This window comes from Myodes glareolus, unplaced genomic scaffold, assembly GCF_982192425.1.
Source record: "Myodes glareolus unplaced genomic scaffold, mMyoGla1.1 HAP1_SCAFFOLD_192, whole genome shotgun sequence".
Taxonomy (NCBI): domain Eukaryota; kingdom Metazoa; phylum Chordata; class Mammalia; order Rodentia; family Cricetidae; genus Myodes; species Myodes glareolus.
Window position 1 is genome coordinate 1 of NW_028263342.1, and position 57,979 is coordinate 57,979.

Sequence of the window (57,979 nt, forward strand, 5' to 3'; positions counted from 1 at the left end):
TGGTATTTAGACTAGAGCAATTTCTGTGGACCAGGATGTCCTACTCCCTGACGCCTGCTTGCCTCTATCCTCCTTGATTTCTCCAACTACTAGTGGGCACCACCACACCAGGCAGGTTCTCTTTGGTGTCCTACAATCACAAACAATCATGATCCTATTTGCTCATTATAACATTTGCCATTTGATTGTGGGATTCACGATAATGACTACATTTCTAACACAACTTTTAGTTGGCTATTTGGAGAACAGTGTCACACTGGACTAGACAGAAGACACTGACCTGAGTTGTTTAATGCCACTCAGTGACCTGGGTTCTCTAGATTTTTCAATGATCTGAAAGACCTTTGGATTTTTGCCAGGTAGAGGGAGAACAAATGTTACTTTCTTTTAGGATTAAGGTTGGGTTTCTTTTTTTGAGAGGAAACTTGCTTTCTTGTGGGCCAAGGTAAATGTGGGAGAAGACACTGCTCAGGTGCACCAAATTCTTACTACCACAGGTGGTATCTTACATCATACTTGGTATGAACATCCTCATTTTCACAGGACAAGCACATAACAACCTTTGGCCAGAAGAGGGAGCCACAATGCAATATTTTGATCATATACTTACCCTCCATCAACCAACAGTCTATGAACTTATTGGAAAATGAATTAATACTGGTCTAAAAGAAAGCAAAAAAGAAACATATTGATAAAGTGAATCCTAATGATATTCTGATACACTCATATATGGATTTCTTGGTCAGCCATCGTCAGAGAGGCTTCATCCTGCAGCAGATGGGAACAAAGACAGACCCACAGGCAGGAATTGCAGAGAGTGAGAGCACCTGGAACACTAAGCCCTAAAAAGAGGACATCTCCATAAAATTCAAGAACTTAGAGATCAGGGAACCCCATGAAAGAGGAGTTGGAAAATAGTTTATGATACTGAGGGAATGGTGGACACCAAGCAAACTAAGTCCTATAAATAAGCATGAGCAAAGCTCATAGGATTTCAGAGTATGTCAATGAGTGTGGCCTGACCCTTGACCCTGGTGCCTTCTCTGGGGATCTCTGCCTACTAGCCTACTACTGGTTTGCTTTGTCAATTTAGATATGGTAATTGTTGCTTTATCTAACATTTTAATTTCTTGTATTTTTTTAAATTAATAAATGATTTAATACATGAAAATGCTTTTTAGACACTACTATAAAGGTTAAAACCAAATTGTCGCTTGTACCTGCTAGGAGAGAGATAATCACTTTTTTCCAGTACAGTGACCATTAATATCCAGGACAAGCCTCGTGTTATCTCAGAACAGCAACAGAAACCCTGATTAAGAAATTAGATTGGCCTTGTTGGAGGAAGCATGATCAAGACTCAGCCTCATATCTGTCCACTTCCTGCTGCCTTCTAATCAAAATGTAGCCGGCACCACGTGTGTCTGTATGCAACATGCTCCTGCCATGATAATGGACTAAACATTTGAAAATGTTCCAATAAATAAAGGTTTTCCTTTAAAAAAGTTGGCATGGTCATGGTGTCTCTTCAGAGCAATAGAAACCCTAACTAAGACAGCAGATATTTCTTCCAAACCACTGCACTACTTACAAAGTAAAAATTAGTTTTTTCTGCAGAGTATCACTGGGTATAACAACCACTGTTAAGGAGACACCCCATGCCCAGCAGTAGATGGCCAACACAAAAGAACTCAATGGCATTTTGCAGGCTGCTTGTCTCATAATGATTTGTCTGGGCATTTTTTTTCTTTTTCTCTCAAATGTTGCATATGTATTATGGTCTCTGATAATGTACATTTTTTTCTTTTTTTTTCTTCCCTTTTGTAATTTTATTAAATTATAAAAGTTTCCATTTACGCCCCTCTTCCCAACACCCTCCCACTCCCCCCCTCCCTCTCCTCCTCCCTCTTTGTCCCTAAGGGCCGTCAGGGTTTCCTGCCCTGTGAGAAGTTCAAGTTCCTCCCCCCTCCCTCCAGGTCCAGGAAGGTGAGTATCCAAACAGACTGGATCCCCAAAATCCAGTATATGCAGAGGAAACTAGTCCCAGTGTCATTGTCAATGGCTTCTCAGAAAGACTCCAGTCCAGCCACATTCAGAGAATCCGGCCACATTCAGAGAATCTGGTTGGATCACGTGCTCGTTCAGTCGCAGTCCAACTGGCCTTGGTAAACTCTCATTAGATCCGACCCCTTGTATCAGTGGGTGATAGCATCCCTCGCAGTCCTTCGTCATTTTCTTCGTCCTTCTGCTCCTCATTTGGATCTTGGGGGGCTCAGTCCGGTGCTCTGATAATGTACATTTTATGGGACTTATAAAAGTGTGCTATTTTATCTATGGTTATTTCACGTTTCTCGTGCTTTTCCTTTGTTGTTTTTTGTTTGTTTGTTTGTTTTTGTCTTCTCTTTCATCTAACTCGATTGTGTTTTTCTATTTTGTAACATACGGTTTCTCTGTGAAACAGCCCTGGAACTTACTCTGTAGATCAGGCTGGCCTTGAGCATCCTTTGGGTGGGACTAGGCAGGACTGAGCATCTTTTGGGTATATACCCAAAAGTGGTATTGCTGGGTCTTGAGGTAGATTGTTTTACTAATTTTTAAAAAGTATTTATTTATTATGTATACACTGTTCTGCCTGTATCCTGTATATGTCCCTGCAGGCCAGAAGAGGGCACCAGATCTCATTAATGGTGCTTGTGAGGCACCATGTAGGTGCTGGAAATTTAATTCAGGACCTTTGGAAGAGCAGTCAGTGCTCTTAACCACTGAGCTATCTCTCCAGCCCATTTCTTAATTTTCTAAGAAATTGCCATAATGATTGGTGGTAGTGGTGGTGGTGAAAACCTTGAATCCCAGCCCTGGGGAGCAGAGGCACACAGATCTCTGTGCTTTCAGGGCCAGCCTGGTCTACAAGAGCTACTTCCAGGACAGGCTCCAAAGCTACAGACAAACCCTGTCTCCAAAAACAAAAAACAAAAAAGTGCCATACTGATATTCAAAGCGGCTGTACCATTTCCACACCCACCAGCAATGGAGAACTTTTCTCTTTATCCCACATCCCCTCTGGTATGAGGTATCATCTGTGTTTTTAATTTTGGCCATTCTTAGAGTGGTTTGATTTGCATTTCTCTGATGGATAACAATGTTGAACATTTCCTTAAGTGTCTTTCAGCCATTTTAGATTCATCTGTTGAGAGTTCTCTGTTGAGGTCTACACCCCATTATTTTTTATTGGATTATTTGTTCTTTTGATAACCAATTTCTTGAGTTCTTTATATATATCCAATTAATCTCTCCATGAGTCAAATATATACATATTTATATCTTTAAACAAAGTATGATTTATAAATTAAAGAACAAGCAAAGTACACACTTTTTCAATTATTTACTTTTGATGTTTCTACTTACATAAAAAATACATTTTTAATAATAATTTTTTATCATCTCAGACATTAACAATGGACAATATTAACTTGTAAATTTCTTAAATATAGACTATCCAGTCTTTCACTAGCAAATACTGACCCTTATACTTTTCCTGCATTTCTCAGCACAGAATTACCTACAATGTCCCTTAGAGCATTAAGAAATGTTAGCTGATGGTAACTGATGTTATTAACACATGGGCACATGCACATTACATGTATACACACAATGGGGGAAGAAGAACAAACACTATCAATACTCAAAAAATGGACAACAGGGCTGGAGAGATGGCTCAGTGGTTAAGAGCACTGACTCCTCTTCCAAAGGTCCTGAATTCAATTCCCAGCAACCACATGGTGGCTCACAACCATCTATAATGAGATTTGGTGCTCTCTTCTCGCAAGCAGGTACACATGCAGGAAGAACACTGCATACATAATAAATAAATAAATAAATATAAAAAAAGAAGTGGACAACATATGAAGTTTTTTTCAGAATTATTTTATTCAACATTATCTCAAGAAAATAGCTTTACAGAAAACATGCATTTTTAAATTTTCATCTTAAATTATACACTGTTCCTGGACAATAAAGTCCACAACAGATCAGGGAATGCACCCCTTCTTTCAGTGACAAAACAACATCTCACCTCTTCAAGAAAAATAAACAATCTAAAAAAAAGAAACAATAAGTACTCATCTCTTTATTATTTTCCTAAGTGCACAAAGAACGGAAAACCATGTGCTTGTTTTCTGGGGTACAATTTAAATGCCCTATGGGAGTAGTCTTGAACATCTCTGGGGAGGGAGTCATCATTTGGTGGGCTTTCTCAGAGGTGGAGTCTGAACTAAGTAAACTCCCAGGGGAGGGGGCTTGGGATGAAACTTACACCCAAACATCCCAGACTCTTTCTGTATATGGATGCCAGGTGCTTGGAATGGAATTTCCATCAAACATACCAGGCTCTTTGGGTATATGGATGCCAGGGACTGAGGTGAAGCTTTCACCCAAACATCCCAGACTCCTGCCAGTTCATATATGGCTGCTTCCTGGAAGCATGGGCAATGTGTTGGAGGCAAGCTGGGAGTTGGTGGGCTTGCCCTCAATGGGAGGTGTGGCTGGAGAGGTATGCAGTTAACTGCCATCCTGGAGACCTCAGGCATTTGTTCCTTGAGAAGGCTGGTTGCTTGGAGAAAAAGTAGCTTGTTATCATCTGTTTTGTTGTACAAAGATGAGTGTGCCAGGAAGAAGAGCAGATAGATGCTCCATTGTGGCATATTGGAAAACGGGAGGGTGGTAAGAACTAACTGCTGGACAGACCAAGTATCCTGAATATGTGCCAACTTGAGACTGGAGAAATGGTAGTAGCATGGTGTCCCAAAAGCTTGGCAGCTGAAGTATTGACCCCTCACTGTGTGAGGTGCTGTTCAATGAGGTCACTGAGACCTTGGAACTAAATATTCGAGGAGTATCTGTCACTGGGGAAGAGAGGTGCTGTGGCAAGCCTCCAACATGCCACCACTTTTGCAAGCGCCAAAACAAGTTTTCAAAAGTTCTACATGTGGTGTCTTATTGACCTGGTGACCTGAGCCCAGTCCCATCATGCTATTTCCTCTGTTTGCCTCTTAAGTCAGTCTTCATCTTCCCATACAAACTGTCATCATTTTCTTTAAATTTTTTTAATTTATGTATTTTTTTAATTATGAGTGCATGCCAGGAAAGAGCATCAAATCTCATTATAGATGGCTGTGAATCACCATGTGATTGCTGAAGATTGAACTCAGGAACTCTGTAAGATCAGTCAGTGCTCTTTTCTGCTGAGCCAGCTAATCTCTCCAGCACCACAGTAAACATTTTCCTGCTTCTCACTTTCTCTATTAAGCAAGACCTGCAATTAAATACATTAATAATAATATTCATTGTATTATTTGGATGAGAACAGGCCCCCATTGGCTCAGATATTTCGATGACTGGTCTCCAGCTGGTGAACCTGTTTGGGAAGAATGAGAAGGCATGTTCTTGTTAAGAGAAAGTGTGTCACTAGGGGATAGATTTTGAGATTTTAAACTCCCATACCATTTCCAGTTAGCTTACACTCTGTGCTTTAACATCATGCCTGTCTTCATGATGTCATTCTCCTTTCTACAATAGTCATACACTCTAACCCTCTGGAACCATGAGCCCTAAATTATAAAAGTTTCTTATATGTTGCCTTGCTCGTGATGTTTTGTTATGGCAATAGAAAAGTAAATAAAACATTCAAATTTTATAACAGAAAATGTTTATTTTAATAACTGAGACTTTCGTTACACTAATAAATCAATATCCTTATTTACTTCATAAAATTGCTTTGTCACTACTATTTTTCCCATTTAGATCTCATGCTTTTCTTTTCACCTCAATATCTTTGAAATATCATGTTTACTTGACAAGTAATACATTTTATTGACTGTAAGTTTCTTTCAAAGTAACTCTGGTAGAGAATATTTAAAAGTCATATTGTAATTATTTGGCCATGGTGCAAATTGAAAATCATCTTTTAGAGTCCGGTGGTAGTGACACATACCTTTAATCCCAACACTCAGGAGGCAGAGGCAGGCAGATCTCTGAGTTTGAGACAAGCCTGGTCTACAAGAGCTACTTCCAGGACAGGCTCCAAAGCTACATAGAAACCCTGTCTCAAAAAAAGAAGGATAAAAGAAAAAAGCAAAGATGAAAAGTGTCTAAATGGTCTGGATTGTTTATCATATAGGAAAAACCCTTACTTGAACCTGGACAGTGAAGTTAGCTAAAGATTATGACTATGTATATTCTAGGAAAATAAACTTGGCTAAGGAAAATGATCGTTTATGTTCTTGTGGTATACGTAAAATTAATGTGAACTAACTTGGTTACAACTTAGTCCCTTATGAAAGGTTCCTACATTTTTCAGTTAATAATTATGTTGAAGCATTCATTCAAAATAAATACTATAAAATATATAAATTATGTTTCTTGAAGTATAAATAGCATCAGAATCATGAAAACAATCATTTATTTATTGTTATTCTTATTTTAAAAGAATGGAATAGTAATTTCATTATTAGAAATATTGTATCTAAAAATGGATAGCATTTCCAACAATGATTTTAATTGTTTCTATTACTTTAAGACTTTAGTTTTATGTACATGGGTGCTGTGCCTGCATGCATATCTGTGCAGCAGCACATGAATTTTTGGTGCACATGGAAGTAGAAGAAAGAATCAGATCCCCAGGACCTGAATCTACATATGGAGAGCCCATATAACTTAGAACAATAAGATAATTAAAAATGACAACCGAGGAAAGAAATATGACAACCAGTCACACGTAATCACCCATGTGGGACACATGCATGTCATATTGGGCCACATGATAAATACAACCACATATTATTAAACTATAAAAATGTTTAAACAGAATTTAAAACTATACTTTATCATTAATAAAGATAAATGTGCAAAGCAGATAAAGATACCTATACTAAAACTACAACTATTACTGAGAAATCCAAATGTACAATCTGTAAGTAGTCATATGTTTTGTTCTAAGGTCAAAAGATTATTTAAATATTACTCTCAACATTCAAATGCCCTAAAGTCCTTTAAGACAATTTTAACAATATGTCTTCTTTAAATTTATTTATTTATCTAAGGATTCTGTTTATATATGTAGGGATACATGTATGTCACGGGGCATGTGTGGAGGTCTGAAGATAATTTGTGGGAGTTGGTCCTCTCCTTCCACATCTAAGTTTTAGGAATTCAACTCAGGACATCAAGCTTGGTGGTAAGTGCCTTCACCTGCTGCTTTATTTAGTTTCTTTTCTATTGCTGTGATAAGGCACTGGCACCAATGAAACTCACAAAAGAAACCATTTAAATCTGGGCTCATGATTCCATGACCATCATGGTGGTGAGCATGGCAGCAGGCAGCCATGTGGAGGAGCAGCAATTGAAAGCTTGTATCAATTTGGTTCACAAGCAGGAGCCAGAGAGAAGTGTCTGAGAATGATATGGGCTTATGAAACCTTAAAGCCTATTCCCAGTGACACACCTTCCTCAAGGTCATACCTTCCCAAACAGTTGCACAAGGACAGACTAAACAGTGAAATGTATCAACCTAAATGCACCATTCTCAGACCACTGCACTTGCAGGCCCGAAGACTACAGATTGAAAATATGTTTATCCAGTTCCCATGAAGGCCTGGGAATATAGTTTATTGGGAGAGCACTTATCTAACATTTACAAGGCCTAGGTTTAGTACCAAGCACTGCAAAACAAAGTCAGAGAAAGGCTAAGCCAGTCAAACTTCTACTCTCCTGCTTTAGCTGAGCTTTTAAAAGCCCTGGGTTGTCACCCACCTCCACACATATACTCTCTGACTCACCTAGAGTCTCAGCAGTCATATCTATTCCAGGAACAGCTTGACAAGAATAAACCAGTCATTGGGAAGAAACCTGTCCACAAAACCCTCTGAAATTTGCCTGGCAAAAGAGGAGAGCTTTGGTCTCTGCTCTTCTGTCCCCTCTCCCAAACCAAATCTGCAAAGGCACACTACTCACCAAGGAACATGGCCTCTGTTGTTGGCTAAATCCACAGCAGGGTCTCTGCCACTGCCTCAACCAGTTGTCAAGAAGAGTTCCTTACCTCTCATAGGAAGGTTTTCTCAATTCTGCCTTTTCCAGGGCTGGATTAATCTGTATCATCAGCCTTGTCTAGCTGAGCTGGGATACCTGGAGTGCTTCAAGAAGGAGAAGAGCCCAGTACATGAGGAAGGGTGCAAGACTGAATACGGTGCAATACTTCATTAACTCTAAGTGCTAGAACTCATTGCAACAGAGAACTTCACAGACTTCTTACAGAAGCTTGCTAGTTTCAAGAGAACCCATTCTGTTTAAGACAAGACTTAAAAGAAATTTTCCTGGCAGAGGGAGTCCTACCTCTTCCTCTCCTCTAACCAGCACTATCACCTGTTTATTTTCACAGGGAACAGCATACCTTAACAAAGTCACTTAGGGTTGATCTAACTAGTCTGGAGGAGGTAGCCACACCTCCAAATCCCTGGTTGTCTAAATTGCTCATCTACAACCAGGAACAGCTGTTTTTCATTTGATGTTATTTGTTCCACAAGATCTATACAATTGGCAAAATTATTTTTTCTCTAAACCAGTGTAATATATCTCTAGGTCTTCTAGTCTCAGGTCTCTGGAAAACCTGACTAAAGCAGTAGGGTTTCCAAAGAATAGTCACAAACGAAGTAGGAAAAACATCAACCACCAGGATTATTTAGGCATGAAGTAATGACACCAAAGGGATGAAACATCTACTGAGCTAGTGTTCAATATTGCTAGTTCATTTAGTATTTTCTCATTCATGAAACTGGTTTTTCACAAAAGGACCACAGATTCTATTCGGAATATATCCAGTTTTGAATTTACCAACATTTTAAAAATCCAAACACTGATCAACCCAGCAAAGCTCCCCTCTGGACACTGCCTGTTAACAAATCACAAGCATTCATGAGCTCGAGAAAGAACACTGTTCCTCAAGAAACATACAAGGGAGCAACTACCTGGTGGCCTTGAAAACAATAATCTCTTGCATCAGAGGCAAACCCAGGGTTGTGTCCATAGATGCTTGCTTAGTCTCTGATATCATCCAGGTGTCTGGCCAGCCCATGGATTGTATTCAGAGTGCATCCACTTTAGAGCCTGGCTCCGCCTGTGCCCCAGGAGAAAAGGCACAGAAGGAGATATGATGCACCAAAGAAAAGGCCAGCAAAGGTGCTGGGGAAGAGACTTCTGGTTATTGCCTCTTAAAATAAAATATATAGATTTTGTCTGTCGAGGACGGAAACAGCAGTGGGCTAGGCAGTGCTTATGCTAGAGGAAGAGATTGGCAGTGTCTAAGAGCAAGAGTCAATAAGCGAGTGAGATAAACCAAAGACCTACTGGCTCACACTGAGAGTTCTGGCTGGAAGTTTCAGGTGCCCTTTGACTACCTGTGACTAAATTCTGTGTGGTCAGTCTGTGAGGAGCCAGTGACAACACAATTCCTGTGGCCTTGAATAGAATTGTGTCTTCCCAAATCAAATAAATTAATTAAGAAAAAAATCTCTCACAACTGTACCCAGTCATTTGTGTTTTAGTTAATTCCTTTGCAGTCAGGTTGACAACCAATGACTGCCACTAGAGGGCGCATTAGTAATAAAAATGAGCAAGGTCAGCAGGACTTTTGAGTTCAAAACCTTGATTTCCCTGGTATCCCACCCAAGTATTTGGAATATTCTTTTATCCATACCTTGCTGTCCATGAGGAGATCAACTAACTCCAGTGTGGCCTCAACTTCTGATCTCTACAAGATCCTGCTGCAAATCAGGCTCCACTTTACTGAATTTGGACTTTAGCATCAGAAAGACACAGTCCAATTAGCCACCATGGAGTCTGGGTTGAGGGAGGGCACAGGAACACACTTAGGATAGCAGAGTTCTTAGTTCTAGAGTATTTGCAATCCATGCTGGTCATGGGTAAAACTGTGATCTGTAGACACTGTCAGGACAAACTGAAAGACCACAAGGGCAAAAGAGAAGGGCTGGCTTTTTCTGTGAGGAGGCCATGGCTGGGAGAGCCTGGCTGAATGATGAGCCGGGCAGGGGCTTCCTAGCACAGGTGGATTGGGGACTTCCAAGACAAAAAGTGCTGGTAGGTTGGACATGGGGTGAGTCGCATCTGAGAGAGGATCATCAGTTGGATGAGCCCCAGTGTAGGTGACCTTCCCCAACTAAGGTGAAGCAGCAATTGGTGAGGGAGTTGTCAAAAGGAACAGGCAGAGATGGGACTGCAATGGAGATGAAAGAGCACGCGCACGCGCGCGCGCGCGCACACACACACACACACACGCACACACAGACAAAACCTTTACAGTAGGCAGATGGAAAAAGATGGGTACCTTGGGGGCCTGGGACTGTGGAGAAAATAATGCAGTTTATGAGAGGCATGGTGATCAGGCAACCTCTGAAAATGGAGCCTCACACAGCTAACCCAGCAAGAAAAGTGACAGTTTCTCCCCAGATGGGGACCGAGTATCCAGAAACCCAGGTTAGTGGTGATACAAGAGCTAGAGAGACAATGGCCCTACTGTGTCTCCCAGGCTGCTTCAGCTGGCATTCCTTCCATGGTCACTCATGGGCAATCCGTTCTAACACCCAGCAACCACCACAAGAAACCAAGTTCTCCCCACCTCTCCTCTGACTCCTCACCTCTCCCCTGACTCCTGCAGATGCCCCAGAGATACACTGAGACCAGTAGGTACTGTAGCCAGACTTCATACACAGCATCTATTCTCACCTTCAGTCCATTCCATGTGGCCCATTCTACGCAAAACTGTCATCATCTTTGGTCACCACACTCATTATGATGCAAGCTGGAAACACTACAGCATCACATAGTGCAAAGGGTGGCCCCGGAGTCAAGAAGGACCCAGCATCAGGACAGATTGACAGCCAAATTTGTATTAAGAGCTTTTGTAGACGATAAGGTTCTAGAAAAGCACTTGTCTTTTTCATCTCCTGGGGAACTTAGGAAGCCTGGGCTTTGCATGTGATAAGATCTACAACACAAACCCAGCATCCTAGCCACACTTCCTGCCTGGTTCTAGAAATTCTAGGCCCATCTCCAAAGCCAAAACCTGCCTGAGTCCATTTTGGGAAAATAGAAATGAACAAGGACACTGTCCTGGTAGTTGACTGGAATAGTCAGTTGAGACAAACAAAAGCAGGGGACACAGCAAGTGTCCCAAAGAGCAGATTTTTGGGGTCTCTGCTCTTGTCATCACAGGTTAATCCTTGACATAGCTTTCCATGTTTGGCTAGAGTTAGTCCCCTCTTCACAGGAATCATAATAAACTCCCCTCATTCCAAGCCTTAATCCCTGTGTCCCCAACTCTGCCCCAGTTATAATGCATGCTGCCTGTCACTATCAGGACCTGCCTGGTGGAAATGTCATTCTTTCCTTATAAAGGAACAGTAGTTGTACCTCTGAGGCATAAGGAGATCTCGGCTGGCTCAGCTCTGCTCTTGGGAGGCAGCCAAGAAGTAGGCACAAGCAGGTCTTTCTGGATTGGACTTTGGACACACCCAGCACATGCTACCTTAAAGAGTTGAGGGAAGGGGTGCCTCCTTGTCAGGAGGGGAGTAAAACCAGGAGTCCTGAGTCCCGGTCTGACCCACACAGTCACCAGATGGACTTGAAAGAGGGTTTTTTCCCAACTAGGAGGTCAAAGCCAGACTTTGCACTTGTTGGAGAAGCGTAGTCAATACCTGTCTGGGGGTGTGGTGGAACACTTACCCAGTATGCTTAATGTTCTAAGTTCCACCACCAGAATTGCAGGGCAGGAGAAAGAAAAGCCTGTGCTGTGTTTAACCAATGGAGGAATGAGGAGGCGATTCTCCAGAGGCTGCACCCCATTATCTCCTGGGCTGATGGAGCTCTTTCCTCCTCCTTTCCCCTCTTTGGGCCCACTTAGGAGCAGTTCTTTGGTGGCTTTCCAGGCCGAGCTTTTGCAAGTTTCACGCCTAATATAGAAGTGCCACAGATTTTGTCCTGTTCTCTGAGTCCCCAGCAGGCCTCTTGTACACCCCACGACTCGGACGTGTGTAGGTGTCCCTTTTCCTGGTACAGGCCCGGATTCTGCCACCATCCAGATGCCACCACAGCCACATCCTCCCTGCAACCGCCATCATAGCACCCCAAACCCAATAGCCTCTCCCTCGTTGGTATTCGAGCATTTCTCAGGTTGCTTTCCACTCTCGTGCCCATCCTTGGCTGGCTCAGGTCTCTGCTTTTGACCACCACAAGAGCTCACATGGGCCTCTGCCACCCTGCACCGCAGTGCTGGGGCCGCTGCACATCGGAACATCTGCCTGCCCACCGCTCCCTGAAGCTCATCCCAGAAGCACCTCATCCTCTGCAATACTTTGAGCCCTTACTTCTGGATTCTTGAAGAGCTGATTTGGTAGGACAGGCGGGGCACCTGAAAGGCACGCTCTCTTTGAGAGTTTATTGAGGATACCTGTGTAGTTGGCACATTCCTGTCTGTAAGATCCATAGAGCTGTGAGCAGCGGGGCGCTATAGTAGCCATTCCTCATTCCCAGCTTAGGACTCAACATGTAGGTTGCTCTGAAGCCTGCCAGGCAATAGAGGGACTTTTTGAAGCCACGCCCATTCACACCACCCCTTGGCTGGAGATACTAAGTAGGACCTCTGGACTTGCCTTGCATTCTGTATGTGAAGAACGCTCTCCTACAGTCTCTATTCTAAGTGGTACTCCCTTCCTCCCTGCAGGTGGGGCCCTTTAAAATTCACCTTTTAATGGACACAGAACAGGCCCCTTGAAGTCGTAGGTCTGGAGGTCAGATCTGCATTCCTCGTAAGAAGATGCACTCCCCATGGTGAATGGGTGCCAGAGACACAGGGACTCATATACAAGTTGCACTGGGAAACGAGAAATAAGCCTCCCAGTGTGGGTGTTGGGAAACAAATTAAGATCCCCTGGAAGAGCAGCAAGTGCTCTTCAGACCCAATTTCTTCTTCTTCTTCTTCTTCTTCTTCTTCTTCTTCTTCTTCTTCTTCTTCTTCTTCTTCTTCTTCCTCCTCCTCCTCCTCCTCCTCCTCCTCCTCCTCCTCCTCCTCCTCTTCTTCTTCTTACTTTGTTTTGTTTTTCTGTGCAATTCTGGGTGTCCAGGAACTTGCTCTGTAGACCAAACTGGCCTCAAACTCACTGGCCTCTGTCTCCCATGTGCTAGGTTTAAAGGTGTGCGCTAGCAGCTGCCCTGCTTCTTGATTTTCTTAATTACACTTTCTGGGGGGGGTGGTAGGAGCATGTAGGGGTCCAGGACAGCTTGGGAGAGTTGTTTCTTTCCTTGCACCATAAGGGTACTGAGAATTGTACTCAGGCCCTCATTGTTGACAGTGATCGCTGGACCTGGGTGTGGTTTTGTGGGTGTTGCAATTTAATCCTAGGGATGGAGCCCAGGTCCTCACACATGCTAGGCAATCACCCAACCGCTGAGCTACATCCCAAGCAGATGTGTTGTTTACTGTGATGACAGGGATGAAGCGTGGGCCCTCACAATGCCAAGTGAGCATCCGCCACTGAGTGGCCACAGCCTGGCAGTCTTATTTGTAACCTCTGACAGGTTTGCTTACTGCCTAGTTTTATTAACATAGCCATGTCCTGAGGGTGACAGAGTCTTTGTGGAGACCCCTACTGCTAGACATAGTCCAAGACATCTTGGCACTCAACTTTGGTGCCCCTGCTATTGAAGTAGCCAGGATCTCAAATGCTTGTCTTTTATTGAACCTATTTTCTATCCAGCATGGTAGCACACATGTCACCCCAGCATTTGGGGAGCAGGAGAATCTCATGGAGAGTGTGAGGCCAGAGTGTGAGTGCACAACACAGTCAGGTGCAACCACAAGTGAATCATGCAGACTTCCCCACTTCTGAGATGAAAGCCAAAAGGCACACTAAAAACCCAGTGAGACCCAGGCTGCTCCAATGGGGCAGCTATGACTGAAGATAAGGGCTAGGAAGGCAGCAGCTACTGCTGGTTTGCAGTGAGGGACAGGGCCCAGGAATGCTCAGAGGCACTGAGACCTAGGAGAGGAAGGACCCAGCAGCAGGCCAACCTGTCTCAGCCTGGAGTGACAATCTAAGGAGGAAGGAGTCCTGAGTCTTGGGCCCAAAGCTGCTGGTGGCTCTAAGACCTGGGCTGCTGTGGGCTGCTGGGTTCAGGAGAAGGGTCATGTTGGGGTCCTGTTGTGATCAGAGGGTGCAGCAGAGCATCTGAAGGGCAGACAAGGAGCAAAGGAGAACAGACAAAGGTTGCAGAGACATTTTAGTACTTATATGAAGCAGAGCTGGGAAGGGGAGCAGCAGGCTGTGTCTGTACAGCTGGGTCAGTCCAAAGGGAGAGTTCCCAGAGCCCAGGGGCCATCCAGGGGTTAAGCATAATGGGGCCAGAGGATCTCCAAGAGGAGGTGGTTCTGTTCTTCCCAGGACAGTCTCCATCAGAGACTGAAGTGCTGGGCCTAGGAGGTGAGGGGAGAATGGGACAAGGGAGGGACTGTAGAGTGGTGGGAAAAAAGGGGCCATGGGTGAGACTGTGACATAGTTGGATCTTGCTGGTCTGTGCTGAGACAGTGGAAGCAAGCCAGTATGAAGCACCCCTCTATGGCCTCTGCATCAGTTCCTGCTTTCAGGTTCCTGCACTGTATGAGTTCTTGTCCTTACTTCCTACAATGATGAACAGCGCTATAGATGTATAGGACAAATAAAGCATTTCCTTCCCAACTTGCTATTTTTTTCTGGGTTGTGGTTTTCCATAGCAGCAATAATAATCATGACTAAGACAAAGAGTGAAGCAAAAAACAGACAGATTCCAAAAGGGAGGAGCCAATACAAGATGGTGTGGAGTTTTGTTGTTTTGGATTTTTTGTTTTTGTTTTTGTTTGGGTGGGAGGTGGGGGAATGTATCCATAAATGTAGGTGCTCCTGCAGGCCAGAGAGGGCACTGAATCCCAAGAATTGAAATGGCTCTGAGCCTTCAGTGGGTACTGGGAACTTTAATATTTATTTATTTATTTATTTATTTATTATGTATACAATATTCTGTCCACGTGTATGCCTGCAGGCCAGAAGAGGGCACCAGACCCCATTACAGATGGTTGTGAGCCACCATGTGGTTGCTGGGACTTGAACTCAGAACCTTTGGAAGAGCAGGCAATGCTCTTAACACCTGAGCCATCTCTCCAGCCCCGGTACTGGGAACTTGATGCAGAAGCATCAAGCACTCAACCACCAAGTGATCTCTCCTGCCCCCTTTAAAAATACACCAATTTACTTGGGGATGGCAGGGGGAGATGCCATGCAGCACTTGTAGAGGTCAGAGGATGGTTCTCTGGAGTTGTTTCTCTCCTCCCACTTTGATTCCAGGCATTGAACTGAGGTTGTCAGGATGGATGGCAAGCCCTGTACCCACTGAGCTGTACCAATTATGCCCTCTACATGACAACCCATCCCAGTGGCCCCAGCTTTCACTTTCTAGGATGTTTCAATCTTTTACTTGCTCTTTTCTCCTACTCCAAGGAACAGCATGCAAGAGGCATTCTATAACTGTCTATGAAGGTTACTACATGCAGTAGCTGCCTTGTGCATACCTGGGGCGGTTGAAGGAGTCAGTCTGAAGAAGGGCTGCTACTTTACTCTCCATTATGGGTCCTGCTCATGCTCGGTGTCTTCATGCTGCAGTAGTCATGCTCTATGACACTGTGTCGTTTGCTGAAGGAAGAGTGGGTCAGTCCAATACCTGCAGTTTGAGAAGAAAACTTAGAAGGTCATGGAGTCCTTTACTCCTGGAACCACTGTGAGTAGAGGACACATGGGCAGCCACAGCCTGATTCAGGAGGACACCTTCTGGACCTTTGCCAGGTACCACTGCTGCCTCCAGGTTTGTGGCACAGTCACAAGTCTCAGCGTTAGTAGGTCTCTATGTTCAGCACCCGCACCTTATTTGTGGCCCCTCCTGCTTTGGGGGCCGCATTATGCTAAGTCTGTCCTTCAGCACCATCCTTTCCATAACCTAAGTGGCTCCTGGTGATGGGCACTGACAGCGGGCATTTGATGTGGGTCACGGGCACAGCTGGCATGGGAGATTTTGCTATCCCAACCAGAATGGTTAAAAAGAACACAACTTTGGTGGTGTTCACCTCTGGAACTTCCTTATGATATTTTCAGCTGCAGTGCTTAGAGAGAATGGGGAAAACATGTTCAAGTCAGGGAGTATCCTGGAGAGTTTAGTCAGCAGCAAGTTCATTCCTATAGTGACACCTCAACCCTGGAGCATGGTTCTTTGGGTTCCTGGTTGTCTGGCAAAGTCAGGGCCTACTGCTGAGCACACACAATGTTATCTTCTGCTAAAATCTTTGTTTATGATAATCAGAATGTTATGTTTGCCTCTGCCTGGCCTGTGCCTTGGGGAGGGTGGTATTGTGACTGGATGTCTGGCTTGAGGGAAATCCCTGCTTCTATTCACCCTGTTGCTGATGCTGCTTTGAAGGGTTGATCACAGTCATGCCCCCCAACCAGTTCCTGCCGGGCTTTTGGTTCTTGTGTGCCAGCAGAACCCTGCAACTGAGTCTCAGCCAGACCCCATCAGGTGGTCCCTGGCTCAGGCTGGAGTCCTCAGTGTCTGTGTTGTAATGGTAATGCCTGCAGCTTTCTCCTGAGCTTGAATGGCTCTCAGAAGGGGTGAGTGACGGTGGTGTCCTCTCAGTGGTTGAAGATTCTTAGAGGATCTCATCTTCATATCTAAAAGTGAAGCCACTTTTAGTTGAGCAGCCCCTTCCCATAGTGAACACCTTGATTTGAAATTTCAGATTTCAGATTAGGGATGTTCAGGCTGTGCTGTGTTTCCATTCCTCCCAGAAAATAGCTCATATGGGACTCATACATTTGGCATCACCAAACCTACCACGTGATTATTCAAATTGCCACATCATTCCAGGCACACTGGAACGGTCCTCCTGGGACATCAGTTGATTCTGGCCATTGTCCTATACCAACTGCTTGTCTTTTTTCTTGTATGTGTGAGGGGGGGGGAGAAAGTTGTGCCTATGCCAGATTGCATAACTATGTGTGCAAATGTGGATACCAGAGTGAAATATCATGTACCTTCCTTTGGTGACAAGGGTTTCACTGAACTATCAGCTCTCAGGATCTTTTTGTGTAACTCATCCCTTCATGAGGTTAGAGACTCCCACAACATTCCAGAGCTTGTTTTTATATAGGTGCTGAGGATTCAAACTCAAGTATTCAGACTTGCAGATTGATTGCTCGGACCCTCCAAGTATCTTCACAGCACCATTGTTGGCCATTAAATTCTCATATCATTGCTGACTTTTCTCTTCAAATATTTTCTAAATTGAACTTTTTCTCATTACTGAGTATGAGGGTTTTTTTTTCCAGCCAGTTGTCAGCAACTGCAGCCGGTAGTTCTTGTGTCTTAATGAGTAGAATTTCTAGATTTGTTTCCAAAAGATCAGTATTCCATTATGGAATTATCTTTATCCTTTCCAGACAGGGTCTCTCTCCATAGCCCTTGCAGGTCTGGAACTCACAGAGATCCAACTGCTTCTGCCTCCTGAAGGCTGGGATGAAAGGCTTGGGTTACCACATCCAACCTGGCCTGTTGGATATGATATCATGATGGCGATTAAACCTAGGTCCTCCATGTTCCAGAACCCAGAATCTGTCTGGGTTTTGACTTTGTGGAGTCCTGAATCAGTGTCAAGGGTATGCTGGTGTTGAGGGTCATCAAGACCCTGGACACAATGTCCTGCCTTACCACATAGCTCTCCCCTCCCCCTTTCAACCCTCCCCCAAGGTCTCCAGGCTCTCAATTTACTCAGAAGATCTTGTCTTTTTCTATTTTGTACTTCCCATGTAGGTTAGATCTATGTAAGTCTCTCTTAGTGTCCTCATTGTTGTCTAAGTTCTCTGGGGTTATGGTTTGTAGGCTGGCTTTCTTTGCTTTATGTTTAAAAACCACCAATGGGTGAGTACATGTGATAATTGTCTTTCTGGGTCTGTCTGAGTTACCTCACTCAAAATCATATTAGCTAGCTCCATCTATTTTCCTGCAAAATTCAAGATGTCATTATTTTTTCTGCTGTGTAGTACTCTATTGTGTAAATACACCACATTTTCCTTATCCATTCTTTAGTCAAGGGGCATTTAGGTTGTTTCCAGGTTCTGGCTATGACAAACAAAGCGTTAGCAGCTGTCATAAGACTATGTCTTCACATTACATTTTTGTCAGATTTTGTCAAGAATAATGATTTTGAATTGAAACTCTTTTAGTATCAAAATAAGTCCTTTTACTTATAGATGATGAGTTTAATAAAGAAATTGGGATAACCATTCTTTGGGTAATAGCAGAACAAATTTATACCACATTGAGACTGTGTGCTGAGAAGGCAAAAAAAGTGATTATATCAGACAATAATCAGAACATTTAGAGGTAAATTTTAAGCTTGAGCAGTCAGTAAGGGCTACACCCAGTACACATTGAACATGGTTAACTTATACATTAGAAATAAACAGTTAGTGGTCATGTTTATGCGTTTAAACCAGACAAAACTTTTCTTACTTTCTCTAGTTGAATTTTTAGGTGGGGGAGGGGCGGCAGGCCATTTGTACTTTTCTGGTGTGTCTGTTCCTGCAGCTGCTCCGCTCTGGTGTTTCCTGCTGTGTCGCTTTGGAGCAGGAGTCATCTTGTGAGGCCAAAACCAGTTATCATCCAGGAAAAGGGATTGCCAGTGTTCATCCTTGGTACCTGGTCTTGTAGTCGTCTCTACTCACCTCTGTCCTCCTGGCTCCTCTTTGGGTCTGAGACTACAGTACCTGTGGGGGGAGGGGCGATCCTCTCCCTGGCTGCCTGCAGTGCTAGCACAGACAGAAACCTGCTGAAGCAAGGACTCCCGAGGAAAAGAGGTGCAGGGAAGGTTGGCAAAATCTACTGTTAGAGTCCTGAAATCCTAGAAGTGATAGAATAGGATCTGAAATGGCCTGAGGCTTAGAGGAACCTCCAGGTATGAGGACTGATAATACTTTAAGTCTCATTGTAGGGCTTTGTCAAAGACAGTTGAGAAATTTTTAAATCCTTGTGGCAGGTGAGTCCAGGTGACTGACCACTGAAGCCCTGGTGTTGGTCATCCCGTTCTAAAGCAAAAAGTGGCTGACTCTTGGCTTTAAGAGTTAGGTTGAAGAAGGCATCCTTAAGATCTAGAACTGAATACACTTGAAGCTCCAGAGAGAGGGAGCTCAGGAGATTATAGGGGTTGGGGACTGTGGCATGAATGGAGGCTTCTTAAACGTCTGAAAAAATAGCTCACTGTAAATGATTGATCATTGATCTGCTGAGAAAGCTGCTGACCGTCTCATTTCATTCTTCTGGACTTATATCTTTAGATTTTTTTTATGTATACATTCTTATTTCTAAAATCTATATTTTTGTTTTTTTTTATTTTTGGACTCTTCAGTCTACATAGTAGTAAGTTATATAGTGAGACCATGTCTCAAAAAAGAAAGTACAGTGTATGAAAGAAAAATATATCTGCTCAGGATCCCCAAGGTAAACTTCTCAGCACAAAGGAGATTTCTTTGCATCAGAAGAACAGAGGGCAGGGAATTAGAAATAAACACAGGAGATAGAAGATGAGAGAGAAGGGGAAGGGAACAAGAGAATGGGGCAGGGATATTTGTTCCAGAGGGACAAATGACCACCTCTCAGTAGAGGAGAGATAGATACAGCCCATAGGCAAATGGTGGCAATTACTGTTAATTAGGTAAACCAAAATTAGAGGAGCCAAAGAGGACTTTTGATTGCTGGTAGTCAGCCTCAGGCAGAGGAAGAGGCCAAGCAAGGTGTTGTCTGTCTGTTTGCCCATCCGCACAATTGGTATCCCATGGGGCAGAGCTCACGCCACACTCTGACAGTCATCCCTCAAAGCAGGTCAGTCTCTTTCTCCCTGTCCTTCTCTACATAAGCTATGCAACAAACAGTCTCAGAGCTTTAAGCAAAGTTTGTAGATGTTGCAAAAGCAAGTATGTAACAACTGTGACCTTGAGAAGTTGCTGCCCATCAATAACCATAGACATTATACAAATTTGGGACTATCAAAAATATTACACTGTAACCAACACACAAGGCAAATGAAAAAATATTATTTATACATGCATATATATTTACAATGATGTCTCTGATAATAAGAACAAAACAAACATACAGCCTATACATAGAAGGCCAACAAGAATGCAAAAGCCTTTACTATATATTTACAATTTAACTGCTGAGTCGCTTAGCATACCATTACTTCATTTTTCTCTGAGTGCTCACTTTTAATCTGTGGTGTTCATCATCCACAAGTTCATATCCAGCCGACTTGTGCATATGTTCCTGAAAAGTGGAATGTGGATTGAGGAAAGAAATATACAAAAGACTGAAGACAGAGTCAGGAAGGCATTCCAATGAATACTGAATCTGCCTCAAGTTAATTTTTTCTAGTCCTTTTATACCCCAAGCCAAAGGGGAGGGCGAAAAACTGTTTTTTTATCATGATATAAGGAAAAAACAAGAGTGATTACTTCCTTAATATTCAAAACATCTAACAGCTATACCCTAAGTCAAATATCCTGTAATTTGAAGCAAAATATCCAGTAGCTATATCTTAGGCCAAACATCCTGTGGTTTGACTCTGACCTTATATCATATATATACACACACACACAAGATGGAGCAGAGCCATTGCTACAGGCCTCCACATAACCTGTCTTTGGGGACACAAGATCCTGGGAGGGTAACCTAATGAGTCTTAGACAGTCTGGGTGACTTAGTATCCCCACTCCAGCAGCCAGGAACCCTGGTCTGGTGAATGGAAAGATTTACCCGAGCCCCAAAGGCTCAGGGTATAGTTACCTAAGCTTTATTTCTGATTTACCGTTCAAGGAGCAGTCACTCACCATGGCCTCCCCTGGTACTCTTTCCATCATAGACACTGGTGGTCTGGGTGCCCTTTATCCCAGCATCAGGGGACACAACAGTAGCCAACACATTCAGCCAGGGTTAGGTTCCATTTCTGAGCTGTGGTTTGGGGCTTCCTGCCCTGTCAGTGACACCTTGGCTTCCAGAGCTCTGACAAAGAGAAGACTATGCCTTGAGGAGATAACCCTACAGCAGAGCTCCCACACCCACAAGTCCACTAAGGTCTGATTACCCACCCTAGAGTGCACAGGAAGTTCCTGTGTGTGCTTAGAAGGTCTGAGTATCCTACCCAGGTCTTTCTGTCTCTCCAAGATGCCTCACAACACTGGGACAAGAATGGAGAAGAGGATCCTGGGCTTCAGCTCTATTCCTACCCCTAGCACCTCCCAGCCCAGGAAACATCTGTGAACCAAGTGGCCATTTCCTGCTGGCTAGTCAAAAAAATAACCCTGTTTGGATGAGGGTCCAGCCCTCCTTCACAGCACCCTGACATGGAGTTCTTAACCCTTTCTGAAGCTACCAACTACATCTCTGTGGCTGCTAAGACAGTAGCCCATCCCAGGGAGTCCTGACTCTGTCAGAGTAGACCAACAAGGGCTAGCAAAATGATACTGCAGACAAAGGTGCTTGCCACTAAACCTGAGTTAATTATGCAAGATCCACATGGTGTAATAAACTCCCATAAGTTGCCATCTGATCTCCATATGTACACCTTGGCATCTGTGAACGCATACAGGCACACACACACATAAAAAGGCTATAAATGGTGGTGCAAGCCTTTAATCCCAGTACTCCAGGAAGCATAAACAGGGTGATCTCTGTGATTTAAAAGACTGGTGATCTACAAAGTGATTTCCAGGACATCAAGGGCTACATAATGAGACCTTATCTCAAATAATTTAATACATAAATAAGTAATTATTTATTGTAATAAAAGATATTAGAAAGACCACATCAACAATTGTTGTTTCCCGGACCACATCAACAATTGTTGTTTCCCGGAGTACCCCAAATCCTCTTGGGGTAGCCACTCTGCCATACGGATACTTCTTTTATCTCAGCTCCTTGCCTGACCTTGAGTAAAGTGGGGTACAGAAATAAATAAGATATCCCTGTCGGTATAGGGTCTTTTGAGAATAGCTGAGGGGATCTATGCCCTTGCTTAGACCTGACACTGAATACCTGCTGTAAGGCATTGTCTAAGGACTCTTGAGGAATGTTATTTTCAGGTGTGTTACTTTTGGATATATGCTGCATTTGATTAACTGTAAAGCTGTGATTCTTTGCCTACCTAAAACACCTGATGGTCTAATAAAGAGCTGAATAGCCAATAGCGAGGCAGAAGCAAGGAAAGATGCAGCTCACAGGCAGAAAGTATAAAAAGAGAAAGGAGGAGGAGAATGAACAACAACAAGAGAACAAGGAGAGGAGGACATCAGAGTCCAGCCACGCAGCTACACAACAAGCCATGGGGAAAGAAGTAATGAAAGGTATACAGAAATAGAGAAAGATGAAAGCCATTCACACAGTGTAAAGGAATATTCTGCAACAGAGAGTGGGTAACAGCTGATGAGGAGTTGGGGATATGGCTACAAGGTGGGAGAACTCTGAAGAGAGATCATGGTGATGGTAGGACATATATGCCCACACATATAATAAACTGGACTAGTTAGAACTCAGCATGTAGTCCACGATAGCCTTGAACTTTTAAGTTAATGTTACATTGTTTTGTGTGGGGGTGTGTGTGTGTCCAACCCAGTATATGTGTAGAAGTCAGAGGACTTGTGGGAGTTGGTTGGTTCTGATTCCACTACATGGATCCTGGACACTGAACTTAAGTACCAACTTCTTTGGCAAATCCCTTTACCTGACATGCCATGTATCTGGCACACTATGAACACACAGACACATGCATACACATACACGACCTGCATGTCGACATCATGACTGTTTAGTATCCATGAAAATCAGAAGAGGGAGTTGGATCATCTGGAAATAGAATTAAATGAATGTGAGCCTCCATGTAGGTGCTGGGAACTGAACCTGGGTCTTCTGCAAGAGCAGCTTGTGCTCTTAACCACTGAGCCTTCTCTCTATCCTCTCAATATGAGTGTTTTTTTAAAAAATAATTTATTTACTTTTTTATGTGCATTGCTGTCTTGTCTGCATGTATGTCTGTGTGAGGGTATCAGATCTTGGAGTTATAGACAGTTGTTAGCTGCCATGTGGGTACTGAGACTTGAACCTGAGTCCTCTAGAAGATCTAATGAGTGGAGAGTCAGAGTCAACTACAATTGTCAGAACCTGTCACTAGTATACTGCTGGGGAAAAAAACTCATGATTATTGAAGGTTGAATAATAGATCCTCACACATTATAGGAGCAATCACTTCTGAAAGAAAAAACATTATCACATGAGTTATTCTTTTCCCTTTTCTTTGGGTTCTCTCTCTCTCTCTCTCTCTCTCTCTCTCTCTCTCTCTCTCTGCCTACGTGTTTCTGTTTGTCTATCTGGGTACAGGTGTTTGAGCACCACTGTGCAGAATGTCCTGAAGGCCTGGCGCCAGAGGAATTGCAAGTGACCTCCACTAGCTATGACACCCTGCTGGGTTACACCTGGCCTGGCTCAAGAGTTTTCACACCACTCCAGGCCTTTCTTTGTTTTACAAATGTCTTTTGTTTTCCTATGTGATTCTTGACTGAGAGTTATCCATGGATACAAAGACTATGCAAAGCTTGATTCAGGGGAAACCTGCAAAACCATGGTACCTCATGAATCAGGTATATGCACAGCATTGTATTGTGGAAGTATGACACTTATTGTATAATTGTAATTACTATAATTAAGAGTGTACAATAGTTTCCCATAGCAGAGACAATACCTAACCCAGAGGTCACATATCTTTGTCTCCTAAAGGTTAACTCAGCTCATGTCTGTGCTTGATCAAAGATGGCCAGGAAACTACTCTCAGTTTGCAGAAAACAGCTCTGGCCTTGTAAATAAAACAGCTAGTTGTAAGATAAAATTACCTAAGCTGAGAGAAGCTTCTTAAGCATCTGAGAAAATAGTTCACTGTGAATAATGGATCCTTAAAAAGCTGTTGGTAGTTTGCTTAGGTTTACAACTTTCTTTATATGTCTTTCTCCCCATATCTTAAGCTTCTACATTCTAATCTTTGGTGTCTATATTTCTATTTCTATATTTTCATTCTTACTTCCAGACCCTTCATTTTCCCCCTCAAAATTGTTACCTGAATCAAATCTTTGATTCATTTTGATTTTCTTAATGTTTCTGACTTGGCTTTCCTTCAGCCTTGTTTGGGGAATGGAACAAAGTAATCTCTTTTGTAGCTGCTTCAAGCTGAAATGGGGCTGAAAGGCCAATCAAAAGTAGGGAGGGAATAATTGGGGACCCAGCTGGAGTTAAGCTGCATTCTTGTAAAATGGCTTGATCTGCATCAGTTCTTTGCAGTTTAGGGTCCATGGGTTGAAGACAATAGCTGAGGTCTAGATGTACCCTGTCAGTTATGTGGGAGCTTGCTGAAACAGATATAGACTAGAGACAAAATTAAACTTTGAGGAACTTAAGAAAGAATCACAGCCATAAGTCTCAAAAAATAGATAAATTCCAAACCAAAAAAGTGGGAGGACTTCATCCTCAAAATTGTAACTTGACTCAAGCTCTTGATTTCTTGAAGTCTACATCTGAGCTGGAGTCCAGATCTGTTTTTGAAATTAGACTGATCTCCAAGCCTCTGACCACTGTATATTGTGAGCAGAGAATCAGGAGTTCTCTAGAGGAAATACAACTCCTTATAAATTTAATCAACATAGTAATTATACAAGGCACCTAGAGCATTAAAAAAAATAACAAGTGGACCAGAAATGGCAGATATTATCATCGTTAACCATGGCGACCAGTCAGAAAGCCCGTGAAACCAGGAGAATGGTTTCTGTCGGAGTATCTTTTTTGTCTTTTAAGAAGACTCATCTTGAGCTCCTGAAGAGTGTTTTTGACAACACCTGAATGGTTTGCATAAAAACAACAGGATTTTCCCAAGGCTGCGCATAGAGACCTCCTTGCTTTAGGAGTAGCAACTCTAATCCTCTCCTATTTTGTAGCACCATTTCTGCCAGAGAATCTACTTGCTTTTCTAAGTACGCAGTAGCTTATTGGCTACAAAATAAATCTTTTTTTCCTCAGCTTTAGAAAGGCTATTATAATTGTCTTGACAATGCTACTGGCCTTATGGCAGCAGAGCCAGCGATACCTATTCCCACCATTACTGGAACAAGGATCTGGGCTGCTCTTTCATGCTGTCCCTCTAGAGAGGAGTCCAAGTGTACCCTGCCAGGTGGCCCATCATAATAATCTATCTGTGGTACAATCTGTACTAAGACACAGAGTTCAGGTCGGTTTCCCATGATTAAAAGACTGGTTGATGTGCAGGGATGCAGTCCCATGGTGCATACACACCACAATCCTGTGGGAATGACCAATAGATGGGAGTTAATTAGGTTAAAAGTATTTGTAGACTTTGAAGAAACGTATTTCTTTTTACATACAACTGAATAAGCGGTTCTGTCTAAGGGATACTTACAGGAGTGGAACCAGGTAGCCTCTCCTGGCATGTCTCTCCAGGGTGAGAGGGGCCTCCCAGGGACAAGCTGTACTGTTAGTTAAAGACACAGTTTTAAATGTTAATGATGGCTGTGTGATCAGGAGGCCTAATCCTATGTAAAAAGGGGTCTGGGGTCCAGACACAGCCAGCAATCATCCCTTTGTAGAATTAAGGAGGGGGTAAGTCACCTGGATCATCTCAAGGAGAGGGTCTGCAGGCACTAGAGGATCTATGGAGCTTGTCTCTTTCTGCACAGTTGTTGACACAGTAAACCCCAGGGGGTTGAGGCTCTGAGCTGACTTAGTGGTCAGGAGTGGAGCTATGGGGACCTGCATGGGACATGGGAGAAGTCTGATGAGGCCTTGCAGGGGGTTTATAGGGAGGACAGGCATCTTGACTTGTGATCACTGTATAGTAAATGTCATTCTTTGGTCATTTCCAGTTTCCCATATCCTCCATCCCCAAGATCTCCCTAAGTCCCAGGAACTATAACTTTGTGGGTGCACTGCATCCCATTTTTGACTTTGATTATAATAGGGTTACAGTACAAGGGTTTTGTGCAGGAACTGTTGACTGTGGCTGATAGGGTTATAAAGAGATCCTTATCAACACTTGAAGGTGGGATCCATGTCTCACAACCCAAGGAAGGATGCCAGAACTCATTTTGATTGGAACAGGCTTGAGTAGAGGCAGCTGGGCAAACATAATAATGTTTATCTTGCGTATCCTCGGAGACACTTTTGATTAAGAATTAGGGACTTACACATTTTCATAGGCCGGGAGCCAACCTTGATAGCCCTCCTATTTGTATTTTTGCTAGGCACCTTATTTAGTAAAAGGTGTGGCATTAAGTGGCATAGGTCAGTTTCAAAGACTGGGGCAGCCCTGAGATCTGACAGTAACACTTCAGATATTAATCATCCTGTGCAGAAGTCTGTGAGTCTCCACATAAAGGTGACAGGAGAGGATACTGGTCCCTTCCAGCATGGTCCAAGAGTCTCCTTATGGTGTCTTCGAATCCAAATGAGGTAGCTTGTAGCAATGGAGTGGGAAGACATCATCCTGGGTAGTCAGGAGAGCCTGGATGGACTTAAGAAACTTGTATTTAGACATTTTAGCCATAACTTCTGCTGGGAGTCTGGGGACCAAGGAAGGGGGCCTGCCAAATAATCTCATAAGGTGTTACCTGACAATAGTAGGGAGTGTTCCATACTTGGAACTGGGAGAAGGGTAGGAGGGCTGTCCAGTCATCACCAGGTTCTAGGGTTAATTTAGTTAAACCTCCTTTAATGTATGATTTGACCTACCTCTCTACCTGTCTTGAACTTTGGGGATGATATGCACAATATAATTTCCAGTTGGTCCCCAATTGGAATGCCTTAACTAAGTCTAGAGTTACCTTGGAGATGAAAGATAGTCTGTTATCTGACCCTATCACAGAAGGGAGCCCATATCTAGGAATGAGTATCGAGAATCTTCTTAACCACTATTGATGCTGTTTATTTTTGAGTGGGGAAGGCTTCAGTCTATTCAGAGAAGGTATCTACAAAAACTAAGAGATATCTATCCCCATATTTGCCAGGTCTTACCTCAGTGAAATCCATTTCCCAGTGGACGCCAGGGGAAGTTTCTGCCTCTCTTATCTTGAGAGAATCCCTTCTTCTGTGGGCTAGTTGCCTGGCACAAGAGGCATTTAGTCAACCAGTCCTCCACCAATTTACCCATGTTGAAAATCATAAACCTCAAGTGTCTCAGGAGCTCCTTTAATTTTTTTTTGCCTAAATGTGTCCCCATGTGAATTTGGTAGATTAGGGACTTAGCCAGTTCAGCTGGTAAAATGAGCCATTTGTCTGTTGTATGCTTTCACCCATTTTTAACTCGAGTGTTCAATAAGGATGCAATGTCTTTATTGTCCTTTGTAGAATATTCTGGCTTTTCAGACAACATGGGATCTGGCATTATTATCAATGAACCAGCCACATTTAAGGCTACTTCCTTGGCTGCCTGGTCTGCCTTTTTATTGCCTGAGGCCTTGTAGGAGTCTCCTTTCTGATGTCCTGGGCAATAAATAATGGCCTGTCTTTGCGGGAGCCAGAGGGCAGACAATAGATCCAAACTTTCTTGTTTGTTTTTACTAGTCTTCCCCTCTGCAGTCAGTAAGTCCCATTCCTGATATATGGATCCGTGGACATGAGCTGTAGCAAAGGCATAACGACTGTCTGTGTAAACATTGATAGTTTTATCCTTCCCTAATTGTAAAGCTTTGGTTAATGCAATCAGCTCAGCCTTTTGTACTGAGGTACGGGGCAAGGAAGTAGCCCATATTGTCTCTGAAGGTGTTGCTATTGCTACCCATGCATACCTGGTCCCTTCTCCAATGAAGTTGCTGCCATCTGTGAAGTACATGAGATCTGGATTTAGCCAAGTCAAGTCCAACCGGATTCCATGTACTTGCTAAAGTATCTCTGTGAAGTCATGGATGACATCAGAGTCTGGATTAGGCAGTAAGGTCATAGCATTGAGCGAGGTGCTGGGAAGGAATCTGATGCAAGAGGGGTTCAAAGGTGAAGCCTGGTAGTGTGTTAACTGGGCATTAGTCGTCCACCTGTCAGAGGGGTTTTTGAGGACCCCATCTATAGAATGAGGAGTGGTTATAATTAAGGGTTGCCCAGAGTCAATTGTCAGCATCTTTGACTAGAAGGACTGTAGCTGCAATGATACGAAGGCAGCTAGGCCACCCAGAGGCCACAGGATCCAGTTGCTTGGACAAATAGGCCACCTGTCACTCCCAAGGTTCAAGACATTGAGCCAAAACCCCCTTGGCCACCCCACTTCTTTCATTTATAAACAGCTGAAAATGTTTATTTATGTCTGGTAGGACTAAAGCATGGGCCTTTAGCAGAGCTTCTTTTATGTTTTTGAAAGCTCTATCCTGAGTCTCACTCCAAAGAAAAGACTCCTCTGTCCCCCCGGGTAGCCTCATATAAGGGTTTTGCCAATTAAGCAAATCCAGGTATCCAGAGTCTGCAAAATCTGTCTAAACCCAGAAACTCTCGGACCTGTCTCCAGGTTTTGGGTGTTGGGATATCCAGTATAGTTTGTTTTTGAGCAGGTGACAGCCATCTCTTACCTTTTTTCAGTATGTGTCCCAGGTATGTGACTTTTGGGGCACAGATATGGGCCTTCTTAGCTGATGCTTTGTGAGCCACCATGTGGTTGCAGGGAATTGAACTCAGGACCTCTGGAAGAGCAGCCAGTGCTCTTAACCTCTGAGTCATCTCTCCAGCTCCCTTAGCTGACACTTTTACCCCAATTGGAATAAGGTCTGTAGCAAGTCTCTAGTTGTCTGTAGGTAAGAGTCTCGGTCTTTAGAGCCAATCAAAAGATCATCAACATACTGATACTGCATGAGGCTTACCTCTAGGTGTGACGACCAATAATCCTTCAAGTCTTCATGTAGGGCTTTGTAAAAGATGGTTGGGGAATTTTTGAACCCAGGTAAGCTGACCCCTGAAGCCTCAGTGTTGGTTGTTGCCCATTCGAAAGCAAAAGTGGTTGACTCTTGGCTTCAAGAGTTAGGCTGAAGAAGGTGTCCTTAAGATCTAGAACTGAGTACAATTGATGCTCTGGGGACATGGAGCTCAAGAGATTATAGGGGTTGGGAACTGTGGCATGAATGTCTTCAAGCCCTTTGCTAATCTCCCTAAGATCTTACATAGGTTGAAAGTCATTGGTCCCTGGCTTCTTAACTGGTAGAAGTGGAGTGTTCCATGGAGACTGTCAAGGCACCAGGATTCCATGCTCCAGGAGCAAATTAATGTTTAGTAATACCTGACTTGGCCTCCAGGGTCATGGGATACTGCCTCACCCTGACTGGTTGGGCATTGGCTTTTAACACGATTACAACTGGGAGCTCCTGAATCACTAAACCTGGTGGGTTAGTTTCTGCCTACACTTCTGGGATGGAGCGCTGGAGTTTAGGCATTATAGGAGACATCTCTAGAGTGGAAGTCTGTGAGAAGAGCCTGTATTCTTCTTCAAGATCTAGGCATAAGGCATAGACTTTGGGCCATGTGGAGATCATCACCCCCATCCCAGTGAAATAAATTTGGGCTTTCATATTATCCAACAAGTCTCTTCCCAGGAGGGAGTAAGGGCATCCAGGGATAACTATAAAGGAATGTTTAATTTTCTTCCTTCCCAAGTCCATAGTTCATTTTGTGGTCCATGGTTGTAGAGCCGAACTGGAAGCCCCTTGAGCCCAGGTTTGCTTGTCTGATAGAAGACCCAGTGGAGTTTTTAACACTGAATGATGAGCACCAGTGTCCACTAGGAAATCAACAGTTTGCCCCTTGTTATGAGTCTGTAAGGACAAATAAGTCTAGGAGTATTAAAAGGAAATATTAAGTGACACACAAAATGAAACTAAAAAGTATGAAGCAATGTGTGCAGTGATGATAAGACGTTTGAGTTGAGTGAACAAGCGTGACGTAACTATATGATAAGCAGACATGCGTGTTAATCTAGAAGTAAGGAGGTAAGACAGCTATAAACAGTATAAAAACTCGAAGCCCACGGCCAGAAGACATTCTCAAAATGACTTGCTAGACATGCTGTCAGAAGCAGTCATAGAGAATCCAATGAACCAGCAACTTGACAGCTGAGACCTTCCAAGAGCCAGAGAACTAGCTCTTGCCTGCGGATCAAGACTTGCTGATCCAGAGGTCTACGTTGAGAGCCACAAACCATCATCAGGTCATATACACCAAAGCCTCAGTAAAATAGGGTAGAAGGCCTTGCCTAGGGTATAGGAATGCTTGCTGATTGAAGTGGAATGTGTGATGTGATTGATTGGCTAATGATTGTCATAGTTTTGATATTTGCTTAAATCTGCTATAGTAACATTTGGAGATTTGACTATTGGCATAATAAACTAGTTCCTAGAACAAAAGACTGTGGCCATCCTGAGTATTTGCTTGCAGACCTCAAAGTAAGGGCAGAATGCCCGCTCAGGAATAGAGCTCGCGACACCCCTCCACTTTTAGGGTTACCCAAGATTTGAGGAGAGGCTTTGAATACCGCCCCCTTCAATCATCTGGATCCACCAATTCCAGGACTTTTTATCCCCTCTTCTTAAGTGGACATTCCTTTTTCCAATGGCCCCTTTCTTTGCAATAGGCACATTGATCCTTTTTTATGGAGGAGTGCCCATTGGATATTTGGAACATTCTGTATCACCTCTACTAATCAAACCCCCAGGTCTTATCTGCCAATAAGACTTTTGCCAGTCCCCAAGTTTGCTTATCCTTGGGTGTTTCTCTGTTGCGATAAACCTCAGTGGCTATGGTAATCAATTCAGTCCGATTTTTACCTTCAAATCCTTTGAGTCGTGGAAGCTTCTTCTTAATATTTGGGGCTGCTTGGTTGATGAAAGCCAAGTTGAGTGTTATTTGGTTCTCAGGAGCCTCCGGATTCAGTGGAGTGTATGTACAATAGGCTTCCACCAAGCATTCGAGCAATGCTTTTAGTGACTCATTCTTCCTCTGCTTTATCTGGCTTACCTTAGACAAATTGGTGGGCTGTGTAGTAGCTGCTCAGAGACCACCTATGAAAATCTGGTGATAGACTTTTAGCCATTTTCTACCTTCAGCAATGTTGTAATCCCACCCTTCCTCAGGATGCATAAGGGGAAAGACCTCATTAATGATTGCCTCATCATCGGTGGGTCAACCATCCCGCCCTGGAACTTGCTTATGGCATTCTTGTAGAATTCTCTCTCTTTTTTCAGTGGTGAACAATATTTGGAGCAATTGTTGATAGTCTTCCCAGGTCAGGGAATAAATAAACAGGATGATATCTAAGAGGTGTACTTGCGCTTGGGGTTTCTCAGCAAGGGAAGGAGTCTGAAGTTTCCAGTTATACAGATCACGAGTTGAAATGGGGAAATAGACCAGGCAGGGTGGGGAATGAGGGGATTGTCATCCTCATCAGGAGGTCTTACAGTGTAGAGGAGGGGAGCAAGAGATGCTGCCACCTGCAACTTCCTTGAACAAGTGCTCTGAAAGAGAAGTTTGGGGAGGGGTGGAGGGAAAAGAAAGGCACTCTGCAAGGGAGCAAAAGATTTAAGTGAGAAGGAGGCAGTGGTAGAATCAGCACTCGAGGGAAGTTCCTAGCCTCTCTGTGAAGCAGACTGTTATATGGGGGAGGGAAAAGGTCTCTGTCTGGATCAGCAGGTGGGGGCAAGACAACAGGAGTACCAGATCCATTGGTGCTTCCTTTTGCTTGCTTCAGTAGAACAGGAAGAATGTTGGTTTTATTTTCTGTGGAAAGAAGGAGGGATTTCAGCCATGAAGGAGGATGCATCAAGAGGTAGCACCAGGCCATGATATAGGGTACTTGGTTCAGGTGCCCTGGATGACTGAAAATAACCTCCTGGACTTTAAGCATAAGCTTAAAATCAAAGGAGCCTGCAGAGGGCCAACCAACTTGAAAAGTTGGCCATTCTAAAGAGCAGAAGGTTTTAAGTCACTCTGGCTTCACAGGGCTGCAGAGCCTGCAGAGACTGCAGTAGCCTCCTTGAAATCCCAGAAATGAGAAAGGAAAAGTTTCAGAGGAGCCTTAGGCTTGGAAGAAGCTTTTCCCATAATGGAAATTACTTCACACACAACCACAACAAGAAGACTGACAACAAATAGAACATGAAAACGAAAATGGGGAGACAAGAAGCCAGCAGACACAGAAGGGGAAACACTGTGCATAGGGTCAAGTGATATTCCATACCACTTCCAAAAGGCTGCAACCTCACAAACCAATGGCCAGAGGAGGAATAATAGTGTCCCCTATATTCCTCCGGCTCTGTAGTTCTATGATAGGACTTTTGTCATAATACTGTATTTTCAGCTGGGCTGACCACAGACCAGGAAAAACAAAGTACAACAGAAGAGAGGCAAAGACTTCTTGTGGCCTTAAAACTAGAATTGTTTTTCTAGTTCATTCATCCCAGAGCAATGGAAATGGGTGAATAATGCTTCCCTCATACCTCTACCTGCATAGTGAAATTGTTTACAGGCAACTAATTTCTATTCTTCCCTGTCTGGAAGTAATATTTGTATAGCCTTGAAACATGTTCAAGTCTGTGAGCATATATTTGATATGTGCATGCCTAGACATTTTATTTTTATATTGAAGAAAAAAGCTTACACTTTTTAAATTGTGTAAACTTTCCCATACTTAGAACTGAACTTAAGGGAGGTCCATTTCAGCTACCAATGAAGCAATCGTGGTTCTGACAGATATCTATGAGGTGTCCTAAGAGCTCCTACCTTGTGGTTTCACATGAAACGTGAAACACTGCACTTGGCATTCAGCTCACCAGTAGAACTTGTGCTGACAAAAATCAAGCCTACATCTGACTAACCAGTTTGCTCCCTCAGGGCCCTGATGTCCCCTGCTCAAAGTTCCTGAAAGCCTTTGTTCATTTTCACTCCAATTTTCTTTTTGTTACTTTTTTGAAAGCACATGTCATCTTACATAAAATTATTAATATCAACTCAAATAGGAGCCCTTCCTTGCAATAAGGAAATCTACTGCTTTGAATTGTTTCCCTATATGAAGTATGGGGGTAGCGTCAGCATCATGGTGGCTCCATTCTCTGCTAACAAATTACAAGTCCTTCCAGAAATTCAAGTGTAGCATATGATGGAAAATGCCAGCTTAAGCATGGGCTTTGGTGGGCTGAGTCAGACTGTGACCACTAGATGGTAAGAAACCCTGGTATACATTAAATACGTTTCCTAAACTAGTCTGCTGAAGAGTATGAGTTAGGCAGATTTGGGCTCAAATTCTTGATAGTTCTTTGATCCAAGAAGGTCCCTCATACCTGGAGCAATATTATCACAAGAGTTGTGTGAAAAACACACATCTGCATACCTCCCACTGAAAATCTTCCACTCCTAAGAATTTTTTCTCAAGCTGCTCTCAGATATGTTCTTCCAAACATAAGGGAAGCTGGATTTATCCAGTTTCTTCAGTGTAGAAACATTTATAGCTGCTTGATTCTGGTAACATGACCTTCAATATTGCAAATTGAATATAGAGCAAGAATGAAAATGACAGACCAGCATTTTTAGTTCTGATAATAGTTTCCTCAGAAAGTAGAAACTGGGTTGAAATTAAGAGCTTGTTGTCAGTCTGAAAGACCCTAATTTCTAGGGTTCAGGGAAGGATCCCCCAGACTCAATAAGACACGGCAATGGATGCAAATAGCAAGAGGATTCTTTATTGTCGAAGGCGCCAATGGAAGACTCAGAACACAGGAGACTGAGCACCCTGTGTATTTTTCCAGAAAGCATTTATAGGGTCTCAGGGTTACATAATGGGGAAGCATAGCAATAGCAACATCATTGGTCAACTCAAAAACAAGTCTATATTTAGCTAATTTCAGCCAGTTTCTGCCTCCTTGGGTTTTGATACACAAAGCACTGGGTGTTTTTCTCAAGACCGCTTCTGCTGCCTACAGATATCTTGTTTTGCCCTGGCCTAGTTGATCAAAACATCTTAAGATGGAGACTAGGGTTGGGGTCTTTCATTCCCCCCCCTTTTTCTTTAACATGGATTAAATCTTTATATCCATTGGTTCTGATCCATAGCTAGGTTAGACTCCGAATCTGTTTGTCTCAGCATTTGATTTTGCCGGGCCAGAACCATAGTTTGTATTACCAATAATCTGTCCTTCATAAACTGTACTAACCTGTTTAGGATGCAGGGGCCAAAAGTCAAAATAAGCAGTAATATGATTAGGGGTCCAGTCAAGGTGGATATTAGTGTAGCTAACCAGGGTGAATTATTAAACCATCCTTCAAACCATCCTTGTTGTGACTCAAAATGTTTCTTTCTTTGGGCAACCCTTCTCTAAGTCACAAGACCAAACCTTACAGCAAAAGTCCTCAGATCCACCATATTTATTAGCCAACCCCCCATCTCGACCATCCCTGGGGCATACATAAAATGGATCTGTTTGAAGGTTATAGCTTACCGTGCCAACACGGGCTGGAGCCAAGAGTCTTGGTGGAGGGTGTCCAGGTTGAATAAATTCACAGAGCATGAAGTTGAGGTGGAACAGCTTCTTTATTGTTCTGCTGGGGCTAGCTTTTATACCATGGCACCAAATGAGGAGGGGGCTACGAAGGGACTGTAACCTGACCTCAGCAGGGATCAAGGAAAGGTTACCATGCACTCAAAATTCCTTTCCCAACTCCAGGAGCAGAGGGAATTTATTATGTTTTCTTTGCAGATAAGCACCTCAAATGGGGGCAGGGATAAGTAACTCGGGGCTGCAGTTCCCAAAGTATCTAATTAATGGGTGTCTATATCCTATATCAACCACCCCGGGGAGAGATTTTTCCTTTGATTTCTCCAGTTGGGAGATCCCAGGGGTCTAATTTGGAAACCAGTTTACATAGATCAGGATGCAGGCTGGGCCACCAGGTATTAGGGGGTATGCATCCCAGTTATGGATCAAATTATATCCCCTGTTTGAGATATAACCTGCCAGGTTAGATTTCGAGTGAGCTGGGGACTCTCATTAGTCTCAACCAAGCAAGAAACCAAAAAAACAATCAAAAACAAACAAACAAACAAAGCAGCACCAATCTGTGCGAGGCCCAGAGCTCTCAGCATCCTGGCTCAAAACAGGATACAAAGATACAAGACCTAGGCTATTAATGCTGTACCTAGGCAAACATTCTGCAACCAAATAAATGCTAATGAATATGATGCAAATGACCCAATCAGTATTATACTGCTTAACACAACCAGCTTATCCTTCAAATGAAAAAGTTACATACATGTTTCAAAATATAGAAACATACGATGAAAATAATGTCTATACATAAGACTAACTTTTTGCAGTTAGATTCATAATTCTATATCTTGGTGGGAAGGGAAATGGAGGCAGGTGCAGGGAAGGGCCCTCCAGACTGAAGAGGAGGTGGTCTAGGGAAAAAGAGGTCACTGCTCTGTGGTTTAAGGGTCTCTCTCTTTTTTCATTTTAACATCCCCTTCTAAGATAGCTGTGATTTCACCCTGCATGAAGGCACAAGGTACATTTGACCCGACTAGGGGGCATTTCTCTCTGCTGGGGCAATACACCTCACCTGTAGCCCCCTGGGCTTTGATACTCTCTCTAGAACAAGTGAAACAAAATTTGTGGCTAGGGACAGACGGCCACTGAACGAAATGAGTGTCCTCCAAATGTTCGTAGCAAATGGTACAGCACAGGGGTCCACTGTTTGCCATAGCGGAATCTGGAATATTTTGGGGGTGCACTTGATCCATGCCTGGGTGGGCTCTAGGTGGCGGGGGAGCCACCTGTAAATTCAGGTCCCCATTGCATGATACCAGGCAACGCTGCCGTAGGCACGGAGGCAGGGGACACCGGGCTGCTGCTATTTTGCCTAGCGGATACAGTGGTAGAGTGCACTGAACTGCCGTCCTTGGGTGAATGAGCTGTGCCCAGAGTGTCTGCCACCGACCTAAGTGTAGCCATGGGGGATGGACCTTTCTGGGGGCTGACCCTGGCAGGGTGGTTCGATTGGAATGAGGTCCCAGAGGTGGAGGGGGGTGGTCCCCCTGTTGCGTGCCCTGGTACCGCAAAGCCTTCCCCCCCCTCCCCCCGCGGACATAGTGAACTTCAGGGCCTTACTCTGGTTTGCCATCCATTGCTGCCTCTGCTGATCCTTGCCGAGCTTCAGTGCACCTTCAGCTGAGTCCGGAGGTTCTGGGAATGCCTTCCTTTTGTGCAGGCTGGAGGCTGCACCCTGACCCATGGGCGCCGCTGGTGGCAAGGCTCCAGTTCCTGGAGGTGCACTGGGGGCGAAGCTGAAACTCACCAGCGCAGTGGGTAACATGGGACAGCTGGCATCTAGATAGGGCTGGGGCAGCATGTCCACGCTGGGCATTCCCTCCTTGAAGAAGAGCACAGCCTCGGGCAGCAGGTCCCCAAGTAGGCACCAGTTATGCCAGTCACCTGAACCATGCTTCTTCTCGTACTCCAGGTATTTGAAGCCAGAGGACAGACCATGGCCAAAGTCTTTCATGCAGTCCTGGTACATCTGTTTGGTCATCCTGTTGCAGCTGCTGGTAGAGTTCTTGGTTGATGACTCCACTGTCCAGGAGCTCTGAAGCAGGAACGAGGGCACGGAGCCCCTCGAAACAGAGCTGGCTCTTCTGCTCGTGTTCCTCCACCACCGTGATGACAATTTTGATGATCTTCTCCACTGTGATGCGGCCCGTGCGGGACTGCTGCAGCAGGTCACGCTGCTGCTCTGTGATAAAGTACTCGGAGTTGATGATCTCCCAGATGGTCACAGTCTTACCCTGGAACTTGCTGAACAGAGCAGACACAGTGGCCTTTTCAAAGACGTCACGGGCCTCTGTATCAATGTACACCAGCTCACCACCTTTGGCGTCCTTATCATTGAGTGGCAGGACATACAGGCCTGTCTCGGGGTCCTCCACACAGCGCTCCAGCAGCTGCAGGTAGGTGAGGTTCTCATGTGTGTTGGGGTCGAAGAAGCCCTTGGTGACGTCATTTGGATCAGCCAAGATGCAGTTCATCTCTTCATCGAAGTAGCCACGCTGGTAGGCCACGTCCACGAGCACGCGATGGCTGTGTACAGGGTCAATGATGCCACCCATGGCAATCTGAGCCCCCAGCAGGCGGATGCCATGGTCCCTGACGATGAGGTCCTTCTTCATGGCCTGAAAGAGGGAGATCTGCTCACCCATGTAGGGGTCCTTGTAACCAGTGACAGCACGCTCGGCCAACAGGAGCTCGTGGTGCAGCTCAGGACCCACAACCCCCTCCTTCACAGCCTCACTGACAGTCAGCTGCCAGTTCCACACAGGGTCCAGCAAGAAGCCCGAGGCCGCCTGGGCCTCCAGAAGGATAAGAGCTGTTCCAGGGCTAAGCAGTTGTCTCTGTAAGGCTGTGTAGACACTCAGTTTCTCATTGGTGGGCTTCAGCAGCAGTCCTGTAATGCTGCTGCGGCCCTTCTGGTACTGACGCACATCTTCCCACTGCATGAGTTCAGTCACTGTGGTGTGGCCCTGTGCCAACCGCTGCAGTTCCTCCATGCTGAGAATGCCTGCTTCCTGTAGCTGCTGAGCTGACACCTTCTGACGTAATCCCTGGAAGGTGTGCTCAGGTTCCACCTCCACAGATGGGCTGTCGAGGGCATTGCGGCCATTGGGAAGGGCTTTTGCGGCAGCAGCCTGAGTGGTGGCAATCTCCTCAGAGTGTGCCAGTGCAGCTCGGTGCTCTTACTCCAGGTGCTGCAGTCTCTCGTGCAGCCTCTGGTTCTTCTCAGCCAGCAGCTTCTCCTGCTGTCGCCGCCGCTGCTCCAAATGTTGCAGCTCCTCTTGCATACGCTGCACACCCTCCTCTGCCTTGCACTGCCGCCTCCTGGCTACTTTGCACAGCTTCTCTGTGACTGCCTGTGCCTGAGCCCGTGCCTATGCCTGCTCCTCGGCTGTTTCAGCTGCTCCTCTTCTTCTTCTTGTTTCTATGACTGTGCGGCCTCCCGTTGTTCTTCCTGCTCCTGGGCCTCCTCTGCCTCCTCAGCAGCTCGTAGTCCATGCCAGGCTTGGAGACAGCGTCGAAGGCAAAGACGTGAGTGGTCCTTCTTGAAGCGCACCTCGTAGAGTGTGCAGCCAGCCAGCGTGAGCAGTGTGTCACAGACCATCTTGGGCTTGTTGGTCCACTCCTCCGTACGGTTGTGCAGGCTCTCACTCAGCTCGGCCAAGGCTTCAGCTTTGCACCACTTCTCCTTCTGCTCACGCTCCTGGTTCGTTCTCGACACCGAACCAGGCCTCTTGCCACCAGCACCCACGCCCACCTCTGCCACAGTCGAAGAGGTTGAAGATGGCGCGGAAGATACAGTGGCCGACACGCCTGGGACACCCCCAAGACAGTTGGCCCCCCAACACAGCATCGGGAGGCGCTGGAGTCGGGGGGCCCTTGGCTGCTCCCCTGTCTGGGCCGTTAAGCAGAGTCTGTGGCAATAGGTTTGGGGGCACCGTGAGCTTGGGTCCCCTGCCACCTCCCGGGTTGGGCAGCCCAGTCACCAGCCCACTATACGCCCCATGCCGAGAAGCCACCTATGTTGCCACTGAGGATGAGTTGGGGCTCGCAGAATGACTACTGCTCCCCAGACTCACCGGGGGCGGTGGATACTTGAAATGGCTACATTGTTCCATCACGGTTGCGGCAGCGGCGGTGGCCAGGGGAGCAGCCGTCTTGGAAGCAACCGTGCCCCCGTTTCAGGTGGCAGGTGGTCTCGATCACGAATGCTATGCTGTTGGCGCCTTCGTAATTGACGCAACCATGGCAGACAGGTTTGGAGAAGTCCCAGATCATGGCCCAGGGCATGCGAGGCAGGTCGCACAGGTAGCAAGACTGTCTTCGGAACGAAGACACCTGTGCCGCCCACATGATGCCAGCCTCAGGGAAGGTAGGCGCCCTCCCAGGCTGTCTCTGTGGTGTCTTCTCCATCGGGAGGACTGAATGGCTGGGGAAGGAGTCCAGCTGCGGGGGAGGTTGCGGGGAGGGTGAGAAAGTTCTGCCCCAGGGGCTGGATAGAGAGCAAGTCTCCACTGCTTGTTCAGCGCCTCTCTGTGGGGGATCCACCATCTGGGTGGCCAACGAGTTCTGCACCCTTCTCACTCCCACCTCCTACTGTGGCTGTAGAAGAGCACCAGGAGCCTTCTTCCTGGTGCTGTGGATCAGGGCTGGAAGCTCCGGGCCTAGGGGAAGGGGGCTAGGGTGTCTGTGGCCGGCTGCCATTTCTTCTTCTTGACATTCACCCCCTGGCCATCGGCCCGGAGCTGGATGTCTTTCCAGTGTCCTAGAGTCAAACTTAAGGGGGTAGTTAGATTTTGTCCCATGTTGGGCTTTTCTTCCAAATAAGACAACAATTAGACAAACAAGACTCAGTACTCCAGTGAGACTGAGCACCCTGTGTATTTTTCCAGAAAGCATTTATAGGGTCTCAGGATTACATAATGGGTAAGTATAGCAACAGCAACATCATTGGTCAACTCAAATTAAATTAACATATGGGGTGGATCAACATCAGGACAAAATAGGACTACAAAAACAAGTTTAAATTAAGCTAGTTTCAGCCAGTTTCTGCCTCCTTGGGTTTCCATACACAGAGGACTGGATTTTTCTCAAGACCGCTTCTGCTGCCCACAGATATCCTGTTTTTATCCTCTTGGCAGGTCTTAAGACTGCTTCTGCCACCCACAGATATTTTGTTTTACCCTGGCCTAGTTGATCAAAACATCTTAATATGGAGACTAGGGTTGGGGTCTTTCAATCTTAAGATGGAGACTAGGGTTGGGGTCTTTCAAGTCAAGTGTTTCTCCGACCACTAATAGTTTTCTTAGGACTTGGAACTTAAACCTGGCGATCACTTCAAACAGAGACAGCTGGTGGCCCTACTAAAGTTTCCATATATATGCTAGGGCTCCCAGGATAAACAGGGAAGGGGAGAGTCACATCTTAGGATAAAGTGTGCACTAAGAAATTTTGTGAGCTTAAGGCTCATTCTCCATCTGGGTGACATGAAGACTGAATTCTGATTTTCCTCATGACGTCTTTATTCTGAATGAATGGGTCCCTGATCACTTAGCCAGATGCTTACCTGATGTTTTGTTTTGGTATCATGAACACCTGTAAGATGGCCCACATGGGAGCATTTAGAGTACATAATCATTACAATCCTAAATTGCTAAGCAGGTCAGAAACATGGTCTCCAAGCCCTGACACACTGTCTTGACTGGTCACAGCCTATAGGTAAACCTGCTTCTTATATTGGAGTGTGTCTGAGGAATAGCCCCCAAACTATACTGGGGAAGCACTCTACAGTTTGTGACATTGACCCCTTTATTATTTGTCTAAGTTGAAGACATGTATCTTAATTTTAAAACAAAATAGAGAAATCCTGTATTCCTGAGCAACAACCAAGTAAACATAGGTTGTTCTAGTAAGTGCTTCTTCTTAGTGTAAACTTCAAAGTTATACAATTCACAACTTAGTGTAGAGATTTATCTGCCATTTGAAAGGTATGCTTGTGCTAACCTTTTGTTTGCTTCTCTTTATATGATTTGAACTTTAAGATCCATTTATAGTTTAGGCAAACTATCATCAAACAGAAACCATGGATGAAATGAGGCTATAAATTCATAAATAATTCTTTCCTTTCCCTGCTCTGTTTCTTCCTTTACATACTTCCTACCTTCATTTCTATAATTTGTCTATGTCAATCTGTAGATGAAGGTTGCTTGTTCATTCCCAGCCACCCAGACCCAAGAGAATCACACAGAACTATATTAATTAAAACACTGCTTGGTCTATTAGCATAGGCTTCTTATTAACTGACACTTATATTTTTAATGAATCCATTTCTAGTATTTTGTGGTTTACCAATAAGTTTCCACTAGGCAGCTGTCTTTATCCTTCAGCAGCTACATGGTGTCTCCTTGACTCCACCTGCTTTTCTCCTCTATCTCTGCTTGGAATTCCCATCTTGCTCTATTCTGAACTCCCATAGGACCAAAGCAGCTTTTTTATTAACCAATGGTAAATAAACATATTCACAGAATACAGAGGAGCATCCCACATAATCAATCCATTCTCCTGTCCATTACCTTTCTTTCCTTGTTATTGTGTGTTACACCAAAACTGGGGGGATTGGGAGTTGGATGAACTTCAGTACAAACTTTAGTAGTGTACTTCTCGCCAGGTGAATGAATTCTGTCATTGTCATTACCATCAGTGATAGCCTGGGAAAGTAAAGTTGATAGAGGGCATTGTTGCTTTCACACCTCAAAATTTGACAGTGGGATCTGAAATTAAATCTTTAATTTCCTTTTCTTGAAAAATTCCTAAGTTCAAATTGAGCACCCCTACCAGGTCTTCTGAAGCCAGGATTCGGGCCACTCTGATCATGTAGTTCAGATTCATAATAACTAAGAAAAAAAATCTATTTTCATTTAAGATATTTTTAAAAAGTTATATGTATGTAGGTGTGTTTGTTTGAGTGAGTTTAAATGCATCAAATGCATGTAAGAATGTGTGGAGGTCAGAAGAAGGAATTGGATCCCCTGAATACTCTTCAGTGTAGGCATAAGTCATAGTACGACTTAAAGTAAAACTGTCCTGGCTAGGTCAGTGCATCAAGAGAGACCAGACTTCTTCACCAGCCTCACCTTCGCATATAAACATACCCAGCTGTGTCAGACAGATGGGAACCAACCTGAGATAAACACAGTGACCTCCCTTGAGTGAGCGAATGATAAAGGAACAAACAATGTATTGGTTTTATTTTTTGATGTTTATTTTTCAGTGGTGGAGGCGTCTACTGAAGTTAATACTAGGGACTATTTTTTTAAAAAATGATACATGATACATTTAAAGAAAACCAAAGATCTAAATACTTTAAAATAGTTTTTACTATAGCCATAGAATAAATATATACATATCCAGGAGAACTGAAGACTTCCAAGACCACACATCTCTTTTGGTCAAGTTCTGAAATACTTTCCTTGTTCTACTAACAATATTGTGAAGAGAAAGAAAAAAAACACAGTAAACACAACTTTCTCAGGATTTCCTTACTTGTTGAAAGTCATAGGTCAGGGTCAACACAGCACCAACGTCAGCATTGTGATGAACTCTGAACTATTGGAACAAGCAGAGACCAGTGAAGTCTCCTTTTCTTCTACTGCCAAAGGGTCACGAAAAGAAATATTTGCAAATAGAATGAAGACAATACCTGGCATGTCAGTATCTTTCAGTATGAACACTGTGATTGTATTTCCAAATATCAGTTCAGAAGACTACTTTTGAGTGACTATTATTGCTTACAATCACGTTTCTTCTTTCCAACATTTTAAATTATATTATTTGTATGCTGTTCTTTGCAGTGGTAACTTACTCAATATGATGGAAATAAAGTACAAATCTTGTGCCCTCTTTTTCTACTGAGCCATCTCCTCAGTTCCAAAGTCTTTAGTCAAGATATTCACACATAAAACCAATGGAACACAGGAAATTAATGAATTGCACATATCGAAAGATCTTCTGCAAATTTGTGTCATCGTGGCACCTTTTAAATTAAGTAAAATACAGTGACATGCAAAACAGCAACACTGGTGGAGTGGTACAGGGCCCATTTCTCAAGCTTTCTTAAGAGGCAAACCCTGCAGAATAATCACCTGTTATATATTTAAAACAAGTCTCATGGAGCTCCACTTGCAAACAAAGGTTAAAAGTTTAAGTAAACATTATAAACTAAAAAATGACTAAAAAGAAAATTATTTTAAAATGAGCTGATGAAAGGGAGTTCATGTGACATAAAAGACACCCCTCCCCCTGAAGATTAGCAAATACAAAAATCAATACTTTTTCAACTCAAAAAACTACTCTTAAAACAGTTACACATAGAATATTTTAAAACTAAATGCAGGGACATTTTAAAATGGAATGACTTATAAATTGTTACCATTTAGAAGTTTCTTCCCATTCTCCTCTCTTATATACTTTTGTGCTTAAAGAAGTACATCTTCATAACATACAGTAAATTTTGAGAGTTGACTGACAAGTTTTCTTTGGGTTCTTATCCACAGAAAATTTCTCTCAGCAGATTCTAAATCTAAAGTCTCTTTATTGTAAGTGTCACAGAAAAGATCAGAAGTGCAGTTCCAGTACCTTGTCACCCATAGGCAGAACCTAGGATCTCTCAAATCCCAGACACATCCCCTGCTTCAGAACATATCTCCAATAGGCACACGCCTTTAAGACTTTAATACGAATACTCAGGAGCCTGAGGCAGGTAGATCTCTGTGAGTTCAAGGTCTGCCTGGTCTACAGAGTGAGTTCCAGGACAGCCAGTGCTGTCACACAGAGAAACACTGTCTTTAAAAACAAACAAACAAAAAACCCCCACCAAAACCAATACACATCCTCTGCAAACAATGAATTAATACCAAACTTAGGCAATCCCATAATATATGAAGTGGAACCAGAAAAGTGCTCCTCTTCACAAGAATTCATTATATGTGAAACAGCTAATACTCCTTTAGAAGGTAAGAATGATGGCACTACAGAGCACATTCTATTGGGAACACTATTAAAGAGTTAGCAGAAAGACTCAGTGAATCTTGACCAAATATCAAGAAACTGTGCGAGTACAAAAAAGAACTTCTTTTTAGCAGGATCTCAATTCTCATGCATCCCCAAATGGGTGCTTTCACATGCTTACGGCCAAGCAGAAAGTGACACTATAGTTACCACTAATACTAGGCTGTTTTAACATTTCTTCTGTCAACACATCTAATAAAAAAAACTCTTCTCTTTAGCCTCAGAGAGACTTTCAGACAAGCGCAAAAGATAACAAAAAGTATGTTCAGCAAAATATCCCAAGAACAATTTCTAGGCAACATACTAAAATTCTTCTCTGAAACCTCTTGAGCCAGCTCCCAACATTTCAAATCATTATCAACACTGTTTTCTTCCATGCTCCTTCTGCTATGCCCCATTAGGCAGTGCTTACCGCACTCCACTGCTTTCCTATCCCAAAGTCCTGAAGTTCATATGACTTCAAACAGAAGCATGGTTAGGTCTATCACAGAAATGCCCCACTACACTGGTATTGATTTCTGTCTCAGAGTTTATTATTGCTGTGAGGAGACACCGTGACAATGACAACTTTTACAAAGGAAATTTTAATTGAGGGGACTCACTTACAGCTCAGTGATTCAATCCATCATTGCAGGGAACCTGGCAGCATGCAGGCAGGCATGATGCTGGAGAAGTAGCCAAGTGTCCTCCATCTTTTTTTTAAAAAGATTTATTTATTATGTACACAGTGTTCAACTTCCATGTATGCCTGCAGGCCAGAAGAGGGCACCAGATCTCATTACAGATGGTTGTGAGCCACCAACCATGTGGTTGCTGGGAATTGAACTCAGGACCTCCAGAAAAGCAGTCAGTGCTCTTAACCTCTGAGCCCTCTCTCCAGCCCCCAAGTGTTCTACATCTTGCAGGCAATCGAAAGTCAACTGACAATCACACCATGGAAAGCTTGAAAAACAGAAACCTCAAAGCCCCCCACCCCCAGCAGTGACACACTTCCTCCAATAATATCTCACCTACTCCAAGAAGGCCACACCTCATAACAGTGCCACTCCCTTTGGATCCGTTCTCCTTTAAACCAATACAGTTTGGTTTTTAATTTTGTTTGTTCAGTTTCTCATGACACAGTTTCTCCGTGTAGACTTGGCTGTCCTGGAACTCACTCTATAGACCAGGCTGGTCTCAAAATCATAGAGATCCCCTGCCTGTGCCTCCAGAGTATCAGGATAAAGGTGTGTGTCACCATCAACTGACTTTAAGTCTCCTTTTATAAATACTTCACCGCCTGGGGTTTTGTAGTGTTGGTGTGTTGGTGGTGTTTGTGGCAGTGTTGGTGGCAATTTGTTGCTGTCAGTGCCGCATACATAGCCTCACTCCAGGTTCTCAGACAAAATACAGTTAAGACTGCAGTGGAATAATTAAAATTCCTGTTTGTGTTTTATTTCAAGGAATACATTTTCATTGTGATTTGTTTTATGCACTTTGCACTTTGGCCAGAAAGCTATATTATCATTCTAAGAGGGTCTTCTTTGGTCCTGAATAACTCCTACTTGCTATGTTGCTAGAGGTAATCGTCTGATCTTTCTCTTTCCAGTCCCTGAGTGGTGGGATTACAGACTTAGGCCAGTACACCCAAGTTTATGCAGTTCTAAGAAGATGCAGCCAAGGGCTTTGGAAGTACCCTAGGCCAGGGCTCTTCAGCTTCCTTGGTGTCACCCCCCACTGCCTAGTGCCTCTCCCCACTGCCTCAGTGTCCCCCACTTACGGATCCCCCTACTCCCACCCCAGCTGACTTGGGGCCTGATCTCTGAGGTCTTAGTGCCCTACCTGCCTCCACACCCCCTACATCACCTCCTGTCCAGCTGTCTCAGTGTCCCACACACTGGAATTGCCACAATTTCACCAAGATTTTTTTCTGTGTCCCTAACCAGGCTGCCTCTGTGTCACCGTGGCTGCCTCAGTGGACCTCAGCATGCCTCCTGAGTTTCTCAGTATTCTTCAGGCTGCCTCAGTGTGCCCAAGGCTGCCTTAGAGGCTCTGGACTGCCTAGGAAGTTCTCAGGCTCTCTTGGAGCCCCACCCACCCAAGATCTCTTGGTGATTCTGGCTGCCCCCATGTTCCACCACCTGCCTCTGTTATGCCACCCCAGCTACTTCGATGTTCCCACCCTGCCTCATTGTCCCACCACATGCTTGGGTGTGTCATCAATGTCGTCATCCCCTACGCACTTTCACGGTGTTTGACAGGCTTATTCAGTGTCTACACATGCTGCTCTGCTGTACCCCCAGTTGCCTTAATACACAACCCACAAATGCCTCAGTCCCAGTGGTTGTCTAGGTGACCCACTGCTGCTCAGGTGGCCTCACCCCTCTATGCTGCCTCAGTGTCCCCTCATGCTTCTTTTTTTCCCCATGACTGACTTAGGTTCCCATGGTCTGCTTCGATGTCTCCCCATGTCTGCCTCAGTGTTCCCTCCCCCAGGGTTCCATAGTTTCCCCAGGCTGCCTCAGTGTACTCCTCCCCTCACTAAAGACTGAGTGTCTGCCTGGCTGTGTCAGCTGACCAAAATGCCCATGTGTGTGCCGCACCTGCACAGCTTGGATGCCGAGACTGATGTGTGTGGGGGGGGTGCTGGGATTGAGACTCGAAGACTGCAATGCTGAAGGAAGAACAACCTTTATCTTGCCCCAAGCTAGAGCCTTTTAATACCTTTAGGCTGGCCAGAGACATGCTGAGCAGCCAGAGGTCAAGATCAGGGCAGAAGGCCATAAGAAGTAACACAAACATTCTTGTTGATTTCAAGGAATTTTATCTGTCAGTCATGGGGAGTGAGGGCAGCCAGATCACAACCTGTGTGTCCCATGAATGCCTCAGTGTATCCCCAGGTGCCTCAGTGTCTGTCTTCCTCACCCCCCATGGCCTTTACCCAAAGCATGTTTGGGCATCATCCAGCTGTGTCAGGGGCCCCCACGCTCCTTTGTTGTGTGCTCCCATGTGGCCTCATTGTCTCCCCACTCCCGGACTGTTTGGGGCCCCTCAGGCTGCCTCCGTGCCTCCCCACCCCGACTGCCTCAGTATCTCACTGGCTCACTTCGTTTAACCATGACTGCATGGATATCACCCAGGTTGTCTCAGTGTCCCCTTATGCTTTTTCATATCCCCACAGCTGGATCAATGTGTGGCCATAACTACTTCAGTGTGCCCCGGGTTGCCTTGGTGTGCACTCTTCTCCTCTACTGCTACCATGTGCCTCTGGCTACCACAGAACACCCCCTCCCCCAGTTGCCTCGGAGCTCCACTGCTTTCTGTGTTGCGTGAGTTGGATGAAGAAAGAGGTCACTCCAAAATAAAATCTTTTGGCTTGTAGCCTTGGAAGCAGGAAATGTTCAGCCTCTGATAGACTGAATCTCAAGCAGCAGTACAAAGGCATATTTACTAAATGTTACACAAAGTTGTTTTTGGGGCAAACAAGTTTGTCATACCAAAGCCCCTGATCTAATATGTGTGCTTTTCTATAGCGTCATGCCCCTTCTACTTTAGTCCTTATCATGTACCATTGGCTGTGCCCAATAATCCAAGACCTTCAGGTACATCAGAAGCATCTGTGCTCACAGGCATGCAAAGACTGTAAAGATGATTCAGAAAAACAATCTGTAAACAACTGAAAATAATCACCGATTTCTAACAAGATTTTCCTTGAGGTCACAATTCCTTTAACAAAACAACTGTTCTGTTCTATTGTTTACCCTGATAAGGTGACTCTGCTTGACCCTACAATGCTCTGTGCCCCACAGACATGTAAATGTCCTCAAGACTGTCTCTGTTTCCTTTTCCTGGTTGCCACAGTGCTCCCCACCCCCACCCTTTCCTCAGCACACCCCAGCTGCATCAGCATCAGTTCCCCAAGGCTACATGGCTGTATTCATCAACCCTCTACTTAAGCAGGCTTCATGGGTGTCTTGAACTTTGTTGATGTCCCCCCCTCAACTGTCCCTCAATGTTGCTATGGTGCTTCCTACACTGCTTTAATGCCTCACTCTTGAGTGCCTCAGTGAACCGCCATGTCACTCCCTATGAGCTTATGGGGGCCAATTACATTCAAATTAACACACCTCCAAGTTCTTAGAAGGTAGAATAAAACAGTTTTATGGTGCGCTAATAGAAGATATTTTTGAAGAGCAGAGAACTTGTATAAAAAGGAGAGTTCTCAAATAATAGTTTTACAAGAAAAGTAGTAAATAGAGGAGGGAAAATACCCTTTCCTTCTACCCATCTTAGGTTCCTTGTTGGGGACTTCAAAACTAAGCTGTGAGTGACAAGATAGCAGTATGAAGACTTACTAGTACAAACTTTTATAGCACCAGAGCCTTTCTAAAGAAGGGAAGCCCCAACAAGTGCTGAGACCTGAGATTTTACACTAGAGTTGATGGAAAGTGGAACACTATGGAGTATGTGACTAAGTAAAACCAGTATGAGCCAAGCAGGTGAGTGGCAAATAGTGAGGGCTTAGGCTCATGTCCTCTGTGTGTGCCTTTATCAGTCTTCAGATATGAGGCTGCTCTTTCCTCCATGGAGGGATATGTAATGCTCCTGACCTGCTACAGGAAATGGTCATGAAGCCCTTTCTAGGTTTTATGAGCAGCTTCATGGGAAGAACAGAGTCATCTTCATATTCAGTTTTCTGCTCAAAATACTCCATATGTCTAGTCACCAGGTTTTCAGGTAACATATTTTGAACTCCATAAATTATGAAATAAAGGCAAAGATATGGGTGTAATTAATGACTGTGTTCATATTTGATCCTGAAATATGACATTGAGAACAATTACGGATTTAAACCATAACTTCAGTATTCCATGTTCTGTGCACGTCATTTTGCATCATTTTTTCAGTATTTCTTGCTTGAAAAATATCTAGGGACTGAGATATACAAGGCAATTTATCTAATTAGACTGTTTTTCATTAAGTCTTTGAGACTTTTGTATTCCAAAAAGTGCAGTAATCATGAAGATTATTTAACTTCTGAAGTACCTTGGAAATTTTGACACATGTAAGAATGTTATATTTGGGTAGGTATGTATAGATGGCTGTAGCTGGTTAAATAAAAAACCCTAGATTGTCCCCAGGGATGTGCACAGCACTAATGATCAATAGCTTTAGGGCAGATAAGCTCATGGGACACAGAGGGCAGCCTCTCAGAGGCACAATGCTAAGAGGGCACCTGCCATTTCAATAACCTGAAACCTTCCTTGGTGCATGAGAGGACAAAGCATAGCCCCCTCCACATGTGGTTCCTGAGATGCAGGAAGCAATTCCCTCCGGGCAACCCAGTGGCAGCTAAATGAGCATGTTACTTGAGGGACAAGAATTTGGCAACGTTTGAGATATTGTGGTTATAGTAATTCTACTATTGTACTTGCTCTTCATGTTCTTTTTCTCCTCCCACACCAGTGGCGTCTGAAAATATGGATGTGCTGCATGATAATATAAGTCCTTCTGATCTGATAGAGTGGGCAGACATTAAAGCTGGAAAGCACGTTATGGGAAAAAACCTGAGTGATGAAATTTGGGAAAACTTGGGGAAAATGCAGAAATTGTTCTTTGCCTGATTATAAAACTTGGCAAAAATTTACACTGAAATAGAAAGGAACTTGTCTATGATAAATAAAGTTTCTGAAGAATCTAGGGCTTAAGGGCTGACTGCCTATGGCCTTATAAATCAAAATTTGAATTGCGAGGAACAACATTAAGAAAGGTATGACAATGGAGTAAAACTCATTGAACTATGTTTCTGTTATCTGCAATTAGTTAGCCTTTGAGGTGAAAGCATCAGAAGTTGTTTTATGATTATATCAGCCAATAATTAAGAATATAGTAGTTGATATGGGGCTTGGGAGCTGGGAAAATATCATGATGAATGATGTTCTGAATTCAAAGAATCTTTGTACTTATTGTGAACTGTTTTGCCCATGTAATGTTTAACCTGTGACAAGAATAAAGAATCATGTGTGTGTGTGTGTGTGTGTGTGTGTGTGTGTGTGTGTGTGTAAAATTTACAATAAAAGACTAGGGTTTGAAGCTCGGGGTAGAAGAACTTACCTTGCAGCTAATAGCCTGTTAGCTTACACCAGAATCCTGAGTTTGTGTACTCATTTTGCCTTCCAGACATCCTACATTCGAGACCCGCTTCTCAACTGAGGCTGGTTCCAGGCACCTTGGTGCATTTTATATTCACTGGTGATTTCTATTGTGCATTACTTACCTACACAGCATTGTAATTTCCCTTTTGCATTTTCCCCATACATAATTTTGGATAAGCAGTTTCTTCAAGCTAGACAGACAACAATCCTTCCATCAAGAATTCTTACCACTAGGGTGAGCTTTGATTAAGATAATCAGTCATTTGAGGCAAAAGTCTGCACAAATCTTTCACAAGATACTTTAATGTGCAATTGTCTCTAAATTTCAGAACCACAAGAAAACCCTCTAAGGGAAAGGCACAAGTTAATCACAAAGAGAACCAGGAAAGAGTCAGTGATGAATAGGTGGGTGGAAGGACAGAACTTACTCCTCTTAATTTGTCCCTTTGCCTCCATATGAAGAGAAAGATAGAATGGTATGACATGTATTACATGTTCATTCATCTCTCTCTCAGAAACATATATGTGTGTATACAAACATACCCTTATATTTATAAATATATAATATCAATATATTAGTGAAAATGCAATATATATATATTTCTGCCCTCTCTAAATAATTAAGTAGATACTATTTCAAATACCAATCAGTAGCTCTTCATACATTCACTATTTGAAAGTTTATTTTAAAATGTCAGAATAGAGAAATAAGTAATGTTTATGATAATGGAAAAAAATTATAGACAGTTCAAAACTGTAATTCCAATTCCAGAGGATCTGACACACTCACAGAGATATTTTTGAAGGCAAAAACCAATACATATAAAATAGTAAAAAGTAGCTAAATTTTTATAGGAGCCTGTGAGGGCAGGAGCACCACAAGAAATCCCACAGAACTTACTAACCTGGAATCATAGTGGCTCACAGAGACTGAACACCATCAAGAGAGCATGCACAGGACTGACCTAGGCCCTCTGTATATATGTTACAGTTATGTAACTTGGTGTTCTTGTGGGACTCCTAACAGTGGGTGTAGGTCCTGTCTCTGTTGCTTGCTTTTGGGACCCATTCTTCTTACAGGATTGCTACATCCAGCCTTAATAGAAGAGGACACGCCTAGTCTCGTCACTACTTGATAGAATATGTCTGGCACGCATCCATATGAAGTCCACCTTTTTCTGAAGAGAAAAGAGAGGAGTAGGAATGGATGGGGAGCGGGAACAGTGGAGATAGGAGGGAGTTACTGAGAGGAAAGGAGGGAGGGGAAATTTTGGTTGGGATGTAAAAATAAAAAAAAAATAATAAAATTAAATTCATGCCAAAAAAGGAGAATATCGATGGTTATCATATTTAAACTTGAGATATTAAAAGAATGGCCCTCTAGGGACATTGGCACTTATTGTAATTCTATAATGTGTTTTCAGTTGTATAGAAATAGTTAAATCAAATTAGGCATAATTTTGATCGGATCTAATACATAATATGTTTACCTTCTTCTTGGAATACTTATATCATGTTTAGGCATTATTATGACCTGGCTATTGTTTTACATTTAGAAATTAATCGTGACACTAGAAGATACAAGTGTGTTTTCAGTTGACATGGGGTGCAGTTGTGATAGCTATATTTGCTGTCTTTTTATTACATCTGAAGTTAGCTAAAACCCAACTATGGAGGGGCACGCCTGTGAGGAATTTCTGTTTAATTTGAAGTGAAGATCCACATGCAATCCAGATCTTTGATGTAGGGAGATATAATTTTAACCTGGATCTTTATGGGGAAAGACACAACTTTAACCTGGATGTTTGGAGCTGAAAAACACCACCTCTAATCTCGATCATGCCTTGTGCTGGAAGCATGTATAAAGAAATGGAAGAAGGGAGATTTTCCTCTTGAGCTGATTGCTCTCACCTTGCTAGAAAATCCATTCCTTCACAGGTATTGGAGCTAACGATGCTGAGATTCCAGATTATACTAAAGATGGGCTGAGACATCCAGGTTCATGGACTGAGCAACTCCTAGATACTTGGACTTTGCCATCATAGCCAGTCAATGCTGAATTAGCTGGACCACAGCCTCTAAGTCATTCTAAAAATATACCCTTTCTGCATATAGAGAAATTCATCCCATAATTCATTCTATAACTTCTTTTACTCCACGGAACCCTGACCAATACACCAGACATGCAGAGAAGAGCTTTTAGAGTAGTTTGGGCCACTAATTAGCTTCATTTCAGTTACAAATTCCAGGTGTTCACTTTCTATTAACCTATCTTCAAAGGATGCTTTGATAAGGAATGGAAAACCAGATGTCATAGCTTCTGTGGCCTAAGATCTGGCACCCCCAGCTACATGAAGATCAGAGGACGGTAGGTTCTTTTTACCCTTGCTGTGACAGATCCAGTCTGGAGAACCACAGAATTACTTCCTTCATATATTAACTCTGGCTCACTCTCTGTCTCAGAAGTCAGATCCATTTCAGAGGGGTTTCACAAAAGTAAAGCAGTCGTCTGGAAGAAACACTTTCTCAATATAATCTGAGATCTACTGTGGTAAAAGAGCAGTGTAGCAAGAGTCCTAATTGGTCTTAATAAAAACTGGGAGTCAGATATCAGGGTAAATGTTGAAAGATCAGAGAAGTAAAATATCCAGCCACCAGAGAGACTTCCTACCTCTACCCAATCCCCAGAGTGAAGGGGCTGAGCTTATGTCTCTATACATGCTCAGACTGAAAGGACTAAGATCCTGTCTCTACCTGCCTTATATTACTGTCTCCACCACCATAGTGCTGGGCTTAAAGACATGTGCCTCCCAAGTACTGGACTCAAAGACATGAGAACCGAAGGGCTGGGATCAAAGATGTGTGCCACCAATACCTGGCCTCTATCATTAACTCATGGCTAGCTCCACCCTTTGATCTTCAGGCAAACATTATTTGTTAGAACCCAAACAAAATGTCACCACAGAGCACAGCAACCTTCTCCTTTTTAAGTCTTGCATAGAAACAATTTCCACAGGAAGTATGTGGCTCCCGATGCAGGCTCCTTTCATTCCAGCTAGACTTAAGGTGCTTACTAACATTGCTTAGCTAGATCACGAAAAGTGGTTCTTTACCCCACCTCTACCCCCAGAAGGATCTTCACAATTCTGCATTTCATCAGACAGTCATAACCTGAATTGTCATCCTAGATGAGAGGTGAAAAAGTCTATTCCAATCCGGCAGTCAGTGATTCTGGGGCAGGGTCCTGAAATTGTATGAGCCCTACATGGATGTGTGGCAGCCAAAGACAATTAGCATACCTACTTCATGTACCTTCCCTAGGGTCTCAAGAAACTTCTGTCTTTTGTTGGAGATGATCCAATCCAACTAATAGAGCACATATGACTGGGAGGACAAAGTTCAAGTGTAGGAACTGGAGAGACGGCTCATGCATTAAGAGCATTTTTGGCTGTCTCAGAATGTCCACGTGACAGCAAACAAACCTCTCTAATTCCACTTTCCTCAACTGGCCTCTGTGGGAATTGCATGTATGTGGTGGCAAAACACCCACAAGTAGAAGTAAAAGCACTGCAAAATGACCCAACATGTCTTGGAGGACATTATTTCTGCTGTGCGGTTATCATTTTTCATATCACTCACCTTTCCAGAAACTAGAGGCAGATTGATTTGCATTTCCTGATTTCTTTAGACCACCTTTGTTGAATGTTTTTATATCCTGAGATGCCTGGAACAATGTAGTTATGTGATGTTGGAAACCCCTCTGTATGCTATGAATGTTTTATTCTCATTGGTTAATAAAGAAGCTGATTTTGCAAGAGTCAGGCAGAATATAGCAAGGCAGGAAGTCCAAACAGAGATACAGGGAAGGTGGAGTCCAGGAGATGCCATGTAGTCACCAGAGGAGTAAGATGTCAGAGCATTAGTGATAAATCACAGGCATGTGGCAATACACAGATTAATAGAAACGGGCTAATTTAAATGTAAGAACTAGCTAGTAATAAACCTGTGTCTTTGGCCAAACAATTATAATTAATGTTAAGCCTCAGAGCAATTATTTTACAAGTAGCCGTGTGACCGGGCAGAACACATAAAAGTTTCGAGTTACAGTCACTTGTCCACTTTAACTTGATCTGCATGATGATTCATAAACATGTGTGACAAGTGTACCACATTTTACTGGTAGCTAAATATATGACCTCAAGGATGCAATATGTCTTGTTTTTCTATTGTCTCATGGGTATACACAGAGTAGGCCTTGCATGTCCATATGCAAGGTGCCATCTGCCTGTGTAGCCCATGGCTGGGAAAACATTGTGCAATTCAAGGTGCCTGGAACTTGCTGATATAGATCTATGACTATGAGTTCTGGGTTTACAGAAGTGTGACACCTCACTGGACTAAAGAAGGGTCTTAAGAGTGAAAAGTTGGAAATTGCTTTGTATTCATAAAATATTCATTTTATTTGATGGGGGCTTTAAAATAGTAGCCATTATAAACAGTGTATAGTCTTAGGAAACTATTAAAATAATGAAAAAATAACAGAAATAACAAAAATAACAAACCCTTAGACTAAAATGAAGAAAACAGAAAAACCAAAGCACAGATATCTCAAGATATATACCAAATCAAGCCAAACCAAATCAAAACAAAAACAACCAACCTAACAAAATTAAGTCAAATTCCTAGTTTTCTTTTGGATTTTCTTTAAGGAAAATAAAATGAATAATGTGAGCCACGAGGAACTGGATTAGTCTCTGTAGTGAATTATCTTCAGCAACATATGATGTGCATGATATGGGGTCATCTTCAGCACTACTCTAGAGAGAGAATCTTAGGCTTTTGGGTGTGGCTGGATAGCATGGTGAAGACAGAGTATTCCTTGTCAGATTTCACATTACATATGGAGTCAGCTTGCCAAAGCCATTGACAGTAAGTTGAGAGAATAACTCTTCCTTACCCACATATCTTCCTCCATGTTGTTTTTCCCCCACACTGAGGCCATTTGGTGATGGATGTTAGGCTTCTGAGTAATTTGTGGTGTATCCTCTGTATCTCAAGCTTATTTCTGATGCAATCCATTCTCCAGAAATAGTGAGCCCACAGATGTGGATCAGATTAGGGCTGTGTCCTATGATTGTAGGTTGATATTTGTCTCACTGGTGAGTTCATAGCTGCAAGGACATGTTTTTTTTTTTAAATATTTATTCATTTATTATGCATACAATATCTGCCAACATGTGTGCCTGCAGGTCAGAGAGGGCACCAGATCTCACTACAGATGGTTGTGAGCCACCATATGGTTGCTGGGAATTGAACTCAGGACCTTTGGAAGAGCAGGCAATGCTCTTAACCACTAAGCCATCTCTCCAGCCCCCAAGGACAAGGCTTTTTCTGAGGAGGCCTTGATTTTAGTGTAGAATGTCATATCTTCAAGGTATATCTGTCTTCCTCTAGCCTTCTCAGTTCTCTTAAGAGGTGCTGTGAAAGAAGAAATGGAAATTAGACATAGAAACAGTCCTTCTGGGCCACTGGCAAGAAAAAAATTCAGGGCCTATTTACCCCTAGTAAAGACAGGTCAAGGAAAAAAACCCACACCATGAATACCCTGGTTGGTGGGAATGGGGCTCAATGGTGGCTCACTTGCCTGGCACGTAGTGCTCCTGCAGCAGCAGCTCCATCAGCAGGAGGCTCTCCTCTTGGGCTGTGGTCTGTTCCAGTTCATGCTGGAGCTGCTCAAACCTAGAGGAGGAAGGCAGCTGGGAAAAAGGCCTGGTGGGGCCCTGCCGTGTCAGCTTTTGAGCCCCCACCAGCTAGACAATCCAGCATTACCTTTCAGCTGAGCTCATTCTTTGCTTTCCCAAGGGGAAAAGGTCAGAGAGCCCTTGGAATGGATTCTTTTTTCAACTTTTAAAAACTGCTAGAAGTTGAACTGGAAAATACACTGTGCTGAACTAGGAAAAAAAAAGCATATTTATCCAACAGGCCAAAAACATTATTTTGGAGAAATATCATTATCTGAGTCACAGTTCAGGAAAGACATTCATGGCCCTGATACTAGGTGAATGGGAGCAACCTGTAAAACTCTATGTCTGACCTCTAGTGTACCCCACATAGCATTACAGAGAAGGCTGTGATTATTCCTCTAGCTCAGATTCTGCATGGAGTTAATTGTCAACTCCTAAACTGTTTATGGCCAGAAAAAAATATTCTCACTGGAAACTGATGAACCCTGCAGGGAGCCTGGAGTCAGCAGGAGCGTGCTGTATTCAAATAACCTGAAGAATAGAAATTCATCTCTAAATGAGATGTTCCTGAAGGAAAATACAGTGGCAGAGAACACCCTGTCCTTCACAACTGACCTCCCACTTCTAGGTTTGGGGATACCATAGGAATATTTGTGGGGAGACATAACCTAAGGGATGAGATACTTAGATCACACTAGAGATCTCAGAAGAAAAGAAGAGGTCACAATCCCCAGAAGACTAATAACCAAGCATATTGTTGCCTGAACAAAATTCCTGATGATTAACTAGCTTGATACTCTGAACTTTCTCTTCCTGGCTGTGGCTGGGAGCCTTGTTAAATGAACAAAAACAAAACACACACACACAGACACACACACACACACACACACACACACACACACACACACACCTTTCTTGAACCAGGGGGAAGTTGCAGGTCATCAGTGCTGTATCTTACTGCTCTTAGACTCAGTCAGACTATTCTTCCCTAGCCTGAATTTCTTTCCCCTTCCAGGAAAGTTCTTGATCTCAAGACACACTGATCATACAGGTGAGTGAAACCCTCTGCACAAGTGGGCTTGACGACAAAAGACTAAGTCCCAAAGGAAGAGGGCTGTATATAAAGCCTCCAGGTAGCTCTAAGGTGACCCATTAGAATCTCCAAAGAAAACTTACCCATGATCCTTCACAGAAAACCTTGATAGCACCAGAGAATGGAATTGACCCACGGTCATTACATAACAACTTTTGACCATAATACAGTGCATATAATATGAAAATAGCCCCAGATCAGTCAGTCAGAGGCTAGAGAGGTCACCCACAGTGCTTTTCTGAAATGTAGCACTCTATATAATTATATTAATCTATACTGACATAACCATGTACTTGATAGAGTATTAAAATGTCATCAAACAGATATACTGCCAGGTTCTGTGTTGTGAAGCTACTGAAACAAATCAGACATTTCCTGAGAGGTTACCTGTGTTCAGTGAAAGAAAAGAGGTCTACTTTTATTTCCAAAATAGCTCTGAATTCTTTTTATTACAAAACACATTAATTCCAAAATAGTAAAACTGTGGGAAAATTAAGAAAAAACACCAAGTCCTTTCTTTTTCTTACCAAATGAACCATTTAGCAATAAGATGAAACAGAAAAAGATAAGAAGCTCTGTCTGTGAACTGACAGGAGATCCAAAGAGCTCTGACTAGATAGCGTAGCCAGAACAGAAATTTTCTGTTCTACCAAGCAAATGATCTACATGCCCTTGACCTCACTCACTCTCTCAAAGCTCTGTGATACTCCCTATGTGACTCCCATCATAGCACCCTTCCTACTGTACTGACATGTAGGTGTGCTATATGGGATTTACCCATCTCCCTCAATGGACTGCAGCTTCTACCAGAGTGGGATGGTTTGCTTGCCAATCATGTTGTATCTTCCGAGAGGTTAACTTCACAGAAAGACTTGTGAAGGATCACAGAAGTTAACTATTGGATGGAATGTAGGTGGTCAGCTGGGTAAGTGAGTGGATGGTTACATGACTGTATATATATGTATATGTATGGTTAGATAGGTGGGCAGCTTGCTCCTGCTGCCTCAGCTTACCTGCTGCTGCTTTGACCAGAGGTCATAGGTTTTTCTCATGGGCCTCCTCACAGAGCCTCTTCGCCTTCTCATAGGGCTCTTGCAGGAAAATCTGTTCCTCCTGCAGCTTTCTGTTGTCCTC

The 57,979-nt window shown here is 43.6% G+C and overlaps 1 protein-coding gene across 1 annotated transcript; it reads right to left on the reverse strand.

Annotated features, from left to right (window-relative positions):
• Positions 1–38,232: 38,232 nt before the first annotated feature.
• Positions 38,233–38,661, reverse strand: LOC148117024 (putative E3 ubiquitin-protein ligase IRF2BPL). The gene has a single exon (XM_087903253.1). The coding sequence runs from the start codon at positions 38,659–38,661 to the stop codon at positions 38,233–38,235; it is 429 nt and encodes a 142-aa protein (XP_087759379.1).
• Between the last annotated feature and the right edge of the window lie 19,318 nt (positions 38,662–57,979).

Coding starts and splice junctions, on each gene's coding strand:
- LOC148117024 (XM_087903253.1), bottom strand. CDS start 38,661: ATGCTGTGTTGGGGGGCCAACTGTCTTGGGGGTGTCCCAGGCGTGTCG.